At 37.9% G+C, this 72,089-nt stretch overlaps 2 protein-coding genes and 1 pseudogene across 2 annotated transcripts; all 3 read left to right on the top strand.

The window, feature by feature from the left end:
• The first annotated feature begins 17,339 nt into the window (after positions 1 to 17,339).
• LOC104085639 (uncharacterized) lies at positions 17,340 to 41,743 on the top strand. Its single transcript, XM_070191932.1, has 12 exons — positions 17,340 to 17,809; positions 17,914 to 18,071; positions 36,591 to 36,810; positions 36,953 to 37,202; positions 37,282 to 37,485; positions 37,795 to 37,887; positions 37,974 to 38,075; positions 38,417 to 38,818; positions 38,909 to 38,990; positions 39,057 to 39,190; positions 39,949 to 40,193; positions 41,402 to 41,743. The coding sequence occupies exons 6-9, from the start codon at positions 37,837 to 37,839 to the stop codon at positions 38,945 to 38,947; spliced, it is 594 nt and encodes a 197-aa protein (XP_070048033.1). The 5' UTR covers positions 17,340 to 17,809; positions 17,914 to 18,071; positions 36,591 to 36,810; positions 36,953 to 37,202; positions 37,282 to 37,485; positions 37,795 to 37,836; the 3' UTR covers positions 38,948 to 38,990; positions 39,057 to 39,190; positions 39,949 to 40,193; positions 41,402 to 41,743.
• On the top strand, positions 36,633 to 37,715 carry LOC138902218 (uncharacterized). Its single transcript, XM_070190061.1, has 4 exons — positions 36,633 to 36,810; positions 36,953 to 37,149; positions 37,282 to 37,485; positions 37,608 to 37,715. The coding sequence occupies exons 1-4, from the start codon at positions 36,633 to 36,635 to the stop codon at positions 37,713 to 37,715; spliced, it is 687 nt and encodes a 228-aa protein (XP_070046162.1).
• LOC138902217 (F-box protein At2g40925-like) lies at positions 39,793 to 43,364 on the top strand (annotated as a pseudogene).
• The last annotated feature ends 28,725 nt before the right edge of the window (positions 43,365 to 72,089 follow it).

Raw genomic sequence — 72,089 nt, 5'->3', positions numbered from 1 at the left:
ATTTGATCAATGTTTGGCAATGGGAACGATCTTTAGGGCACACCTTATTTAAGTCCTTATAATCTACGCACATTCTAAACTTGTTATTCTTCTTTGGAACTGTAGACATGTAATTTTTTACCCTCCCCGAGATTTTTACATCTCTTACTGCTTAGTTGTTTCTTTTAGTTATAATATTTTTACTTTGCCTATTTTTGACCTTTTTGCTTTATTTTCTCTTAAAATGAAAACTACAAAAAAAACTTCTTTTATTTTAGCTAATAGGTATTTTATATAGTTACTTTTAATTTATCTTACTTTCCATGAAATTGAAAAATACTAATATAACTTTGACATTTTGTTTTACAAAAGATAGTAAAAAAAGTTTCACAAAAATAGTTTTATTTAGTTTAATTAGTGTGATTTTCAAGTTGTAGGTCTTTAGGGAATACTAATTAGAATTTAGATTTTTCTAATATGATTTTTGATATTACCTATTTTCCTAAATTATTAGTAATTTGTGTAACTATGTTTTAAGTTAGTCCTTAAAAGAAAAAGAAAGAATAAAAAAGACAAACAAAAACAAAAGTGTTATAAGAAATATCAAATTATGGTGGATGTCTACTCTTCCTCCATGATCTTCATCTCAAATGCTTAATGACATATTCAATGACATATTTTCTATGTTTAATGACATATTCAATGACATATTTTTTTCACTTTTCATGCCTATATAAATGCCTTGTAATAGATAGGAAAATACACACAGTTGAAGAAGAAATAAGAATCTCTTCTTTCCTTTCTCTCTATATCTCTTAGCTTATTTTTTCTTGTTCTATATTATTAATTTGAGTTATATTTTATAACACGTTATCTGCACGAAGTTCTAGCCAACTGAGTTGTTATGATGCTGCCAGTACCAGTAGCGTCATTTAATATTAATAATATGGTAAGAACGATGACAGTATAAGATGAACAGCGCCAACATATATTCGGCCATCACAGTTAGCCTTTTCTAATTAGTTTTCAAGTTTCTTTACAATTTACTATTTATGTTTCCATACATGAACAAACTTGCTTACGGAAAAGTTTTTCTTGAAAGTTATATTTTATAACACGTTATCAGCACGATAAATATGCAAATTAAATTCAATCATGATAAAAGTTTTTCTTGAAAGTTCATCAAATCATGTAAGGATTTTTGGTATAAAGAACGATAAATATTTTTCCTATAACAAGTATTATATTCCTATGTGTTAATATAAAGAAACACGAAGTGAAGACTTTTGAAAGAGCACATATTTTTCCGTTCTATTTTATCACATATCTCTTCCATCTTAAAGTGGGATAATTATCACAAAGGACACGTAGATTTTAATTGATTATGTATTTTTCTATATTTGCTTGATACTTTTTATTTGATTGAGTTCAGTTAATGAAAGTTCGCATATGCAAATTAAATTCAATCGCCACCAATAGTGAAAACCCGTCCCATAAGTCTAAAATAAGACATGATATTACCGTTGAGGTATGAATGGATATGGACGTGGTAATGGACGTTATAATCGTCATCATTATGGTAATGAAAACAATAATGACTCTCGAAATAATCCTTCACTTTGTGAAAGTGATGTTTACCATTGATATGGCATGAGATTTTATAAAGCACGCATGGTTTATTTTGTTCCATTCCTGAAGTGAATGTGAAAACAATGTGATAATCATTATGAATGCATATTTATTCTTGCAAGAATATGAACGTGCTAGTGGTAGTAAATATACCACATTCATCTCGAGAAGGGGGTTTGAGATGAAATAAGAAAATAATGTCATTATTATGGCATGAGTGGTCATTGGTCACGTACCTATTGTATGCGAAAATATTTTGGCAATGTGATTATTAAAGGACAACAATAATGCAAGAAACATATCTTGCATCTAATTTTGACCATGACCGTAATCGTATAACTTTCTCTTTAAAAGAGATATTCACCATATAGATGTTGATGAATATATGGTAGTACAAAATTAATTGAAGGCTCTGGAAGAGCTACTATAGCTCTGCCTAAGGGAACAATACTTATCATAGAGAATGTAATGTTCTGCTCCAAGTTCAAGAGGAACTTGTTGAGTTTTAAAGATATTCGTCGAAATGAATTTCATTTTGAGACAATAAATGAGAATAATCTCGAATATTTCATCGTTATCAAGAATGTCTCTGGCCAGAAAAGGGTTATTGAGAAGTTCCCATATTTATCTTGTGGCATGTATTGGACAAGAATTAATGCAATTGAGGCACATTCTATCGTAAACCAAAAGGTTACTAATTCCAATACTTTTTTACTTTGGCATGATCAATTGGGACATCCTGGATCAATTATGATGAGACGAATTATAGAGAACTCAAATGGACATCCATTAAGGAATTTAAAGATTATTTTAAATAATAAATTTTCTTATTTTATGGCAATGATTGCAATACCGATCTTGTCGGTTATGCCGATGATAGGTATTTATCTGACCCACACAAGGCTCAATCTCAAACAGGCTTTGTGTTTACATGTGGAGGCACTGTCATATCTTGGCGATCGACTAAGCAATCAATCGTGGCTACTTCTTCTAATCATGCTGAGATAATTTCTATTCATGTAGCAAGTCGAGAATCTGTTTGGTTGAGATCTATAATACATCTTATTCGAGATAAATGTGGTTTTAAGTGTGACAAATTACCCATAATTTTGTATGAAGACAATGCAACATGTATATCCCAATTGAAGAGAGGATTCATAAAAGGAGATTGGATAAAGCACATTTCACCAAAGTTATTTTTTACACATGATCTTCAAAAGAATGGTGATATCAATGTGCAACAGATTCGTTCAAGTGATAATATGGCTGATTTGTTCACCAAATCTCTACTGACGTCAACCTTCAAGAAACTAGTGTAAAAAATTGGGATGCAAAGGCTCAAGCATGTGAACTGATGCTCTCATCAGGGGGGAATTAATACTCGTTGTACTCTTTTTTCCTTATAAGGTTTTGTCCCACTGGGTTTTCCTTGCAAGGTTTTTAATGAGGCAACCAAAAAGTATATTTCTAAACATGTGTACTTTTTTTCCTTCACAAGAATTTTTTTTTCTCATAAGGTTTTAACGAGACACATTATCTATGGACATCCAAGGGGGAGTGTTATAAAAAATATCAAATTATGGTGGATGTCTACTTTTCCTCCATGATCTTCATCTCAAATGCTTAGTGACATATTCAATGACATATTTTCTATGTTTAATGACATATTCAATGGCATATTTTCTTCATTTTTCATGTTTATATAAAAGTCTTGTAATAGATAGGAAAATATACACAATTGAAAAAGAAATAAGAATCTCTTCTCCCTTTCTCTCTATATCTCTTAACTTGTTTTTTCTTGTTCTATATTATTAATTTGAGTTATATTTCATAACAAAAAGAAGAAAAAGGAAAAATGGAAAAGAAAGGAAGGGGAAAAGGCAAAACCAAAATCCACTCAATCACTCCACAGTCCTCACACATACCCATTTTTCATCATATACCATTTTAATTCACAAGTACATACAATGCACAATTCACCTGCACATGACGAGGGGTCACACGGTCTCTCAACATTATTTCTTTCTCCCCAAACATAATTCTAGATAGAGGATTCAATCTCATTAATTTAGGGAGGGAGGGGCAACGAACAAAGGGGGAGAGCAGAACAATTGAGGGGGAAGTCAGGAACAATTGAGCAGAACAATCTGCACCGGAATGGTTCCTACAAATCCCTTCATGAACTTCTCTCAACACGTAGTCCGGTTCTGAGTCTCCTAGACATCGGGCCAATGGGCCTTGGTACGATCTCCTATACAATTGCCCTCCCATAAGGCAGTAACAAGCCGATTTTGTGTGTAGTGCCCGGGACGCCCTTGGGTTTTCGGGCAACTTTCCATGCCGAAGGTATTCTACAAACTCATTCCTCCAGTCCCAGACTAGGTTGGTTGTATTCACTTCGCAAGAGCCATGCACATCTAGCTTCCCAATGTTGATTTCCCAAGTTCTCTGAGTCACTTTGCTCTAAACCAAATCCTCTACTTTGAAATAAAGAAGATTGGCCCACCAATTATAGTATATCTTCATCCTCCGCCTTTGAGCCACCATCCTCACGTGTGCCAAGTCCCTGCGTTCATCGAGCAGGTCCAACTTTACCAACAATGCCTCGTTATTTGTTTCTTCATTTGCTCGGGAAAACCATAGGGTTGGTTATCCTCCTTCCACAGGGATCAGAACTTCCGCACCGTATACGAGAGAGAAATGTGTCTCTCCCATGCTTGTCCTTTCCGTCACCCGGCACACCCACAGCACGCCTAGTAGTTCTTCGGACCACTTGCACTTAGCAGCTTCTAAACTCTTTTTGAGGTTTTGCATAATAACCTTATTGGTTGACTCCGCCTGTCCATTAACATTCAGATGGTATGTTGAGGAGGTAATTCTTTTGATTTTCAGATCTTCGAGAAATTTTGTGACTTTGGAGCCTATGAACTGTGGCCCGTTATCGCAGGCAATCCCATTTGGTATTCTGACTGGCATATTATGTATTCCCATAGGAAGTCGATCACTTCACGCTCATCGATCTTTTGGTAAGGACCTGCTTCAACCCAATTTAGTGAAGTAATCGGTTAAAATTAAAAGGAATCTCACATTTTCGGAACCCGGTGGCAGTGGACCAACTACATCCATCCCTTATTTCATGAATGCCAACTAGGACAGTACCGAATGTAAGAGTTCTGCCGGTTGGTGAGCCAACGGTACAAAGCGCTGACATTTGTCGCATTTCTAAACGAACGCTTTTGCATCTTGTTCTATCCGGGGACAGTAGTATCCTACCCTAACTAGCTTTAGTACCAATGAATGTGCACCGGGATGGTTCTTGCAAATCCCTTCATGGACTTCTCTCACCACGTAGTCCGCTTCTAAGGCTCCTAGACATCGGGTCATCGTGCCTTGGTATGATCTCCTATACAATTGCCCTCCCATAAGGCAGTAACGAGGCGATTTTATGCATAGTGCCCGGGACGCCTTTGGGTCTTCGGGCAACTTGCTATGCCGAAGGTATTCTACAAAACCATTCCTCCAGTCCCAGACTAGGTTGGTTGTATTCACTTCACAAGAGCCGTCCACATCTAGCTTCCCAACGTTGATTTCCCAAGTTCTCTGAGTCAGTTTACTCAAAACGAGATCCTCGACTTTGAAATAATGAAGATTAGCCCTCCGATTATAGTATCTCTTCATACTTCACTTTTGAGCCACCATCCTCACGTGTGCAAAGTCCCTGCATTCATCAAGCAGGTCCAACTTTACCAACAATGCCTCGTTATTCGTTTCTTCATTTGATCGGGAAAACCGTAAGGTTGGTTATCCTTCTTCCACCGGGATCAGAGCTTTCACACCGTATACGAGAGAGAAATGTGTCTATCCCGTTCTCAACTTTTCTGTCGCCCGGTACATCGATAACACGCCTAGTAGTTCTTCGGGCCACATGCATTTAGCAGCTTCTAACCTCTTTTTGAGGTTTTGCATAATCACCTTATTGGTTGACTCCGCCTGTCCATTAGCGCCCAGATGGTATGTTGAGGAGATAATTCTTTTGATTTTCATATCTTCGAGAAATTTTGTTACTTTGGAGCCTTTGAACTTTGGTCCGTTGTCGCAGGCAATCCCCTTTGGTAATCCGAACCGGCAAATTATGTGTTCCCATAGGAAGTCGATCACTTCGCGCTCATCGATCTTTTGATAAGGACATGCTTCAACCCAATTTAGTGAAGTAATCAGTTAGAATTAAAAGGAATCTTACCTTTCCGGAACCCGGTGGCAGTGGACCAACTATATCCATCCCTATTTCATGAATGGCCATAGGGACGATACCAAATGTAAGAGTTCTGCCGGTTGATGAACCAACAGTACAAAGCGCTGGCATTTTTCGCATTTCTAAACTAACGCTTTTGCATCTTGTTCCATCCGGGGCCAGTAGTGTCCTGCCCTAACTAGCTTTAGTACCAATGAATCTGCACCGGAATGGTTCCTGCAAATCCCTTCATGGACTTCTCTCAACACGTAGTCCGCTTCTGAGGCTTCTAGACATCGGTCCAACGGGCCTTGGTACAATCTCCTATACAATTTCCCTCCCATAAGGCAGTAACGAGCCGATTTTGTGCATAATTCCCGGGACGCCTTTAGGTCTTCGGGCAACTTGCCATGCCGAAGAGATTCTACAAACCCATTCCTCCAGTCCCAGACTAGGTTGGTTGTATTCACTTCAAAAGAGCCATCCACATCTAGCTTCCCAACATTGATTTCCAAGGACAACTGGAGTCAGATCCTTTCATCTCCACGGAGGACCCCAAATCCGCCAATGTATCTGCCTCTACGTTCTCTTCTCTCAGAATGTGTCTGATCGATCACTACCTGAATCATCCAAGCAATGCCTGAACTTTAATCATATACTATTGCATGCGTTCCTTCTTTGCATCAAAAATCACGTACACTTGGTTTACTACCAATAGGGAATCACATTTGATCTCTATGACCTCGGAGCCAAGTCCTCGGGCCAGTTCAGGTTCTGTAACCAAAGTCTCATACTCGGTTTCATTGTTAGTCAATAGAACAGTCTTAATGTCCTACCTCAAGGTTTCCCCTGAGGGCGTGATTAGAATCACCTCAAGCCCGGACTCTTTTATGTTGGAAGCTCCATCCGTAAACAAGGTCCGAACTCCTGAAGTTATTTCTAAAACCAGCACCGTTTCTTTAGCTGCCATGGGCATTAACCCGGGACTTAAATCGGCCACGAAGTCGGCCAGAACCTGTGACTTGATTGCAGTCCTGGGTTTATACTCAATATCAAATTCACTAATCTCGACTGCCCATTTCGCCTACCGGCCTGACAACTCAGGTTTGTGAAGAACATTCCGCAAAGGGAAAGTTGTCACCACAACTATCAGGTGGCACTGGAAAAAAAAAGGCTAAGCTTTCGATAGGCGACTACGAGAGCTAAGGATAACTTTTCGAGGTACGGATAGCGAGTCTCCGCTCCTAACAAAATTTTACTAACAAAATAGACAGGAAATTGCGTAGCTTCGTCCTCCTGGACTAAAACGGCCCTTACCGCTACTTCCGAGACCGCTAGATATATTAGCAATTGTTCACCTTCCTCTGGTTTTGATAATAGCGGGGAGGCTTGAATGGTAGCGTTTTAGGTCTTTCAAGGCCTGCTGACATTCTGGAGTCCACTCGATATTGTTCTTCTTCTTCTTCAGAAGTGAGAAAAAGTGATGACATTTTCTGAGGATCGGTATATGAACCTGCTTAAAGCGGTCAATCTTCTAGCGAGTCTCTGTACTTCTTTTACACTCGTTAGTTGGTCTAGGATGTCTTCGATGGCTTTTATTTTATCGGGATTCACCTCTGTCCCTTGTTGTGAGACCAAGAATCCCTAGAACCTATTGGAGCCAACCTCGAATGCGCATTTTTTCGAGTTGAGCTTCATGTTATGCTTCCTCAAGATATCAAATGTTTCTTGGAGGTGTTTCAAATGATCACATGCATTCAAAGACTTGACTAACATGTCATTGATATATACTTTCATTGTGTTGCCTATTTGCTTCTCGAACATCTTATTCACAAGCCTCTGGTAAGTGGATCCGACTTTTTTAAGCCCGAATGGTATCACATTATAACAATATGTGCCAAAATTCATTATGAACGAAGTTATTTTCTTGATCCTCCGGGTTCATCTTGATTTGATTGTACCCGGGGTATGCATAGAGGAAACTCATTAAGTCGTGTCCGGCCGTTGCATCAATCATTGATCAATGTTTGGCAATGGGAACAAGTCTTTAGGGCACACCTTATTTAAGTCCTTATAATCTACGCACGTTCTAAACTTGTTATTCTTCTTTGGAAATGTAGACGTGTAATTTTTTACCCTCCCCGAGATTTTTACATCTTTTAGTGCTTACATGTTTCTTTTAGTTATCATATTTTTACTTTGCCTATTTTTGACCTTTTTGCTTTATTTTCTCTTAAAATGAAAACTACAAAAATATTTTATTTTATTTAGCTAATAGGTATTTTATATAGTTACTTTTAATTTATTTTACTTTCCATAAAATTGAAAAATACTAATATAGTTTTGATATTTTGTTTTACAAAAGATAGTAAGAAAAGTTTCACAAAAATAGTTTTACTTAGTTTAATTAGTGTGATTTTCAAGTTGTAGGTCTTTAGCGAATACTAAGTAGAATTTAGATTTTTCTAATATAATTTTTGAAATTACCTAGTTTCCTAGATAATTAGTAATTTGTGTAACTATGTTTTAAGTTAGTCCTTAAAAGACAAAGAAAGAAAAAAAAGACAAACAAAAACAAAAGAAGAAAAAGAAAAAACGGAAAAGAAAGGAAGGGGAAAAGGCAAAAACAAAATCCACTCAATCACTCCACAGTCCACACACATACCCATTTTTCATCATATACCATTTTAATTCACAAATACATACAATGCACAATTCACCTGCACATGACGAGGGGTCACGCGGTCTCTCAACATTGTTTCTTTCTCCCTAAGACATAATTTTAGATAGAGGATTCAATCTCATTAATTTAGGGAGGGAGGGGCAACGAACAAAGGGAGAGAGCAGAACAACTGAGGGGGAAGTCAGGGACGTGAGACGGGAGCAAATAGAGGGTGGGTGTTATGGTCCATTGCAAGGTATGAAACTTGTGTACCAAGTCGATATTGCAATGTGCTGATGTGAGTGGGGAACAGCCAGAATTTCAGTCAAAAAACGGAGAGGAAAAAAAATAGAGTGGGTAGGCATCAGAGAGAGGAACGGACAGAGGGTCCAAAAAACAGAGAAAGGCAGCTGCCTTCTTCTTCTTCCTCGCCACATTCATCTTCTTCCTCTAAAAACTCCATTAAACTCACACCAAAAACCAGCTTAAACCCGCTACCGAAATTTAGCAGGAGTAGGCGAGTTGGAGTTCTTTCTTTGAATTTAGGTATCGAGGTCTCCTAACTCATGGGTTCGTCGAGGTTGCTTGTGAGGTCTCCATCTCGTATCGATTTTTGGGTGCAATTCATTCTTGGTTGACTCTCTTTAATTGAAAACTTTGCTCACAAAGGTCCAATCCTTGCCCCATCTCTTTTTCCTTGTCTTTTAATTGGATGATTTTTGTGCTCTTGATTATTATTTTTATTTTTATGTTGTTTAGTTCTATTTTTGTTGGATACATTTAATAGCTAAAGTGAGATTTCAGTTCTGTTGCAATGTCCTCGTTAAGAGACAAAGGTTAATAGATTTATTGGTGGCTTGAGTAGTAAAACAAGTACCGGTGGGATTGGGGCTTTGTTAATTTTAAAAGAATTTGAATCTGACATAAACATGGATCGATAAAGTTCATATACGACTCAGCTTTGGGTTTAAGGTATTACTTATATCTTATTTTTACTGATGCTTTATTGCTTTTTATTTGTTACTTCATTTTATTTTGTATTGTTTAAAGCCGCTAGGAGTATGTTTAGGCCCACTATACTTGGGTAGGCAGACTTTAGGACGTTTGTGTTTTAGTTTCTTTTGAGGTGAGAGGTCGTTCCTTTTGTTTATACTCAGTGAAATGCCCCGTGGATTTTGTATATATTTTTATCTGGGGTATGCCCCGTAGTGAATGTAATTGGAGGTCGTGACGAACATTGTGGAGTGAGCATAGTATAGACTTTTAGTATTTTACTCTTTTTTTTATTTAGGTGGGGACGATCTCAAGCCTCTTGTGTGTTTATTTTTCTTTCGTGTGTTGTTGTCTCAGTTTGAGTATTCTTTAAAGCCAACTGGATCAAGTACGCAACCATGACTTTCACGGGACTTGGGGAATGCCTAACACCTTCTCTCTGAGTCAAATGAACCCCCTTACTTAGAATCTCTAGTGCAAACTAGTTTTAGAGTCTAAATGTGTTTTAAAAGAAAAAAAATTATTTTTAAATGGTGACTTGGCACACCAAAACCATATGTCAAGTGGCGACTCTGAAAATCCTCTGAAACACATTTTGTCACTTTCATGATTGAAAACCCCTTTGAGCTTTACAACACTTTATATATTTTAAGGGGGGTAAGTGAGGTGAAAAATGGGGTGTGACAGGAACCACAACTACATTAGCTAACCATTCGGGATACTTTACCTCTCGGATCGAACCGGTGTCGAGTAGTAGAGTTATCTCTTCGTTAACAGATTTGTTTCTAACCTCAGCTATCAAGCGTTTCTTTTGCCTCACCGGTGAGAAATTTGGGTCCAAGCTTAGTTTGTGCACGACCACCTCTAATGGGATTCCTCTCATTTCTGAGTGCAACCAAGCAAAAAATCAACTTTAGCTTTAAGTAACTTAATAAATCCTAACCTGAGCTCGGGATTGAGTCCTGTTCCCAAGTGAAACTTCCTTTAAAAGAATTATTCGAACAAAGCCACTTGTTCGAGTTCTTCTGCAGTGGACTTGGTTGCATATGTCTCCTTCGGTACTTGAAAGTATCTCGGCACCTGGTGGGATTCAGATGACTCCTCGCCTTCATCTTCATTGGTCAAGGGAGAAGACGCGTTGGTTCCGGTAATTGCTATTTGCCAGGTTCTTTCCCTTTGCTGCAGGAAATCGACATTGCATTCAATTCACTTGCCGCCAGTTGATCTCCCTTATCTGCTTGATTCCTTCTAGGGTCGGGAATTTCAACAGTTGATGATATGTTGAGGGAACAACCTTCATCTCATGCAAACATGGCCTCCAAGGATTGTATTATTGTCCATATCGCCATCTACCACTTCGAATAAGGTGGTCTTTGTTACCTCTTTGGTGTTCGTGGGCAGCAGGATCTCCCCTCGAATTGTCACACTTGCTAAGTGGAACCCGATGAGGAGCTTTGTTGTCGGAATGATGCTTCCAGTTAACTTCGCTTGCTCCAATACTCTCCATTAAATGATGTTGGCTAAGCTTCCTGGGTCAGCCAAAACAAGCTTAATCTTAAAATCTAAGACATTGCGAAAAATTACCAGAGCGTCATTATGTGGCAGAAGAATTCCGTCAGTGTCTTCCTCCGTGAAGGTGATATAATCTTCGATGACTTCCCGGAATGTCTTGCTTTGAGTCACTGAAACCTTTGTCGTTTTGGTCGTCGAGAAGGTTACATCGTTGATTTTATTCCCTCCGAAAATCATGTTGATAGTCCACCGAGGAGGATCTTCTTATATCTTCGAGGGCTCCGCATTATCCCGGCTATGGCTGTAATTGTTCTTGGCCCGGGCGCTCAACAATTATCTAAGATGGTTATTCTTCAACAACGTCGCCACCTCCCCATGCAGATGCCAACATTCCCCAGTTTCGTGGTCGTGGGTCCCATGATATTCACACCATAAGTTAGGATCCCTCTGGCTGGGATCAAATCTGATTGGCTTCGAGAATCGTGCCTCTTTGATATTCCTCATCGCCGATACCAACTCCATTACACTGATGTTGAAATTTTAATCTGACAACCTGGGATATGTAGAATCCCGGGCCCCTGGTACCTCTTTTTCTTGCAATGATATATTGTTCCAGCCTCGATCAGTTCCTTTATCGGGCGAACCAATCCGAGGACCGGAACCCTTTGTTGTCGCATCCTTCGGTTCTCTCGTATGGCAAGAAGCGGCCTTTAGAAGATCGTCGATCTGCATCAAAAATACCTTTGAACATATCCTGATTCTTGTCTCGGTCTCGTCCTTTGGTTGATGTCGGGAACCCAAGTTAATCATCTTCTATCCTTCTTTCGACTCATAGCAGTTATGAACATTCGCCCAAGTAGTCGCTTGGAATTCGAGCAGGCTTTCCTTCAGCTTTCGGGAAGCGTCAGAATTCATCGGGTTCAAACCCTTTGTGAACGCCTTTGCTGCCTACTAATCTGGTACGGCCGGTAGCAACATCCACTTTATCAGCGATGCCTCATTATTTGTTTCTTTGTTTGCTCGGGAAAACCGTAGGGTTATTCATACTCCTTCCACCTGGATCAGAGCTTCCGCACCGTATACGAGAGAGAAATGCGTCTCTCCCGTGCTCGACTTTTCCGTCTCCCGGTACACCCATATCACGCCTAGTAGTTCTTCGGACCCCTTGCATTTAGCAGCTTCTAACCTCTTTTTGAGGTTTTGCATAATCACCTTATTGGTTGACTCCGCATGTCTATTAGCGCTCAGATGGTATGTTGAGGAGGTAATTTTTTTGATTTTCAGATCTTTGAGAAATTTTGTCACTTTGGAGCCTATGAACTGTGGTCCGTTATCGCCGGCAATCCCCTTTGGTATTCCGAACCGGCAAATTATGTGTTCCCATAATTCGATCACTTCGCGCTCATCGATTTTTTGGTAAGGACATGCTTCAACCTAATTTAGTGAAGTAATCGGTTAAAATTAAATGGAATCTTACCTTTCCGGAACCCGGTGGCAGTGGACCAACTATATCCATCCCCCATTTCAAGAATGACCACGGGGACAGTACCGAATGTAAGAGTTATGCCAGTTGTGAACCAACCATACAAAGCGATGACATTTGTCGCATTCTGAACGAACTCTTTTGCATCTTTTTCCATCCGTGGCCAGTAGTATCCTGCCCTAACTAGCTTTAGTACCAATGAATCTGCACCGGAATAGTTCCATCAAATCCCTTCATGAACTTCTCTCAACACATAGTCTGCTTCTGAGTCTCCTAGACATCGGGCCAACGGGCCTTGGTACGATCTCCTATACAATTGCCCTCCCATAAGGCAGTAACAAGCCGATTTTGTGTGTAGTGCCCGGGACGCCTTTGGGTTTTCGAGCAACTTGCCATGCCAAAGGTATTCTACAAACTCATTCCTCCAGTCCCAGACTAGGTTGGTTGTAATCACTTCGCAAGAGCCATGCACATCTAGCTTCCCAACGTTGATTTCCCAAGTTTTCCGAGTTACTTTGCTCTAAACCAGATCCTTGACTTTGAAATAAAGAATATTGGCCCTCCAATTATAGTATATCTTCATCCTCCGCCTTTGAGCCACCATCCTCACGTGTGCCAAGTCCCTGCGTTCATCGAGCAGGTCCAACTTTACCAACAATGCCTCGTTATTTGTTTCTTCGTTTGCTCGGGAAAACCGTAGGGTTGGTTATCCTCTTTCCACAGGGATCAGAACTTCTGCACCGTATACGAGAGAGAAATGTGTCTCTCCCGTGCTTGACCTTTCCGTCACCCGATACACCCACATCACGCCTAGTAGTTCTTGGGACCACTTGCACTTAGCAGCTTCTAACCTCTTTTTGAGGTTTTGCATAATAACCTTATTGGTTGACTCCGCCTGTCCATTAACGTTCAGATGGTATGTTGAGGAGGTAATTCTTTTGATTTTCAGATCTTCGAGAAATTTTGTGGCTTTGGAGCCTATGAACTGTGGCCCGTTATCGCAGGCAATCCCCTTTGGTATTCTGAACCGGCAAATTATATGTTCCCATAGGAAGTCGATCACTTCACGCTCATCGATCTTTTGGTAAGGACCTGCTTCAACCCAATTTAGTGAAGTAATCGGTTAAAATTAAAAGGAATCTTACCTTTCCGGAACCCGATGGCAGTGGACCAACTATATCCATCCCTCATTTCATGAATGCCCACTGGGACAGTACCGAATGTAAGAGTTCTGCTGGTTGGTGAACCAACGGTACAAAGCGCTGACATTTGTCGCATTTCTAAACGAACGCTTTTGCATCTTGTTCCATTCGGGGACAGTAGTATCCTGCCCTAACTAGCTTTAGTACCAATGAATGTGCACCGGGATGGTTCTTGCAAATCCCTTCATGGACTTCTCTCACCACGTAGTCCGCTTCTAAGGCTCCTAGACATCGGGTCATCGTGACTTGGTACGATCTCCTATACAATTGCCCTCCCATAAGGCAGTAACGAGGCGATTTTATGCATAGTGCCCGGGACGCCTTTGGGTCTTCGGGCAACTTGCTATGCCGAAGGTATTCTACAAAACCATTCCTCCAGTCCCAGACTAGGTTGGTTGTATTCACTTCACAAGAGCCGTCCACATCTAGCTTCCCAATGTTGATTTCCCAAGTTCTCCGAGTCAGTTTACTCAAAACGAGATCCTCTAAATTGAAATAATGAAGATTGGCCCTCCGATTATAGTATCTCTTCATCCTTCACTTTTGAGCCACCATCCTTACATGTGCAAAGTCCCTGTATTCATCGAGCAGGTCCAACTTTACCAACAATTCCTCGTTATTCATTTCTTCATTTGATTGGGAAAACCGTAGGGTTGGTTATCCTCCTTCCACCGGGATCAGAGCTTTCGCACCGTATATGAGAGAGAAATGTGTCTATCCCGTGCTCGACTTTTCTATCGCCCCGTACATCGATAACACGCCTAGTAGTTCTTCAGGCCACTTGCATTTAGCAGCTTCTAACCTCTTTTTGAGGTTTTGCATAATCACCTTATTGGTTGACTTCGCCTGTCCATTAGCGCTCAGATGGTATGTTGAGGAGGTAATTCTTTTGATTTTCATATCTTCGAGAAATTTTGTGACTTTGGAGCCTATGAACTTTGGTCCGTTATCGCAGGCAATCCCTTTTGGTAATCCGAACCGGCAAATTATGTGTTCCCATAGGAAGTCGATCACTTCGCGCTCATCGATCTTTTGGTAAGGATGTGCTTCAACCCAATTTAGTAAAGTAATCAGTTAGAATTAAAAGGAATCTTACCTTTCCGGAACTCGGTGGCAGTGGACCAGCTATATCCATCCCCTATTTCATGAATGGCCATGGAGACAGTACCAAATGTATGAGTTCTGCCGGTTGGTGAACCAACAGTACAAAGCGCTGGCATTTTCGCATTTCTGAACTAACGCTTTTGCATCTTGTTCCATCCGGGGCCAGTAGTGTCCTTCCCTAACTAGCTTTAGTACCAATGAATCTGCACCGGAATGGTTCCTGCAAATCCCTTCATGGACTTCTCTCAACACGTAGTCCGCTTCTTAGGCTTCTAGATATCGGGCCAACGGGCCTTGGTACAGTCTCCTATACAATTTCCCTCCCATAAGGCAGTAATGAGCCAATTTTGTGCGTAATTCCCGGGACGCCTTTAGGTCTTCGGGCAACTTGCCATGCCGAAGGGATTCTACAAACCCATTCCTCCAGTCCCAGACTAGGTTGGTTGTATTCACTTCATAAGAGCCATCCACATCTAGCTTCCCAACTTTGATTTCCAAGGACGACCGGAGTCAGATCCTTTCATCTACACGGACGACCCCAAATTGGCCAATGCATCTGCCTCTACGTTCTCTTTTCTCAGAATGTGTCTGATCGACCACTCTCTTTTCTCAGTATGCGTTCCTTCTTTGCATCAAAAATCACATACACTTGGTTTACTACCAATAGGGAATCACATTTGATCTCTATGACCTCAGAGCCAAGTCCTCGGGCCAGTTCAGGTTCTGCAACCAAAGTCTCATACTCGGTTTTATTGTTAATCAACAGAACAGTCTTAATGTCCTACCTCAAGGTTTCCCCTGAGGGCATGATTACAATCACCTCAAGCCCGAACTCTTTTATGTCGGAAGCTCCATCCATAAACAAGGTCCAAACTCCTGAAGTTATTTTTGAAACCAGCACCGTTTCTTTAGTTGCCAGGGGCATTAACCCGAGACTTAAATCGGCCAAGAAGTCGGCCAGAACCTGTGACTTGATTGCAGTCCTAGGTTTATACTCAATGTCAAATTCACTAATCTCGACTGCCCATTTCGCCTACCGGCCTGACAACTCAGGATTGTGAAGTACATTCCGCAAAGGGAAAGTTGTCACCACGACTATCAGGTGGCACTGAAAAAAAAGGCTAAGCTTTCGATAGGCGACTACGAGAGCTAAGGATAACTTTTCGAGGTACGGATAGCGAGTCTCCGCTCCTAACAAAATTTTACTAACAAAATAGATAGGAAATTGCGTAGCTTCGTCCTCCTAGACTAAAACGGCCCTTACCGCTACTTCCGAGACCGCTAGATATATTAGTAATTGTTCACCTTCCTCTGGTTTTGATAATAGCGGGGAGGCTTGAATGGTAGCGTTTTAGGTCTTTCAAGGCCTGCTGACATTCTGGAGTCCACTCGATATTGTTCCTCTTCTTCTTCAGAAGTGAGAAGAAGTGATGACATTTTCCGAGGATCGGTATATGAACCTGCTTAAAGCGGTCAATCTTCTAGCGAGTCTCTGTACTTCTTTTACACTCGTTAGTTGGTCTAGGATGTCTTCGATAGCTTTCATTTTATCGGGATTCACCTCTATCCCTCGTTGTGAGACCAAGAATCCCTAGAACCTATTGGAGCCAACCCCGAATGCGCATTTTTTCGAGTTGAGCTTCATGTTATGTTTCCTTAAGATATCAAATATTTCTTGGAGGTGTTTCAAATGATCACATGCATTCAAAGACTTGACTAACATGTCATTGATATATACTTTCATTGTGTTGCCTATTTGCTTCTCGAACATCTTATTCACAAGCCTCTGGTAAGTGGATCCGGCTTTTTTAAGCCCGAATGGCATCACATTATAACAATATGTGCCAAAATTCATTATGAATGAAGTTGTTTTCCTGATCCTCCGGGTTCATCTTGATTTGATTGTACCCGGGGTATGCATAGAGGAAACTCATTAAGTCGTGCCCGGCCGTTGCATCAATCATTGATCAATGTTTGGCAATGGGAACAAGTCTTTAGGGCACACCTTATTTAAGTCCTTATAATCTACGCACATTCTAAACTTGTTATTCTTCTTTGGAAATGTAGATGTGTAATTTTTTACCCTCCCCGAGATTTTTACATCTTTTAGTGCTTACATGTTTCTTTTAGTTATCATATTTTTACTTTGCCTATTTTTGACCTTTTTGCTTTATTTTCTCTTAAAATGAAAACTACAAAAATATTTTATTTTATTTTAGCTAATAGGTATTTTATATAGTTACTTTTAATTTATTTTACTTTCCATGAAATTGAAAAATACTAATATAGTTTTGACATTTTGTTTTACAAAAGATAGTAAGAAAAGTTTCACAAAAATAGTTTTACTTAGTTTAATTAGTGTGATTTTCAAGTTGTAGGTCTTTAGGGAATACTAAGTAGAATTTAGATTTTTCTAATATAATTTTTGAAATTACCTATTTTCCTAGATAATTAGTAATTTGTATAACTATGTTTTAAGTTAGTCCTTAAAAGACAAAGAAAGAAAGAAAAGACAAACAAAAACAAAAGAAGAAAAAGGAAAAACGGAAAAGAAAGGAAGGGGAAATGGCAAAAACAAAATCCACTCAATCACTCCACAGTCCACACACATACCCATTTTTCATCATATACTATTTTAATTCACAAATACATACAGTGCACAATTCACCTGCACATGACGAGGGGTCACGCGGTCTCTCAACATTGTTTCTTTCTCCCTAAGACATAATTTTAGATAGAGGATTCAATCTCATTAATTTAGGGAGGGAGGGGCAACGAACAAAGGGGGAGAGCAGAACAACTGAGGGGGAAGTCAGGGACGTGAGACGGGAGCAAATAGAGGGTGGGTGTTATGGTCCATTACAAGGTATGGGACTTGTGTCCTAAGTTGATATTGCAATGTGCTGATGTGGGTGGGGAACGACTAGAATTTCAGTCAAAAAACCGAGAGGAAAAAAACAGAGTGGGGAGGCATCAGAGAGAGGAACAGACAGAGGGTCCAAAAACAGAGAAAGGTAGCTGCCTTCTTCTTCTTCCTCACCACATTCATCTTCTTCCTCTAAAGCTCCATTAAACTCACACCAAAAACCAGCTTAAACCCGCTGCCAAAATTTAGCAGGAGTAGGCGAGATGGAGTTCTTTCTTTGAATTTAGGTATCGAGGTCTCCTAACTCGTGGGTTCGTCGAGGTTGCTGGAGAGGTCTCCGTCGTGTGTCGATTTTTGGGTGCAATTCATTCTTGGCTGACTCTCTTTAATTGAAAGCTTTGCTCACAAAGGTCCAATTCTTGCCCCATCTCTTTTCCCTTGTCTTTTAATTGGATGATTTTTGTGCTCTTGATTATTATTTCTATTTTTATGTTGTTTAGTTCTATTTTTGTTGGATACATTTAATAGCTAAAGTGAGATTTCAGTTCTGTTGCAATGTCCTCGTTAAGAGACAAAGGTTAATAGATTTATTGGTGGCTTGAGTAGTAAAACAAGTATCGGTGGGATTGGGGCTTTGTTAAATTTAAAAGAATTTGAATCAGATATAAACATGGATCGATAAAGTTCATATATGACTCGGCTTTGGGTTTAAGGTATTATATCTTATTTTTACTCATGCTTTATTGCTTTTTGTTTGTTACTTCATTTTGTTTTGTATTGTTTAAAGCCGGTAAGAGTATGTTTAGGCCGACCACATTTGGGTAGGCAAACTTTTAAGGTGTCACACTTGGGTAGACAAACTTTAGGACGTTTGTGTTTTAGTTTCTTTTGATGTGAGAGGTCGTCCCTTTAGTTTATACTCAGTGAAATGCCCCGTGGATTTTGTTTATATTTTTATCCGGGGTATGTCTCGTAGTGAATGTAATTAGAGGCCGTGACGGACATCGTGGAGTGAGCATAGTATAGACTTTTAATATTTTCCTCTTATTTTATTTTCTATTATTTAGGTGGGGACGACCTTAAGCTTCTTGTGTGTTTATTTTTCTTTCGTGTGTTTTTGCCTCAGTTTGAGTATTCTTTAAAGCCAACTGGATCAAGTACGCAACCGTGACTTTCACGGGACTTGAGGAATGCCTAACACCTTCTATCCGAGTCAAATAAACCCCCTTACCTAGAATCGCTGGTGCAAACTAGTTTTGGAGTCTAAATGTATTTTAAGGGGAAAAAATTATTTTTTAAATGGTGACTTGGCACACCGAAACCAAATATCAAGTGACGACTCGGAAAATCCTTTGAAAAATATTTTGTCACTTTCATGATTAAAAACCCCTTTGAGCTTTACAACACTTAATATCTTTTAAAGAGGGTTAAGTGAGGTAAAAATGGGGTGTGACAGGAACCACAACTACATTAGCTAACCATTCGGGATGCTTTACCTCCCGGATCGAACCGATGTCGAGTAGTAGAGTTACCTCTTCTTTAAAAAACTTGTTTCTGACCTCGGCTATTGGTCGTTTCTTTTGCCTCACCGGTGGAAAATTTGGGTCCAAGCTTAGTTTGTGCACGAACACCTCTAATGGGATACCTCTCATTTTCGAGTGCGACCATGCAAAACAATCAACTTTAGCTTTAAGAAAATTAATAAATCCTAACCTGAGCTCGGGATTGAGTCCTGTTCCCAAGTGAAACTTCCTTTCCAAGAATTCTTCGAACAAAGCCACTTGTTCGAGTTCTTCTGCAGTGGACTTGGTTGCGTATGTCTCCTCCGGTACTTGAAAGTATCTCGGCACCTGGAGGGATTCCGACAACTCCTTGCCTTCATCTTCATTGCGCGTCGGTTTCATTAATTGCTATTTGCTGGGTTCTTTCCCTTTGCTACTGGAAATCGACACTGCATTTAATTCTCTTACCGCCGGTTGATCTCCTCTTATCTGCTTGATTCCTTCCAGGTTCGGGAATTTTAACAGTTGATGATATGTTTAGGGCACAACCTTCATCTCATGCAAACATGGCCTTCCAAGGATTGTATTGTAGCCCATATCGCCGTCTACCACTTCGAATAAGATGGTCTTGGTAACCCCTTCAGTGTTCGTGGGCAGCATGATCTCTCCTCGAATTGTCACACTTGCTAAGTTGAACCCGGCAAGGAGCTTGTTGCCGGAATGATGCTTCCAGTTAACTTCGCTTGCTCCAGTACTCTCCATTAAATGATGTTGGCTAAGCTTCTTGGGTCAACCAAAGCACGCTTAATCTTAAAATCTAAGACATTGCGAAAAATTACTAGAGCGTCATTATGTGGCAGAAGAAGTCCGTCAGCGTCTTCCTCCGTGAAGGTGATATCATCTTTGATGGCTTCCTGGAGTCTCTTGTTGTGAGTCACTGAAACATTTGTCTTTTTGGCCACCTAGAAGGTTACACCGTTGATTTCATTCCCTCCAAAAATCATGTTGATAGTCAATCGAGGATGATTTTCTTATATCTTCGAGGGCTCCGCATTATCCCGGCTATGGCCATAATTGTTCTTGGCCCGACCGCTCAAAAATTCTCTGAGATGATTGTTCTTCAACAACGTCGCCACCTCCCCGCGCAGATGCCAACAGTCCCCAGTTATGTGGTCGTGAGTCCCATGATATTCGCACCATAAGTTAGGATCCCTCTAACTGGGATCAGATATGATTGTCTTCGAGAATCGTGCCTCTTTGATATTCCTCATCGCCGATACCAACTCCACTATGCTGATGTTGAAATTATAATCTGACAACCTGGGATATGTGAAATCCCGAGCCCCCGGTACCTCATTTTCTTGCAATGATATGTTGTTCCGGCCTCGAACAATTCATTTATCGAGAGCAATCCTATCCAAGGACCGCAACCCTTTTGCTTTCGCGTCCTTCGGTTCTCTCGTATGGCAAGAAGTGGCCTTTAGAAGATCGTCGATCCGCATCGAAATTACCTTTGAACTTATCCTGATTCTTGTCTCGGTCCCGTCCTTTGGTTGATGTCGGGAACCCAAGTTAATCATCTTCTATCCTTCTTTCGACTCATAGCGGTTATGAACATTCGCCCACGTAGTCGCTTGGAATTCGCGCAGGCTTTCTTTCAGCTTTCGGGAAGCGTCAGAATTCATCGGGTTCAAACCCTTTGTGAACGCCTTTGCTGCCTACTCGTCTGGTACGGCCGGTAGCAACATCCTCGCCTTCTGGAACCTGATCACAAATTCCTGCAACAGTTTATACTCACCTTGCGCGATCCTAAATATCTCGGCCTTCCTAGTTTAGACCTTTCTGGCCCCAGCATGGGTCTTCATGAACGAATCTACAAGCATTTCAAAAGAGTTAATTGAGTGCTCGAGTAAGAGTGAATACCATGTCAGGCCCCCCTTAGTGAGGGCCTCTCCAAGCTTTTTCAGAAAGACTGATTCGATCTCGTGTTGAGCCAAATTGTTCCCCTTCACAGTCGTGGTATAGGTTGAGATGTGCTCCTGCGGGTCCGAAGTCCCATCTTACTTCGGTATGTTCGGAATCTTGAACCTCTTCAGAATTAACTTTGGTGACGCGCTTGGCTTTAACGACAATTGGTGTACTTCTTCGAATCTGGGCCCTTCAAAACTGTTGGTGCGCCTGGAATGTGATCCATCCGGGCGTACAAAACTCCTTCGCGTTATGATCGATCCGTTCGTTTATTTCCCTCGTAAATCTCATGAGCTCAGTTTTGAATGGGTCATTACTGTTATCGTTATCAGATCCGCTACCGATCCCCCTGGCACTATCAAAACTGACCTCACCCCTCGGGGTGATGTTATCAACTCTTTGAGCTGTTTGATTTACAGGAGCGCCGGGAGGAACCTGGCATCTTCTATTTGGGTTTTTAGAAGTGCCGGACAATGCTTGCTTCAATTCTGTCGTCACCTGATCCTATCTTGAAATGTGACCCGTGATGGCTTTCTGTTGCTCTCTTAGGATTCTTACTGTTTCTGCAACGTGTTCCTCTTCTGCATCATCGAGAGTTGGCTCCCGTACATGTAGGGGGTACTGTCCTCTATGGACCGGAGTTGCCTCGTCCCCCTCGTTGCAGGTGTCACTGATTGAATCCTCATGTTGAGGCAGATTTTCATGTCCCTTAACGTTGTGCATGATGTTGACATCGTTAGCTGCCATTTTTGATTTCTTGCTAAGGAATAAAGAATCAAACAAGTTAGTAATAAACGCAAGGGTCAACTCAATTACGTAACTGTCTAAGCCCCACGATAGGCGCCAAATTGTTTACCCGTAAAACGATACAGTTGAATTTATTATGTAGTTTATAGATAAACGATCTGATTTGATCCAGAAATGATAAATAAACAAGATTAGAACTAAGATTTAGCGAATAAAATCTAAAGAAAGGACAAGCCTGGCTCCGGGAGCAAGCCTCCGAGGACAGAAATAAGGACAATATAAATCAGCAAATAAAGTTATTTGATTGAGCTTGGGAATAGAATGTAGCATAAATTTTGCCAAGAATTTCCTGTGTTACAATAGTTGCTGAGCCTACTATTTATAACTATACTTAGGGAAACAAGATCCTAGGATCAAACACCTCTTAAATGACAATAAAGGGGTCATTGATGAATATGTAACGGCATGTCATGAATGCAAATATTCTCTGCAACGGCTGCCCATTTAATGCCAGGGAATATTCTTTATTGAATGGTATCCGATGGCAAGCATTCGATCTACTTACACTGATCATGCTTCCTTCGGGGTCTATCCGATGTCAATTGCAGTTGTTGTTCCCGGTACTGGTTGTTACTCGATTTACTTTCTACCTGTCTTCGGTTCCATGTGTCACGCTACCATTCGATCATTTAATATAAACCAATTTACCCTATACATATATGTTGACGATAATACAAATTAATATGTGTAGGATCCCTTTGTGTGTAATGGGATGATTATAAATAGATTTTTAACTTATGAGAAAATCTTAAATGACTTTATCAGTCGGTAAAGCTTTAAAAGGAAAGAATTAAGACTTAATACTAATTTCTCCTAATAGAGAACGTATATTTTAAAATGAACTCCTAAAGTCATTAAAAAAAACAAATCAACTGAAATCTAACTAATAAATTCTCCTAAAGGAAAGGATTTTAGACCTAAAAAAAGGGCTTTCAACTTTTATTTTCACCTAGTTTTATAAAGAAACCAAAAGCAAATAAAAGTTTTGGAACAAAAGGAGAAAAAAAGTTTAACCTTTGAAACTAGGGTTTTCCAAACATTACTAATCACTTCAGCCGCAATGGAGAAAGCAAATGAATTGTGCATGAAGAAAACCGTCATTTCCCCAAGAAATAATCTTTGAAATATTTTCATGGCTTCCTGCAAAGTCTTTAATGCGTTTCAAGTGTGTTACTAAAAATAACTTGGTTTTAATTTTAGCCATAGATGAAACATGGGGAGAGATTCAAAACGTTTCTCCTCATATTATAAATTGCATACCTAGTGTTTGCAGCAATGGAGTTATCTATCACCTTGTTAACAGTTACGAAGCTATAGTTGTATTTGATGTCAAATCTGAACAATTCAAAATTATTACATTGTGGAATGCATCTCATCATCGCAAGTGGAATTACAAGCTGATAGAGGTAAAGGGTAAATTAGCAGTCATAGATTGTGAAAAGTGGTTAAGTGGATACGCCTTTAGAAAATGCTAGGAGAGAAATCATATCATTAGCTTTCCTTCAGTAAGGAAGGGCATAAAGTCTAGAATACAATCATATCATATCATATACTCCCTTTGTTCCACTCTATGTAAACCTATTTCATTTATGGTCTGTTCCAAAAAGAATGACCTCTTTCTAAATTTGGTAACAATTTAGTTTAAACTTACAATTCTACCCTTAATGAGAAACTTTTATAACCATACAAATACTCTGGACCCCTTTTTGACTTGTTTAGGACCAGAAATTCAAAAAGTCTTTATTTTTTCTTAAACTCCGTACCCAGTCAAATATGTTCACATAAATTAGAACGAAGGGAGTACCTTTTGTTTTTAAAAAAAGACCTAAGCTTGAAGTCAAGGCTTCTATGCTGCTCGATCATTCTAGACGAAGAGAATGGCATACTTAGGTCTCATGATGAGATTCTGAAAGAATGGCATAACCACAATATCAGAAGAAATTCTTCCTTGATTCCTCTTATACTACCATCGATCGACAGAGCGGAATGACCAGAAAAAGAAGTTAAGTTAGAAAGTTCCACGTTCATAGGAGTGCGTTTATGTTTCTACTTTACGAATATGATTTTTTTGGGGCATTTCTAATAATATTGTCACGACCCGAAATTTCCCACCGACGGGACCGTGATGGCGCCTAACATTTCACTTACTAGGCAAGCCAACGTTAGAGAATCATTTACTAATTCCTTATTTCCGTTCAGTAATTAAAAATAATTAACTATGATGAAATATAACAAGTGCGGAATATCATAAATCTATATTAACTACTACCACCCGGATCTGGAGTCACAATTCACGAGCATTATAGAACTTACTACAAGTAATAGTCTGAAAGAAATACAATTGTCTGAATGAAAGAAAACAGTAGGACATAAAAAAAAGATAGACGGGGACTTCAAGGTCTGTGAACACCGACAGATCTACCTTGAGTCTCCGAACAACGGACCAATAGCAAATCTCGATTAACCTGAGCCGGTATCAAAATCTGCACAAAACGTGCAGAGTGCAGCATTAGTACAACCGACCCCATGTACTGATAAGTGTCGAGCCTAATCTCGACGAAGTAGTGACGAGGCTAAGGCAAGGCACCTACAATCAACCTGTACAATTTAACAGTGTATACGCAAATAACAGGAATGAAGAACTAAACAGGAAATATCGGGAGGGGAGACATACTGAGGGAAATACAAGATAAAGAACTACAACAGAATGATTACCGAAGCAGTCAATATACCATGAATAAACAGAAATAGTGAATACAGTAAAGAAGAATGCACGGCATCACCCTTCGTGTTTTTACTCTCAATCTCACCATAAAATTAATAGAAATGGCACGACATTATCCTTCGTGCTTTTACTCTCATATCATGGCACGGCATCACCCTTCGTGCATTAACACTCACCATATGGCATGGCATCACCTTTCGTGTATTAACACTCACAATATGGCACGACATCACCCTTCGTGCATTAACACTCACAATATGGCATGGCATCACCCTTCGTGCATTAACACTCACAATACGGCACGACATCACCTTTCGTGCATTAATACTCTCCCTTACCATAATGCAATGCATAAATAACAACTGGCAGGTAGAATAACAAGTACAAACCTTACTTCAACATTTGGTTCCATAATATCAATCTTAACTTTGAAATAAAAACTCAATTATCACCAGAAAATTCCGTAAACATGATAAGAACGATAATTTAAACAACACTAGTATAAAACATAGCAATTTGGCATAGGAATGAGACAATATTAGAAAAAAATAGAGAAACATGAAAAAATAGGTAAATTGGCGGTGCATAAGTACTCGTCACCTCACATATACGCCGCTCAAATGAATTTCACTTAGCAAATAATCTAAGGCTCCTAATTCCCTCAATTCAGGGTTAGACACAACACTCACCTCGCTCTGAAGGCCACTTAATTCTCAATTACAGCTTTTCCTTTGGAATTCACTTCCAAACCACTCATATCTATTAAAAAATGACTCAATAATATCAAATATTGCTAAAAGAATCAATTATATTGCATAAATTAAACTTCCCAAATTTTTCTCCAAAAAGTCGAAAAAATTGACCCCGGGCCCGCTTGGTCAAAACCCGAGGTTCGGACCAAAATCCTTTTATCCATTCACCCCCGAGCCCGAATATGTAATTAGTTTTAAAATCCGACCTCAAATTGAGGTCTAAATCCCCAAATTCCCGAAATCCCTATTTTCTACTCTAACCCCTAATTCTACCATGAAAACTCTAGATTTTAGGTTGAAAATTCAAGAAATGTAATGGGTAATTGAAAGAAAATGGTTTAGAATCACTTACAAACAATTTTGGGAAGGAATGACTTTTGAAAAATCGCCCCTCACCGTTTGGTTTTTGAGAAAAATGAGTTTTTTGGCAAAAATCCCGTTTTGGATTATGTTAAGCGCTGGGCGACAGTGTTCATCGCGTTCGCGAGAGCACTGTCGCGTTCGCGAGGCCCAGCTCGCGTTCGCGATGATCACTCCCCTCTGGCCTTCGCGTTCGCGAGGAATGTCTCGCGTTCGCGCTGAAGGAACGACCAACCCCCCTCCCCCCAGGCCCCCACATGCTTCGCGTTTGCGTTGAGCCGGTCGCGAAGGGTAAATCCCCCATCACTTCGCGTTCGCGAAGAAGAAGTCTTAGCCTCATCATATTACTCTTCGCGTTCGCGAGAAGACCTTCGCGAACGCGAAGAAGGATATGACAGACACCAGAATCTGCAGAAACTAGATTTTTCCCAAGTCCAAAACATCCCGTGGCCTATCCGAAACTCACCCGAGCCCTCGGGGCTCCAAACCAAACACACACACAAGTCCAAAAATATCATACGAACTTGATCGCGCTATCAAATCGCCAAAATAACACCTAGAATTCTAAATTTAGCACCAAATTAAATGAAATTCTCAAGAACACTTTAAAACTTCTAATTTCTCAACTAGATGTTCGAATCATGTCAAATCAACTCCATTCCTCACCAAATTTCACAGACATGTCTTAAATATCATAATGAACCTGTATCGGGCTCTGGAACTAAAATATGGACCCGGTACTAACAATGCCAAACATCAATCAATCTTAAAAATAATTAATTTTCAGACTTTTAATTTTTATCAAAAATTCATAACTTGAGCTAAGGACCTCCGAATTCGATTCCGGGTATACGCCAAGGTCCCATAATTCGATATGGACCTACCGGGACCGTCAAAGCACGGATCCGGGCCCGTTTACCAAAATATTGACCGAAGTCAACTAAAATAAACTTGTAAGGCAAAATATTTTATTTTCATCAGTTTTCAACATAAAAGCTTTCCAGAAACCTGCCCGGACTATGCACGCAAATCGAGGAGGGTAAAAATGAGATTTTAAAGGCTTAAGATTGCATATTCGAGTTCTAAAACATAAGATGACCTTTTGGGTCATCACATTCTCCACTTCTAAAATAACCGTTCGTCCTCGAACAGACATAGAAAAATACCTGGGCAGGTGAAAAGGTGGGGATATCTACTCCGCATATCGGACTTGGACTCCCAAGTAGCTACCTCAATAGGCTGACCTCTCCACTGCACTCGAACTGAAGGTTAACTCTTTGACCTCAACTGACGAACCTGCCGGTCTAGAATGGCTAATGGCTCCTCCTCGTAAGTCAAATCCTTGTCCAACTGGACAGAGCTGAAATCTAACACATGGGACGGGTCACCATGATATTTTCGGAGCATAGACACATGGAGCACCGGATGAACTGAGGATAACCCTGGAGGCAACGCAAGTCTATAAGCTACCTCCTCCACTCTCTCGAGGATCTCAAATGGCCTGATATACCTAGGGCTCAACTTGCCCTTCTTCCCAAATCTCATAACACCCTTCATGGGCGATACCCGAAGCAATATTCTTTCTCCAACCATGAATGCAATATCACGAACTTTACGGTCCGCATAACTCTTTTGCCTGGACTGAGCTGCACGAAGTCAATCCTGTATAATCTTGACCTTGTCCAAGGCCTCCTGAACTAAATCTGTACCCAATAATCGAGCCTCCCCTGGCTCGAACCACCCAACTGGCGACCTGGACCGTCTACCATATAATGCCTCATAGGGAGCCATCTGAATGCTCGACTGGTAGCTGTTATTGTAGGCAAACTCCGCTAACGGCAAAAACTGATCCCAAGAACCTCCAAAGTCAATAACACAGGCACAAAACATATCCTCCAAGATCTGAATAGTACGCTCGGACTACCCGTCCGTCTGAGGATGAAATGTTATGCTCAACTCAACCTGCGTACCCAACTCACGCTGAACTGCCCTCCAAAAGTGCGAGGTAAACTGCGTACCTCGATTAGAAATGATAGACACGGGCACACCATGAAGACGGACGATCTCACGAATATAAATCTCTGCCAACCGCTCCGAGGAATAAGTAACTGCCACAGGAATGAAATGCGTTGACTTAGTCAGCATGTCCACAATGAACCAAACTTCATCGAACTTCCTCTGAGTCCATGGGAGTCTAACAACAAAGCCCATAGTGATACGCTCCCACTTTCACTAAGGAATATCTAACCTTTGAAGTAAACCACCAGGTCTCTGATACTCACACTTTATCTGCTGGCAATTTAGGCACTGAGCTACATAGACAACTATGTCCTTCTTCATTCGCCTCCACCAATAATGCTGCCTCAAATCCTGATACATCTTGGTGGCGCCCGGATAAATAGAATACCGGGAACTGTAGGACTCCTCAAGGATCAACTCACGAAGTCCATCCACATTAGGCACACAAATACGACCTTGCATCCTCAAAACTCCATCATCTCCAACAGTAATCTGCTTGGCACCACCGTGCCGCACTGTGTCTCTAAGGACAAGTAAATGAGGATCGTCATCCTGCCAATCTCTGATGCGCTCAAATAAAGAAGACTGAGCAACTGTACAAGCTAGAACACGGCTGGGCTCAAAAACATCTAATCTCACGAATTGGTTGGCCAAGGCCTGAACATCCAATGCAAGCGGTCTCTCACCAACTGGAATATATGCAAGGCTACCCATACTGACTGACTTTCTACTCAAAGCATCGGCTACCACATTGGCCTTCCCGGGATGATACAATATGGTGATATCATAGTCTTTCAATAACTCCAGCCACCTCCTCTGCCTCAAATTGAGTTCCTTCTGCTTGAACAAATACTACAAGCTCCGATGATCAGTGAATACCTCACATGGCACGCCGTAAAGATAGTGCCTCCAAATCTTCAGTGCGTGAACGATGGCTGCCAGCTCTAGATCATGATCAAGGTAATTCTTCTCGTGAACCTTCAGCTGCCGTGAAGCATATGCAATAACCTTGCCACCCTGTATCAATACCGTGCCCAGACCAATACGAGATGCATCACAATATACTGTATAAGATCCTAAACCTGTGGGTAACACCAATACCGGTGCCGTAGTCAAAGCTGTCTTGAGCTTTTGAAAGCTCGCTTCACACTTGTGTGACCACCTGAACGGGGCACCCTTCTGGGTCAATCTGGTCAACGGGGATGCTATGGATGAAAACCCCTCCACAAATCGACGGTAATAGCCCGCCAAACCCAGGAAACTACGGATCTCTATAGCTGATGTGGGTCTAGGCCAATTCTGGATTGCCTCAATCTTCTTAGGATCCACCTGAATACCCTCTGATGATACAACTTGACCCAAGAAAGCAACTGAACTCAACCAAAACTGGCATTTTGAGAACTTAGCATATAATTGGCTGTCTTTCAGAGTCTGAAGAACGATCCGAAGGTGCTGCTCATGCTCCTCTCGACTGTGGGAGTAGATCAAAATATCATCAATAAACACAACCACAAAGGAATCCAGGTAGGGTTTGAACACCCGGTTCATCAAATCCATGAATGCTGCTGGGGCATTTGTCAGCCCAAATGACATCACTAGAAACTCATAATGCCCAAACCGAGTCCGAAAAGCTGTCTTAGGAACATCGGATGCCCTAATCCTCAACTGATGGTAGCTAGATCTCAAATCAATCTTTGAAAACACCTTGGCATCCTAAAGCTGATCAAATAAATCATCAATCCTTGGCAATGGATACTTGTTCTTGACGGTGACTTTGTTCAACTGCCGATAGTCTATACACATCCTCATCGATCCATCTTTCTTTTTCACAAACAACATAGGTGCACCCCAGGGCGAGACACTAGGTCTAATGAAACCCTTATCAAGCAAATCTTACAACTGCTCCTTCAATTCTTTCAACTCTGGCAGGGCCATGCGGTATGGCAGAATGGAAATCGACTGAGTGCCCGGAGCCAAATCAATGCAGAAATCAATATCCCTGTCGTGTGGTATCCCCGGCAGGTCTGCAGGAAACACCTCTGGAAACTCACGAACAACCGACACTGAATCCATGGAAGGAACCTCCGCACTAAAATCGCGGACATAAGCCAAATAAGCTAGACACCCCTTCTCGACCATATGCCGAGCCTTCACATAAGAGATAACCCTGCTGGCAGAATGGCCAAGATTCCCTCTACACTCTAATCGAGGCAACCCTGTAAGGCTAAGGTCACCGTCTTGGCGTGACAATCTAATATAGCATGATAAGATGACAGCCAATCCATACCCAGTATGACATCAAAATCAACCATGTCGAGAAGTAGAAGAACTACACGAGTCTCAAGACTCCTAATGGTGACCACACACGAACGATAAACACGATCTATAATAATAGCATCTCCCACTGGTGTGGACACATACACAGGAGCACTCAAAGAATCACGGGGCACAACCAAATAGGAAGCAAAATAGGATGACACATAGGAGTAAGTAGATCCCGGATTAAATAGAACTGAAGCATCTCTACTGCAAACTGAAACAGTACCTGTGATAACAGCGTCAGATGACTCAGCCTCAGGCCTGGCTAGAAAAGCATAACACCGGGGCTGGGCCCCACCACCTTGAACTACGTCCCTGGGACGGTCTCTAGCTTGCTGGTCTCTACCTCTAATGGCCTGACCTCCACCTCTAACTATCTGGACCCTACCTCTGGCTGCCTGACCCCTGCCTCTGGTTGGCTGAGCAGGTGGTGCAGCAACTGGTGCCGGAACCATGGCACGAGAACTCTGATGTTGTGAACTGTCCGTTGCCCGAGGGCAAAATCTAGCAACGTGCCTCGGATCACCACAAGTATAACATAACCTCGGCTGTTGTGACTACTGACCCTGAAACTGACCTTGTCGACCTGAATAACCACCCTGATAACTCTGGAGTGGAGGTGCACTAATAGGAGGTGATAATACACTCTAGGCTAACTGGTCGGAATAATGCATCTGAGGGCCACGACCACCTGAGGCACCGTGGGATGCCTGGAGTACTGAATGAAACGGCCTGGGAGGATGGCCTCTACCAAAAGTACTCCTGCCTCTAGATGAGGCATCGCTGAACTCACCGGAATGACGAGGCCTCTTGTCAGACCTCTGACCTCCCTGAGTAAGAACCATCTCGATTCGTCTGGTGACATTAGCAGCCGCCTGAAAAGAAATCTCACTCCCAGTCTCCTTAGCCATCTGCAATCTGATAGGCTGAGCAAGTCCATCAATAAACCTCCTCACCCCCTCTCTCTCGGTGGGAAGCAGAAGAATGGCATGACGGGCCAAATCCACAAAACGGGTCTTATACTGAGTAACAGTCATACCGCCCTGTTGGAGATGCTCAAACTGACGGCGATGCTCCTCTCTCAATGTGATAGGCAGAAACTTCTCTATGAAGAGCTGAGAGAACTGGTCCCAAGTAAGATCAGGCGACCCAGCTGGTCTGGTCAACAAGTAATCTCTCCATCATTTGTTGGCGGAACCAGTCTTCTGAAATGCAGCAAAATTGACCCCATTGGTCTCCACTATACCCATGTTCCGTAGAACCTCGTGACAGCTGTCAAGATACTCCTGGGGGTCCTCTGAAGGAGCACCACTGAAGTGAACAGGAAAGAGCTTGGTAAACCTGTCCAATCTCCATAAAGCCTCAGAAGACATAACTGGCCCATCTCCGACCTGCGCCGCAATAACTGGCTAAACTAATCCGATTGGCTGAGCTGCTGGAGCCTGATACTGGGGAGCTATCTGCTCCGGAGCGGGAGTGGTAGGAGTATGGGCTCCTCCTCTAGCCTGAGAGACTGCTGGTGCCATGGGAAATGCGCCAGTCTGGGCCACACTCTCCATAAGGCCCACCAAACGGACCAAAGCGTCCTGAAGTATTGGGGTAGCAATGAACCCCTCCGGAACCTGAGCTGGACTGACAGGAACAGTCTGGGCTGGAACCTCCACGTCAATCTCTATCTGAGGCTCCACTGCTGGGGCTGCTGCTCGGGCCCTAAGCTGAGCCCTGCCCCTGCCTCGGCCTCGACCTCTGCCCCTCGTAGGAGCTATCACTGGAGGCTTTGGCTGTTGCTCAACTGAGAAAGCGGTACGTGTTCTCGCCATCTACGAGAGAATAAGAGTAGAAGAGTTCAATCAGAATTGAGAAAGAAAAATCGCACGACAAAGAAGAATATAAGTGAAACTTGTTCCTAAACTTCATAGCCTCTGGAAGATAAGCACAGGCGTCTCCGTATCGATCCTCCAGACTCTACTAAGCTTGCTCGTGAATCGTGAGACCTAGGCAACATAGTGCTCTGATACCAACTATCACGACCCGAAATTTTTTACCGACGGGACCGTGATGGCGCCTAACATTTCACTTACTAGGCAGGCCAACGTTAGAGAATCATTTACCAATTCCTTATTTTCGTTCAGTAATTAGCAATAATTAACTACGATAAAATATAACAAGTGCGGAATATTATAAATCTGTATTAATTACTTCCACCCGGATCTGGAGTCACAATTCACGAGCATTCTAGAATTTACTACAAATAATAGTCTGAAAGAAATATAACTGTCTGAATGAAAGAAAACAGTAGGACAAAAAAAGATAGACGGGGACTTCAAGGTCTGTGAACGCCGACAGATCTACCTTGAGTCTTCGGACAGCGGATCAATAACAAATCTCTATCAACCTGAGCCGGTATCAAAATCTGCACAGAAAGTGCAGAGTGCAGCATCAGTACAACCGACCCCATATACTGGTAAGTGTCGAGCCTAACCTCGACGAAGTAGTGACGAGGCTAAGGCAAGACACTTACAATCAACATGTACAATTTAACAGTGTATACGCAAATAACAGGAATGAAGAACTAAACAGGAAATGTCAGGAGGGGAGACATACTGAGGGAGATACAAGATAAAGAACTACAACAGAATGATCACCGTAGCAGTTAATATACCATGAATCAACATGAATAGTGAATACAGTAAAAAAGAATGCACGACATCACCCTTCGTGCTTTTACTCTCAATCTCATCATAAAATTAATAGAAACGGCACGGCATCACCCTTCTTACTTTTACTCTCATATGATGGCACGGCATCACCCTTCGTATATTAACACTCACCATATGGCACGGGCCGCACGGCATCACCCTTCGTGCATTAACACTCACAATATGGCACGGCATCACCCTTCGTGCATTAACACTCACAATATGGCACGGCATCACCCTTCGTGCATTAATACTCACAATACGGCACGGTATCACCCTTCGTGTATTAATACCCTCCCTTACCATGATGCAATGCATAAATAATAACAGGGAGATAGAATAACAAGTAAAAACCTTACTTTAACATTTGGTTCCATAATATCAATCTTAACTTTGAAATAAAAACTCAATTATCACCAGAAAAATCCGTAAACATGATAAGAACGATAATTTAAACAACACTAGTATAACACGTAGCAATTTGGCATAGGAATGAGACAATATCAGAAAAAAACAGAGAAACATGGAAAAACAGGTAAATTGGCGGCGCATAAGTACTCGTCACCTCACATATACGCCGCTCACATGAATTTCACTTAGCAAATAATCTAAGGTTCCTAATTCCCTCAAGTTAGGGTTAGACACAACACTCACCTCGCTCCGAAGGCCACTTAATTCTCAATCACAACTTTTCCTTTGGAATTCACCTCCAAACCACTCGTATCTATTAAAAATGACTCAATAATATCAAATATTGCTAAAGGAATCAATTATATTGCATAAATTAAACTTCCCAAATTTTCCTCCAAAAAGTCGAAAAAATCGACCCCGGGCCCGCTTGGTCAAAATTCGAGGTTCGGACCAAAATCCTTTTACCCATTCACTCCCGAGCCCGAATATATAATTAGTTTTGGAATCCGACCTCAAATTGAGGTCGAAATCCCCAAATTCCCGAAATTCATATTTTCTACCCTAACCCCTAATTCTACCATGAAAATTCTAGATTTTAGGTTGAAAATTCAAGAAATGTAATGGGTAATTGAAAGAAAATGGTTTAGAATTACTTACCAACAATTTGGGGAAGTTATGACTCTTGAAAAATCGCCCCTCACCGTTTGGTTTTTGAGAAAAATGAGTTTTTTAGCAAAAATCCCGTTTTGGATTCTGTTAAGTGCTGGGCGACAGTGTTCATCGCGTTCGCGAGAGCACTGTCGCGTTCGCGAAGGGTACTAACTGCCAAGCCTTCGCGAGGCCCAGCTCGCGTTCGCGGTGATCACTCCTCTCTGGCCTTCGCGTTTGCGAGGAATGTCTCGCGTTCGCGCTGAAGGAACGACCAACCCCCCCTCCCCCCCCCAGGTCCCCACATGCTTCGCGTTGAGCCGGTCGCGTTCGCGAAGGGTAAATCCCCCATCACTTCGCATTCGCGACCAGGCCTTTGCGTTCGCGAAGAAGAAGTCTCAGCCTCATCAGATTACTCTTCGCGTTCGCGAGAGGACCTTCGCGAATACGAAGAAGGATATGACAGACACCAGAATCTGCAGAATCTAGATTTTTCCAAGTCCAAAACAACCCGTGGCCTATCCGATACTCACCCGAGCCCTCGGGGCTCCAAACCAAACATGCACACAAGTCCAAAAATATCATACGAACTTGCTCGCGCGATCAAATCGCCAAAATAACACCTAGAACTCTAAATTTAGTACCAAATCAAATGAAATTCTCAAGAACACTTTAAAACTTATAATTTCTCAACTGGACGTCCGAATCACGTCAAATCAACTCCATTTCTCACCAAATTTCACAGATATGTCTTAAATATCATAACGAATCTGTACCGGGCTCCGGAATCAAAATACGGACCCGGTACTAACAACGCCAAATATCAATCAATTCTTAAAAATAATTAATTTTCAGACTTTTAATTTTCATCAAAAATTCATAACTTGAGTTAGGGACCTCCGAATTCGATTCCGGGCATACCCCCAGGTCCCATAATTCGATACGGACCTACCGGAATCGTCAAAGCACGGATCCGGATCCGTTTATCAAAAATATTGACCGAAATCAACTAAAATAAACTTTTAAGGCAAAAATTCTTATTTTCATCAGTTTTCAACATAAAAGTTTTCGGCAAACCTGCCCGAACTGCGCATGCAAATCGAGGAGGGTAAAAATGAGATTTTTAAGGTTTAAGAGCACAGATTCGAGTTCTAAAATATAAGATGACCTTTGGGTCATCACAAATATCCATCTTTGTTCCTATTTTGGCATTTTTAATTTTCGGAGTGTTAGCCCCGATTAGCAAAGGGCCGGAGAAACTTTCTATTTATGAGTCGTGTATAGAACCAATGGGCGATGCTTGGTTACAATTTAGAATCCGTTATTATATGTTTGCTCTAATTTTTGTTGTTGGAAATGGTTTTTCTTTATCCACCGGTAATGAGTTTCGACGTATTGGGTGTATCTGTATTTATAGAAGCTTTCACCGGTTCTAATTCCATATGCAGACACTACCACAAAATAGACCTTTAGCGACAATTTTGTAGGGGCAATAAACTAATTGCCGCTAAAGTATTCACGGAACACAATCTTTAGCAGCATATGACCATTTGTTGGGAAAGGCAGAAATAAATAAGTCAAACCTGGTCTCAAGAGTTTTACGGACAATTTAAAGTTATTAATCACTATTAAAAGTTAGTAATTTTCAATCTGTTCTCCCTCCAGTAACGCCGCAGGTACATGCATTATATATTTCGCTCTTCTCCTCACTCAATTTGGTATGTCAATGTTTATCCTAGCATGTGTAATGATACTTTGCGTCATTGAGATAATGATAGCACTTAATTGTCAGCCTTCTTATTTTTGATTTTTAATCGTCAGTATCTTGCAGTAATGTGTCGTTAATTGCTGAGGTTTCTCTAGATCTAATGTTTGTTTCATTGTTTTCTCTGCCAAATTGATGAAAATTTCTCATTTCCTCCAATTTGTGGATTCATCCATGCATATCTGATCAAATTTTAGAATTATATGTAAACAGTACATAAGCTCCGTGGCTTATCAAAAATTTAAATTAAAAATGAAAAGTACCACCATAGGTGATATTTTGTAGTGCATTGGTAATGTAGGTTATTGATCTAGCTTATCAAATTTGGTGATTATTTTCACTTTTATGCTAAAGTATTTTTAATTTATTATTATAATTGTAGAGAAGTAACGGTGATGGAGAAAATGATATTGAATGTGAAAGTGATAAGGATATGTAATAGAAGTAAGATTTTCTGTAGTTCATAGATTTGTTCTTATTATGTTATAGCTTGTTAAGTAAATCGTGGAACTAGAATGTGTCGTAAACTCGACAATCAAAACTTGATAAGGAATAGTCTGATGTGCTTATGCCCTGTTGCTGTTGGAATTAAAATGAATTTGTGTTGAGTGAGCTGCTTTACTGAAGTTTTTTTATTAGGATGAGTATTTGTTTACTCTTTATTTGTCCAGTGAACTAATGGTTAATCTTAGTCTTGGATCTACTTAGGGATTGAGTTTCAAAATGTACATTATCTTTTTTCTGCAGATCCTTCAGTGAAATATTATTGTGTGGCGTATGTTCTGTTGAATAAACTATAAATGTGCAGCATTGAACGATCTTAAGTTCATGTAATTAGGACCATAATTATATATAAAGTGCATAGGTTCTGACTGTAGTTAAACTTTCTTTAATTTGACACTACATATCTGAATATCTGTTGATAAACTATAATTATCTTAATGACTTCTGCAGGTTCTTGAAAATAGATAAGTACATAATTTTGGAGAACAAAATATGCAAACCAGAGTTGGTAGTAGATTGGTCACTGAACAGTATCACGATGAAGAAGTACGGCCATATATTCAACAATTAATGAATGCTCAGAATTGCTCTCCAGCCCAAACTTATGATAATCAATCTAATATTTTGAACAATTCTGTTGGTACTGGAGCTGAGCAGAACAATGAATCAGGTTCTATTTTGAAGTTTTAGTTTTGAGTCCACTATTTTCTTAGTATTGCTTTGCACTAGCTGTAGGTTCTGCTAAAACAAGGAGTTAATTCTCTAGCTCAAGACTATTTTCTCTAGATCATGGACCTTTGAATCTGTTTCAGGTCCTTCAGAGGTAAGAAAAGTTTGTGGGCCTACACTACTAAAAGATGTTTGGAATCTACCATCAGGGAAGACAATTGCTGTGCAATTTAATAGTCGTAATCAAGCTATTGGAAAAAAGGGTCGAAAGCTTGCTAGCTTTCTAGGTATCATTGCTAGAACCCCAGAACTGACACCGTTAAATATAAATGATTGGCGAGTATTTGACAAAGAAGAAAAGAAGAAAAGAAGAAATTGGTGGAGTTTGTGAGGGTATGCAATTTTTATTCTTAATAAGTATCATTCTTTTTATACATGATATTTTCTTGTAAACTCGTGCTTTATTTTTTAGAAAAAGTTCTCGATTCCAGTACGTGGAGAAGATTTTGTAAAAAAGTCAATAGGGAAAAAATGGAAGGACTATAAATGTGATTTGAAGACTATGTATGTGACCAAGTATAAGAGCAAAGATGCCTTGATGAAAAATAGACCAAGTCACATACCAAGGGATCAATGGACTGGTCTCGTCTTGTATTGGCTTTCTGATAAAGCAAAGGTGAGTAAGTTTTTGTGTTGAATCTACATTTTATAACTCTGTCCTGTTTTTCTTCTTTGAACCTTTTTGTGTTTATTCAAAGAACATATATTTAATAAGAATGTTTACTTGGTCTTTACCAGTTACATTTCACCCACATTATACCAACCAAAATATTTTTAGAAAGTGCTGCAAACGTTGTGGCAGGTGGTTCAGAATATGAATTTTGCCTTTTAAATATAGCCCCTTGAGCACAATAGATGATTTGATTATTATTTTATCTTATATGATTAAGTATTGTTAGTGAGTATTTTTGTGTTGCAATAACAGAAGCGCAGTCAAGCAAATAGAATCAGTAGGGCTAAACAATAGATGCCTCACACCGGAGGATCCAAAAGCATAGCAACCTTGATGAATGAAAAGGTATTAATGTATAAATTACATACCATAAGATTCTATAATTCTTTTCTATGATATCTAATTGTTTGGCATCAATTTAACTTTATTAGGCTATAGATGGAATAGAGCCTACACGTGCTCAAGTTTACATATTAACGCATACAAAGCGTAAGGATGGTAGACCATTGGATGAGGAATCTTCAAATACAGTTGTAAGATTTCTTATAAGTTGTATTTTTTAAGATTAAACATATGTACTAGCTCATGTCTAATGCATCATAATTTGTAGAGGCTTTAAATGATTGACTGATCCTTAAACTTTTATGTCTCTTCTTCCGGCTATTTCTTTTCCATTTCCATGTCTAATATATTTTCTTGCATTAATTGCTGATGTTAATACATGTTATGTAAGAAACTGCCTTAACTTTGTTAACTAACATTGACTTTTTCATATGTGCAAATGCTGGCTAGTTTGGTTTCACAATATTTCATCTTATTGTTAGTTCGTCCTCCACTGTATTGTGTCATAAATTGTTATCTCAATTACTGTCAGGACATGATGAAAGAGAAGTTGAGTAATAGCGAGACATCTCATGAACAACCTCATGGCAGTGTTGCTTGGGAAGGAGATGTGTATTCTCAAGTGTTGGGAAATGAAAAAAGTGGTTATGTCCGTGGTTTAGGACTTGGTCCAACCCCTTCTCTATTATGGGGCGGTAAATCTTCCTTACAAAATATTACTGATGATGGTTTATCTAATGAGGCTGCACATAAGTTAGAACAAGAGATAAAGGAGTTAAAGGACTTGAACAAAAAACAGGATGAAGAAATAGCTTTGATGAAAAAAAATCAAGATATGCTAGTTTCAGAATTAACATGGATGAGGCAAGTCATGTGGAAATATGTTCCCACCAAATTATGTGGCCCTCAAAACTATGGAAGCACTACTAGACAGGTTATTCAATTTCAAAGTTTTAAACTTTTCTTCTTAAAATTAAGCTTTATAAGAAAATTATGTGATCTAATATGTCTTGATATATACTAGGTTCCTGATGCCAATAGTGGCAATGAGCAAGCAACCTAAGCACCACGGATGCTGCAAGTGATAGCAAGTTCTTGTTTCTCGAGTATGTCTATTTTATCATTCATGAATGTATTTATGAAAGTGACAACATGTTCTTTCCTTTTTACAGATTGTTTTTTTTGATAACTTGGTGAATCATCTTCAAGTTGCCACATTCTGATGTTATGTCATAAATTTGCTCCTATATCTCTGGAGATGTCAGTACAAGTCACACTGTATCGTTGTAAAATCCAATACCTTAAGGTCAGTCTCGTGGACAATACTTTCCAGCTGAGTGATGGCATTTGCTAGTATAAGATTATATTACCAGTCATTAACTCTTTCACATTTTTATTCTCAACAAGTAGAGCAGCTCGACACTCATTTGATATGCATTTTACCTGCAAGAAATTCTTACTGTTTGATAGTAAAATGCAGGAACTTACACAAGAATATTTGCCTCAAGGTCACGCAAAGATAGCTATCAAGAATATCACATTCTTACTTGTCTTGCACATTAGGATACTTCATCTTTTACAAGTTGCTATATGAGTTGGTGTATTGAATTTGATAGTTCTTGTTTTAAATGAATGACATGTTTGAGTTTGATAATTCTTGTAGTAAGACATTGTTCTTGTAATTTTTGTTTTTGATATTATAAAATAGTACTTGGTAAAATATATGGATTAAGTTAAATTTATGGTCAATTTTAGTTGTCATAATAATTACCACTAAACATATCCTTTACTGGCAATTATTATACTTTTACTGGCAATAACAAAAGACGCAAAATATAAGTTGGATAGCACATTTTTAAGGCATCTTTAGTGGCTATTATTATTGCCTCTAAATAAATGCCACTAAATATGGGTCTTTACCGGCATTTGACACAAATGCCACTAGAGGCTTTAGCGACTTTGGATGCAATGGCATTTAATCAATTGCTGGTTAATGTTTTTGTGGCAATAAATATTGCCGCTACAAGTAAAATATATTGCCACTAAAAGTCTCTTTTGGTGTAGTGAGAATAGAATGGAAATCAAGACCCCGAAGCTTCTTTCGTTCCAGATGATGCGATCATTCAGTAAATCCAGCAATGGGGAGATTGTATTCATTGTGAACTTAACTTCAGGTGTGGTGCTACGATTTCACGAGAAAGTCTCCCAATTAGAGTATATACAAATAGTTACAGAGGATGATTTTGAGTACTTGTTTATGGGACTTGTTAATTTTCAAAAGAATCAGCAGCAGGAAATCTAGCTCACAGGCTCCTTCTAATTTCCTACTTATAATTGATGGGAATTTGTGATGCTTTATCTTTATAATTGTTACATGTTATTTTATAATGTATCGTATTGTATTATATTATATTATATCGTACTATTTTAATCAATATAACGTTTGTATAAATTATATAATTTGTCATTCATGACGTCACACACCAGCAATATGAAGAATAAACTTAATATATTACAAAGAAAATGTAAGGTACGGGGTAAAATTATTTTATAAAATGATAGGGTAAAAGATAAAATAGGATTATTTAATAATAAAAAAATGCACGATGAGAGAAAAAAAAGTAACAACGCGATCATATCAAATCGGTAGTTACATAAAGTAACACTTTTCGTCGTTAAACTAGCCAAGAAAGGTTTAACTTTTGGAGGAAAGATGAAAATTGCTAAAATAATACTTTTACCAGTGGTACCTAGTTATATCTTTTATAGGGGTTTTAAGAGTTCTATCTTCAAATATGCATGGTGTATTTTTGTGGTTAAATATAGAATTTCTAGTACTAAAATATTTTAAATAAATTGATTTAAAGTAATAAAAAGAAAAGTTGAAATTAAAGATGAGAAATTCTTATATGTGTGTTTGTGTGTCATTTAAAGTTCTAAAAAAGAAATGTAAAATAGCATAAATTGTGAGGAATTATTATGTAATGTTTATCTTTTGTGGCGATAAAGGTAGTAACAAATGTATACTTTCTGTGGCGACCCCCTATTGATTTGTCGTCACTAGTAACATTCAGTAATGAAAGTAGTTGCACCAATTGAATAGTCGCTACTTAAACATTTAGTGGCGTCCTGTAGTATTATTGTAGTGAAATATACATATTCTAGAAAAGTTTGCTCTTTTTAAATAGCAAATTAATATTTTTGTTAAATTGCTCACAAAAATGTGAATTCTCATCTTTCAATTTTCTTTTAAGATTTACCAACAGAAACTTTTAATTTTTCAATTTAATATCCCTTGATTATTTCACTTCAATTAATTTTATGCACTATGTTATGGATACAACACTTTATCTTAAGACTAGACATACAGCTTGTACATTTGTAAAACTGCAAGTTAATACGTGTTGGATCCCCTTTTACATAAAGGATTAAACTTTTGATTTGAAATAGATGTTTGTAATTGCGTAATAATTTACTTGCACCCGATGTTTTACTCCCGTGATAAATCTTGTTACAGGGAAACTCCACCATGGGCAGACGTCTAACCCAATATCTCGAAAATCGAGGAATTACTTCCCCATAATCTCCAATGTCTGGATGATACTCTTAATCTGTCAAGAACGACTTGACGACTACAAGAAGCGTCTGACTGCAGTTCCTCAGCCCGCAAGCCGAAAGTTTGACTTGGAACCGAAGATATTTATCAAAGTAGATCAACCAGTTATATTCCTTTTGCGAGGAAAAAAATATACTTACAACAGTTACGACATAAAATTACATGAGAATATGTATTAATTAACAATAATTTAGTGATAAAAATGTTAACGAAGGTTAAGATATGTGACGTATATTTATTGAATTGGTGTAAGTGTAGGTGCTCCTAAGCTTTTACCCTGTTATTGGGTCATATTATAAAGGTAATACACTACTAAATACAATATAAAAATTTTAACTTGTGAGAAAAATTTAAATGCATCTCCATAACGCTTTAAAAGGAAAAGAAAAGACTTAACACTATTTCCCCTCTTTATCTTTTCCTATAATAGAAAATATATATTCTCTCCGTTCACTTTTACTTGACATGTATACTAAAAATAAATTTTTATTTTTACTTGTCACTTTACGCATATCAAGATAAGACAATTTTTTTTCCCTGTTACACCCACAGTATTTATTACTCATTTCAAATCATTTTCTCAAATCCAATAAAATATGCATCAATTAATATGGGTATCATGATAAATTATGCACTTCATTAAGATAGTGATTTGATGAACTCTACCACCATGCCCTTACACATCCTCGTCTGGATTGCGTAAATGGCTTATTTTGCTTTTGGGAAAGATCATGTGTGTGGCGGATCCAGAATTTTCATCGAGGGGTGTCAAAATATAAATAATTAGATACATCAAAAAGTCAAGTGGAATCAATGTATAGTAAATAAACATAAAATAAAAAAAAAATTATCTAGCAAAATAGTATAATTTGCCGGCAAAAGGGTGTTGACACCCCTTGATTCAATGTGGCTCCGGTGTGCGACGTTCTGCAATTTTCAATCCCAGTACAAAAGAACTAAGATTTCTTCCTGACCTAAATAAAGATTTTTCTCGGCCTAACTATTCATTAAGTTTTGAACCTAAAGAAAAAAAAGTACAAAGTTCTTTTGTCAGCAGAGCATGTTCAAGAATTGTATAGAAAACACTGGGTTTTAACTTTAGTCGTAGATAAAACATGGATAGAGATTCAAAGCGTTTCTCCTCATATGATGAACTGCATGCCTAGTGTTTATATTAGTGGAGTTATATATATCGGTTTGTTTACAAACTTGCTATAGCTGCATTTGATGTCAAATCTGAACAATTCAAAATTATTACATTGTAGAATATATGCATCTCGTCATTGTAAGTGGGATTACAAGCTGATTGAGGTAAAGGGTAAATTAGCGGTCATAGATTGTGAAAAGTAGTTAAGTGGATACTCCGACTTGTGGATTTTAGAAAATGCTCAGAGAGAAGATCAATGGAACAATCATATCATTAGTTTTTCTTCAATATGGAATGACATACAGTCTAGAATACAATCATATCCTCATAAAATATCATTTTGCAAATCTAACGATGGGGAGATTGTATTCATTGTGAAATTAACTTGAGGTATTTTGTGTTTGTGTTATGATTTCACGAGAAAGAGTTGGAGAAAAGCAGAAATCAAGGGACTTCCTGAGAAGAGTTATATCATAGACAGTTATAGTTACGTACAAAGTCTCATTCCCATTGGGTAATTTTGCAGTACTCATTTCCAGGTTTAAACTGGAAGGAATTTTAAGTACTTATGTCTTCTTTTTCGTTTTAACTTGGCTGGTTCTTGATTCCCATTTTAAGTTATATGATCATTTTGTTAAGAATATAGTAGATATGCCCTAGATCCATTCTCATATTTGATGATTTGAACATATTTTTGTAAACGTTATTTGATCTAAAAATATATGGCATTTGATATTCTTTTATCATAGTTATTATTAATTGCTTGATTAATCGAATAAGGTCTTGAGACTTGTTATCGTGATAGAGATCATGATAATGAGAGTGGAGTTTCTTATAATTAAATCTTAATTTTTTCTTGATCGTAGGATTATTAATTTGGACATTAGTAATCCGGTTAGATCAATATTTACGTGATCGTCTTTATTGGAAAAAGATTACTTGATCTCATTAGCTAAATCACATAGATAGATGATGCATATAGAGATATGATCATTGAACTGACTCATTGGATAATTCCTAATGGTTAGAATTACCATAAACTGTCAATAGGGTATTCTCTTGAAGAATGTGATGTGAGAGATTCCTTTGACCTCAGATCGTCATAGTATTAACAAGTTATTTATTGTGCTTTGATACTAGTGTCACGATCCAAAATCTCACCTGTCGTAATGGCGCCGATCTCAATACTAGGCAAGCCGACAATCTCAATAAACCACCATATCTTTTAAATTTGAAAACATAATTATTAAATTCAGCGGAAGAAATTCCTCACAAACAAAAATATAAACACTCCCAAAACCCGGTGTCACTGAGTACATGAGCATCTAAATAATAACAAAGTCTGACGGATAAGAACACTGTTTGAAAATACAGAACAATACAATAACTGAAAGGAAAGAGAGTCAAGGTCTGCGGATGCCAAGCAGCTACCTTGATAGTCTCCAACAGATAAATCCTCAAATCTGGCAACCGCCGTATCCAGAAGTACATGCATCTGCACACGAGGTGCATAGTGTAGTATGAGTACAACTAACTGAATAAGTAACAAGACTAACCTCTGGGCTGAAAGTAATGACGAGCTCTGCAGGTACAGTCCAGCAAACTCAAACTTCTCCGAAATGATCTGAAATCACCCTGAAACTCATTTGGAACCTCCCGGATACAAACCATATATGAATTTCAATCATAAAACATGCTACGGACCTGCTTGCGCACTCACAACACTGAAAAGAGGTCATCTTGACCCGATATTGACCATGGTCAAACTCCCAAATTTCTTAATTTTACTAGTCTCTCAACCAATGATCCAAAAATACACCCAAGACCCTCGGGACCCGTCAAATCATACCAACAAGTCCTAAAATATCATACGAACTTAGTCAAAACTTCAAATTATATCAAAAAATACTAGAACCACGAATCATACCCCAATTCAAGCTTAATGAAACTAAGAAATTCCAACTTCTACATTAAATGTCAAAACCCATCAAATCACGTCCGATTGACCTCAAATTTTGCACACAAGTCATAAATGACATAACAGATCTATACAAATTTTTAGAATCAGATTCCGACCACGATATCAAAAAGTCAACCCCCGGTCAAACTTTTCAAAATTCAACTTTCGCCATTTCAAGCCTAATTTCACTACGGACCTTCAAATCATAATTCTGACACGCTCCTAAGTTCAAAATCACCCAACGGAGCTAAAAGAACCATCAAAATTTAAATACGGGGTCGTTTACACATAAGTCAACATCCGGTCAACTTTTCCAATTTAAGTTTTTAATTATGAGACTAAGTGTCTCAATTCATATCAAAACCTCACCGGACCCGAACCAATTACCCAGCAAGTCAGATATCAACTATAAAGCATAAATTGAGCAGTACATGGGGAAACGGGGCTGTAATACTCAAAATGATCGGTCGGGTCGTTACATTCTCCCCCACTCAAACATACGTTCGTCCTCGAACGTGCCAAGAGTTGTTCCTGGCCTTCAAATCTCTATTCCACCTTACCATGCACATACTCGGTGGTGATCCCATGCCACCCTATTCCATATAGGCCTGACAATACCACGTAATTGAAGATCATTACTTCAACCTTAGCCTATAAATCTTGGAATTTAATTTCCAACATTCAGAATTTCTTTTCAAGATTCGAATATCACATCTACACATTGTATGAGTATGAACAAGCTGCATCAAGCCATAACCATAACCCCATATATAATCACGTAACATACTACACAACTCGCATGCTCGCAGCACCATTTTCGATCACAGTAACTACTCCAAACTAACTCGGTAATAGTATTAAACCCCATAACAAGCCAAACCTCATTCCAAAACCTTCATACACTGCTAATAGTGAAAGAAACACGTGGAATCTCATAACCCCTTATCAAATGAACAAGTCATGGAGTTGTCTTGCCCCAACCAGAATCATAATCACCTTCTAAGTCGACTTTTAATATTATCCTCCCAATATACTGTAATAAATCTGATAGTACTCATTCTAGGTCCAATGGCCATATATTATTAAACACAACTATCTCACTGATATGCCACACCAATACAACTCAAGCCACAACTGCGCAACCTTGTACCCAAAATGGGAGATGTCTCAAAGTAGAGAACCGTATTGCAAGTTCAACAAGCACCACCACAACTGCAATACTATAAGCTCATTATATATAGTAGAACCAAGACACGCGAATTTAACAACAGTAACCAGCTCTTCTAGAGCTCACATTAACATCACTCGCATGGGAAACTCACGTGCTATAGTATCAATATATGAATTTGCACGGACAACTTACATGCCAATAATATAAGTATATGGATCCGCACGGACAACTCGCGTGCCAATAATATAATCCGCCTGGCATGGTCACATGCCTCCAGTCCAAGCAAATCATACCTGAGCAATCAAATAAGTACACTTGTATATGATAAATAAATTATGATTCTCATGCTCCTGAACTGGTATAAATAACACGTCATAGAGTAGGCAGGTGCAAAGTGTGCTATCACCATTCAAATCGGCAAGTTAATGCAGAAATAGTAATTACCCAATTTATTCAGGGAATTAGCCTCTTTGTAACCTCAAGTGTAGTCCAGATAGTTCTCAACAAAGGTAGAAATACGAGAAAGGTTATCACTTTACACTTAACAGTCAACTCTAGGCATATCTTTGCCTAAGCATTCTTCTGAGTATGAATACTTAGCCCGATACCCGCACATGGGCTCAAACCTCACATATATGTGCACTCATAGCGCGTAGCTATCATAAATAATTAACGCAACTAGTGCCTCCATTGAGTTTTAAATAAAATAGTCACCTCAATCAGGTCGTAACCCCGAAACAATATGCTTCTGAGAACTCCCAGTCTCCAATTTCATAGAACACATGAATCATCGTAACTGGTCCCAACTCCAACACTCAAATGACTAACACATATTTCATGCACAATCTTCCCACTAGGAATACTTTCAAATTAAATTCTTCTGTGCCACATAGCAATAGCTGGAATATCAGCAGTCTATCAACCAGGTGAGTACCACAATACCAATGAACATCCGTAAATAAAAACACAATGACCTTTTGAAATGTGCACCCTTCTTAAGGATTACCGAGCAATTATAACATTCATCTAAATATATAACACTGACCATTCTGTCCAGAATTCGTGACCTTCTCTTCAAGAATGAACTGACACCTTGTACATATAAATCTTAATCCCGCACACCACACCACATCTATCATGCCATCATGTGACAAGCACAAGAATCTCATTATCAACTTTGAGTCACCAGCAAATTACATACCCTATTAGTTAGAAAACTTTCTCTTGTTCTTTCCAGAAGGAAATCACAATACACAACACGTTCCCCACACCAATAGAAAATATCCGATTCAACCATGGTAGAAACCATCAAGAACACTTTGAAATCCATCTGCACATAACCAAGCTATCATAACTAAATTCCTCTAACTCGACCAAGCCACACAGGCCACCAACCCAAGAATATTTCCACTAAAACATATGTAGAGCCTCACTACTTCATAGGTACACAAAGAACCGATTATACCATACTAGTCCAACCTACTACCCAATCGTCCTATTTTTCTCCGAGTTTCTTCTAAATTACCCTCAAGTTGACACTTCTCCCTGTCAGAACTTCACGATCCTTACTCAAAGTTTACTACAAGACATCCTAACATAAAACCACACCGCCCTAAGGCCCATAAGTCATTGTATTCTTCTTAAGCACCCCCATAAGCACCACAACTGAAATGCCCACTCTGAAAATACCTTATGTGAATTTAAAATTGTTCTTTTACCTTTCTTATATTGGAATATAGAATCCATAGTCATACAGAATTACTGCAAGTCCCGGCGTCATCAAATGAAAATCCCATATTCTATCCATACACGAATCCGAAAAAAAAATACTCGATTGCTATATATAAATCTTGAACCCATTAGAACCTTCTAGCTTCTAGAAAGTCATCCACTCTGCTCAAATCTAAATCGCACCGCCCAAACGGGCCGAAAGACACGTGCTCCCTTAGCTTAACAACATTAACACATTATTAACACCACCAATCAATTCATACTTCGTGCATACTACATTCAACAATAACAACTCGATCATCCCATGATTTTCATATACTCATAAAGTGCAATATAACCCGTATTCAAGAATTTCTTTGCTCGAGTCATCCTCGATCTCAATCTTTGCAAGTCATAACCGATTCACATGTATGCCTAAAACCAAAACCAATACAACACATAATAATGAAATCAAGTCATCAATAGCAGGCTCCCTTACTTGGATCAAAGCCATAGAACAAAATATTTCATAACTCACAATATCCATACTCTATTACTTCCATAATACTGCAGTCAGTTCAACGAAAATTCTTCATAAGCTCAGGTAACACAAACCACAAAATACCTCAATTCATCCGCTAAGCTCGCTTTCATTCTCGTGACAGTCAAGTCAACTTTCTCAACCAGATTCAAATTCAAATCTCAACACATACACTCCGCTGGTAAAAAAGAAACTCTTCACTCAACATTATAAGGAACACACCTATGTAGATTACTCTGCAGAAGATAACCCACCTGCTTAGCCTCAAATTGACATCTTGTTATACCCTTCGCAACCACAATTACTACACAATCACTTACTCTTTCTAAGTCCAGACTTATTAACAAGACATGAGAATTTAATTTGTCCCACAATTTAACAACGTCAAAGCTCCTTCAATACACTCACAATTCAAGACTATACGTCAAATCAAGATAGAAATCAAGTACCCAATAGCAAACTCTTAAGTCACAAGTAACTTTATTCGTCACATTCAACCAATTTGAACACATCCCGCAATCACATCATACTTATCATATAGCTATTCAAACGCTCATCGAGCCATAATTTCCACTCATAGGGATACTACCGGACATATGAGTCCAAATGTACAAGTTTACACAACTGAAACTACCGATCTTAAGTTGCGGTCTAACCCTAGCCTCAAGTCCTCCAGATTGGCCCATCACCAAAACACAGAATACATATCACGAATCTCGTTCATGGAATCACAAGCCGGTGATGCACAACCGATACCGAGCACTCACATGCGTACACGAATGCGTGGAAGGAATTCAAAGAGTTATGTTTCAAGCTGAATCAATTCTGCATGATAGAAAATAAGAAAGTGAAATTTTCCTAAGGGTTCGGCAGTGTCACGACCCAAACTTCCTCCATATAATGTCGTGATGGCACCAAGTCTCTACCACTAGGTTAGCCTAACAAATTATGGAAAAATAACAATAATGGAAGCAAAACTAAACAGCTAACTATATTAGATACTGAATAACCAATAATAATGCCGCTCAGCATATACAATAACCAAAACACTAAACATACACAGTTTTTCAAAACTCGAAACATCGTGAATCACAAACTACAGAAGGAAACCTAGTATCTCTAGACATCAGAGTCTAACAAAAGAAATACAGAAGATAGTGGATATGGGGAAGAGTAGAAAGGGACTTCGAGGTCTGCGGATGCAGCAGATGTACCTTGAAGTCCCCAAACTGTCTCGACTCACTGATAATGTGGTTGGTAAGAAGTACCTGGATATGCACACGAAAACATGTGCAGAAGAGTAGTATGAGCACACCACAATTGGTACCCAGTAAGTGCCAAGCATAACCTCTATCGAGTAGTGACGAGGTCAGGTCAGGCCCACTGGTATCTAATAAATAAGTAGAAGAATATAACAATATAATAAGATACTAGAATTTGAAAAAAGAGAACATAGCAAAGTAGCAACGCAGAAATATAGGGATAAACAGCAGGGGATCTCCCGAGATACCATCTCGTAGTCCCAAAATAAATATGCAACTCAAACAAATGAATATAACAGTTATAACAAGAAAACCTACAATTTAGGCTAAGTACAAGTCAAGAAAGAAGCAGGACTTACTAAACATGCTGCAAAGAGTTCAACTAGGCAATTAGGAAATGTAGACATGCTATTCTAGGCTAACAGGATAACTACACATGCTAGTATACTCAGATAAGATGAAAACAGGCTATTACTCAATAAAAATCAGGTTTCCCACAAATAGCCCGTGTACGCACTCGTCACCTCGCGTACACGGTGCTCACATATCATAACAACACCAAATCCTACGGGGATTTCCTCCACACAAGGTTAGGCAAGCCACTTACCTCGAATCAAGCTCAAATCAATCCGTAACAATGCTTTTTCCATGAATATCCGACTCTGAGTGGGCCACATCTAGCCAAAATCAATTACATATCATAAATATAACTATAAGAAACTAATCTATTTAATAAAATCAAAGCTAAAGCGAGAAATTAGAAAATCGCCCCAAAACGTCTCACGAGTCCAAGCATACCAAAATTATCCAAATCCGATATCAAAATCTCAATCAAAACCCAAAAATCTTAGTTGAAGAACTTCTTCCCATTTTCCCCAAACTTTCAACCCAAATCCGAAATTAAATGATGAAATCAACCATAGATTAGTGGAATATAACCATAAAGGAGTTAAGAATCGTTACACAAAAGCTTTCTGTGAAAATCCCTCAAATAATCGCCCAATCCGAGCTCTCAAAGTCCCAAAATTGGAAATGAGAAATCAACCCTCTAAATCCTATTTTCTGCCCATCAAACTCGCTTCTGCGATCCTTTAACCGCACCTGCGAAAAACTCATCGCAGGTGCGAAAATGGCTTAAATGGCTGGGACCGCATCTGCGAGCTTTGGGCTGCACCTGCGAGCCCGCTCCTGCGGCTTGACTTCCACACCTGCGCTCACAGACCTTCTTGACCAACAGTGCACCTGTGCCCTTCACTCCACACGTGCGATCCCGCACCTGCGGTTTCCCTACCGCAGGTGCGAAAATACCAGAAACCAGAAGCTTCAGCCATTTACCTAAATCCAAATTCAATCCGTTAAGCATCCGAAACACACCCGAGGCCCCCAGGACCTCAACCAAATATACCAACAAGTCCTAAAATACCATACGAACTTAGTTGAGCCCTCAAATCACATCAAACAATGCTAAAAACACGAATCACCCTCCAATTCAAACTTAATGAACTTGAACCTTTAATTTTCTACAACCGATGCCAAAACCTATCAAATCACGTCCGATTGACCCCCAATTTTGCACACAAGTCATATTCTATATTACGGACCTACTCAAACTTCCGGAATCAGATTCTGACCCCGATTTAAAAAAGTCCACTGCTGGTCAAAATCTCCAAAAGTTTGACTTTCGCCATTTCAAGCCTAAATGAGCTACAGACCTCCAAAACACAATCCGGACACGCCCCTAAGTCCAAAATCACCCAACGGAGCTAACAGAACCGATGAAACTCTATTCTGGAGTCGTCTTCACATAGTTCCATCTACGAATAAAATTCTAAGACTTAAACTTCCGTTTAGGGATTAAGTATCCCAAAGCACGCCCAGGCAAGTCACATAAGCTGAAACATATATGGGGAAAGCAGTGAATATGGGATTGGGGATATAAGTCTTAAAACGACCGGCCGAGTCGTTACAAGCAGCCTCTCGAAGATAAGTACAGACGTCTCTGTACCGATCCGCAAGACTCTACTAAACCTGCTCATGACTCATGAGACCTATGTAACCTAGGTTTTGATACTAGTGTCACGATCCAAAATCTTACCCGTCATGATGGAACCTATCTCAATACTTGGCAAGCCGACAATCAAAATAAATCACCATATCTTTTAAATTTGAAAACATAATTATTAAATTCAGCGGAAGAAAACCTCACAAACAAAAATATAAACACTCCCAAAATCCAGTGTCAATGAGTACATGAGCATCTAAATAATTACAAAGTCTGACGGATATAGAATAGTACAATAACTGAAAAAAAAGAGAGTCAAGGTCTACGGACGCCAAGCATCTACCTTGATATTCTCCAACAGATAAATCCTCAAATCTGGCAACCGCCGTATCCGGAAGTACCTGGATCTGCACACGAGGTGCAGAGTGTAGTATGAGTACAACAAACTCAATAAGTAACAAGACTAACCTCTAGGCTGAAAGTAGTGACGAGCTCCGCAGGTACAATCCAGTATATAAATAATGGTATAGAAATGTAGGCATGCTTTCAAGTTTAACAGTTAAACTCAATACAAGCAAAATAGATCAATATTGCATGATATGAGGAATGTGACATCTTAGTGGAAAGACTTCCTATATTACTGGTCACTAATCATTCGATCACTTGGTATTGTTTATGGCCAATCCAGCCCAGGGATATTCCATCTCGTATATGTATACACATCGACTGACAGTCAGTCACTCAGTACTGTATAAGGGTAATCCAGTCCTGGGTTAATGTATCCTTAAATGTAAATGATACGGACAAGATCCATGTCCAGGAAAATTTCATCACAATATATATAAATAAGTAAGGCAAGTCCATTCCCTGGGAAGTCCATCCCGAGTATATAATCATCAACACTCACTGGGGGTGTGTGCAGATTCCGGAGGGCTCATTCAGCCCAAGCGCTATAATAAGCCGATATGGCCTACTGTGGCGTGCAGTCCGATGCCATAATAATAATAAAGCCTATAAGGACTTCTACTGGCGGGCAGCCCCGATCCATATAATAATAAAGCCTATAAAGCATATTGCATGCAGGCAGCCCCGATCTAGAACAAATAATAATATATATATAAAGCCAACATGACCTGCTGTGGCGCGCAACTCGATCCCATAAATATCCTCACAATGGATGAATATGACTGAGTGTGAAATGTATATTTTTAAAATAATTAAAAATAGCAACACGACCCCATGGGTCCCAAAATATCAGCACATAGCCTAAACATGATCTTTAATAAGCGCCTCATCTCAATTTCTCTAACAAGTGGGGAAATATTCAGATAATAACATGATTCTTTAATTTTACAACTCTACGAAATTTATTCAAGTCACAATTTCAATGGTGTACGTCCACACACTCGTCAACTATCGTGTGCGTTACTTCCAAATAATTTATATAACACCAATTCGGGGATTCATACACTCAGAACTAAGTTTAGAAGTATTACTTACCTCAAACCGTGTAATTTCTTACTCCGCTATGCCCTTGCCTCGAGAATTGGTCTCCGAAAGCCTCGTATCTAGCCACAATTAATTCATTTCAGTCCATAAGAATTATAGGAATTATTCCATATGAAAATATAATTTTTCCATAAAAATACGAAATTATCGGCAGTGGGGGGCACGTATCGGAACCCAACAAAAGTTACAAAATATGAACGCTCGTCCAACCACGAGTCCAACCATACAAATTTTACCAAATTCCGACATAAACTCGACCTCCAAATCCTCAGTTAAAATCTATGAAAATTTCTACCATTTTCAACCCAATTTACTGATTTAGGGATAAAAACAGCAATGGATTCGGGTATTTTAACCAAAATTGAGTTAAGAACACTTACCTCATTATTTTTCTTGAAAATCTCCCAAACCTCGCCTCTTCCCGAGTTCCAATTCGTCAAAAATACCATTTTCAGATATTAAACATTCTGTCCAGGTTCGCATTTGCGGACAAAAACTTTGCATTTGTGAATGAAAAGTACCTCCCATGAACAATGTTCGTAATTGCGACAAATTATTCGCAATTGCGAGTGAACAGTGTTTTTGCAATTGCGATAAATGGTTCGCAATTGCAAATGAACAATGTTTTCACAATTGCGATAAATGGTTCGCAATTGCAAATAAACAGTGTTTTCACAATTATGATAAATGGTTCACAATTGCGAATGAACAGTACCTCACAAGAAACCAACAAACTCAAACTTCTCCGAAATGATCAGAAACCGCCCTGAAACTCATCCGGGACCTCCCGGACACAAACCATATATGAATTTCAATCATAAAACATGCTACGGACCTGCTTGCACATGCAAAACACTGAAAAGAGGTCGTCTTGACTCGATATTGACCATAGTCAAACTCCCAAATTTATTAACTTTACTAGTCTCTCAACCAATGATCCAAAAATACACCCAAGCCCCTCGGGACCCGTTAAATCATACCAATAAGTCCTAAAACATCATACGAACTTAGTCAAAATTTCAAATTACATCAAAAAATGCTAGAACCACGAATCATACCCCAATTCAAACTTAGTGAAACCAAGAAATTCCAACTTCTACATTAAATGTCGAAACCTATCAAATCACGTCCGATTGACCTTAAATTTTGCACACAAGTCATAAATAACATAACAAATCTATACGAATTTCCAGAATCAGATTCCGACCCCGATATCAAAAAGTCAACCCCCCGGTCAAACTTTCCAAAATTCAACTTTTGCAATTTCTAGCCTAATTCTACTACGGACCTCCAAATTACAATCCGGACATGCTCCTAAGTCCAAAATCACCCAATGGAGCAAACAGAACCATCAAAATTCAAATACGGTGTCGTTTATACATAAATCAATATCCGATCAACTTTTTCAACTTAAGTTTTCAATTATGAGACTAAGTATCTCAATTCATTTCAAAACCTCACCGGACCCGAAATAATTACCCCGGCAAGTCATATATCAACTGTAAAGCATAAATTGAGCATTAAAAGGGGGGGGGGGGGAGGGGGACGAGGCTGTAATACTCAAAACGACTGGTCGGGTCGTTACAACTAAATACCTATGGCCCTATGGCGATAATTGAAAGTATATTGGGCATGATTAAATACTTGTAGAATTAGTGATTGATCAAGATGGAATATTTTGACTCTTGGTAATGAGTTTAAGCTCCATGTTGTCATGAATTATAAACAACCAAACTAAGACCTTGGCTAGGGCAATTGAATGAAAGAAGAAAAGAGTTTCTTAGGTCATTCAATGGTCGATTATATTTGACATGAACACATAGTTGGTCGCCTATTAGGATTTGAAAGTTGAACCATATCCTAGGGTGACTCAGAGTTATAAGGGCAGAAGAAAATACTATTTTATTCTTCTACGGGTTCTTGAGAATAAATTGTATACTTCATGCTATCCGGTAATTAAGGATTTTTGCTAGACGCCACCCTCGATTAGTATATTGATGCGGTCAATTTACTATCGGTTTATTGTTGAACCTATGGGGTCGCACACTAACGAGTGTTCTGATCTTCACTAAAGAATTTATTAACTTATAATTTGACAATTGAGTTAAAGAATTTAGTTAGTCAAATAAATAAGTTATTAGTCCAAATAAAATATTATTATATTCTTTGCTAGCACATGGAATATAATTAATATTGTGAATAAATTAAAATTTCACTACTAAAAAAGAGTGTAATTCCGTTCGCTATTTCCGACCGAATTCCGACCGATTTTAATTGGTCGAGAAAACAATGGTCGCAAACGTGTACCGACCGAAATCGGTCGGAAACATCAAAGCGTTGACTGACTGTCAAACTTTAATTTCCGACCGAAATCGGTCGGAAATAATTAAATATTTTTTTTAATTTTCAAATTTCTGACTGAAATCGGTCGGAAACTATTATTATTATTATTATTTTTAATTTTCATTTTTCGACCGAATTCGGTCGGAAATTTAAAAGAATAATAATTTTATTTAATTAAATAATTAGTTGTAAATTGTAATAAATTGTTAATTTATTTATAAAAATAAATATAAATTCATAATTTTCGACCGAATTCGGTCGGAAATTTCAATAAACTGGAGAATTTATTTGTAATTTTCGACCGAATTCGGTCGGAAATCTAGGTAAAAACTGGGCAAAAAATGCCTATTTTTGAGCTACACCATCTGCCAATTACAACCAATATCCATCCTATAATGGCAGCATTACATTGCTGCCATTCAACCATAATTAATCAACAACAATGAATATACTAACAACAACAATAATAATTAACTAATAAAAACTATTAACTAACACTAACAACCATTATCTAACAACAATAACTAATAACAACCACAACAACTAATAACAACCACAACAAGAACTACTAAAATGTTCAATAACAAAATAACAATATAATCATCATTCAAAATTAGTCTCAACTAAATATTGACAAGTTCAATATTTTGTTTAGCAATACACACCATTCAATGAGTTTTTTATCTAGCATCATCTCCATCTTCACTCCTAGAACCTTCATCGTCGGCACATGGGGAAGGCTCACGAGACCGGGGAATGGAAAAAGCACCACTAGCAAGAAGATTGGCCAGCTGACCTTGAAGGAGATTAAATTGTTCGTCCCTCCTTTCTAGCTGAACTTGAAGGGTACCAAATTGTTCATCTCTCTTTTTTTCTCTAGCCTTTGTCTCTTCAAGCTCTACTGTCATCTTTACGATCTTCTGTTCCATAGACGATATAGTCAACCTATCAATCGCCTCAATCTTTTGTCTATATAATATTATAAATATTTATAGTAGTTATGAAACTTACATGTGTAGTCTCCGCCCGGTCCTCAACCCATCTATTTGGATTTGTCGGTTCCTTCTTCTTCCGGATGCGAGTCTCCATGAAGAACTCATCATGACTCATCTTCATCCCATATTTTTTTTTCCTACAAATATAATAAAACGTGTTAACAAAATTAACATATATAAATATAGTTCGATAAAAATAGACTGAAATATTTTAAGGAATTACCAGTTGTCTCCTCGTATCCCCCATGCTCCTTGAACCCAGACAATGCAAGGAGCCACCCTTCTCAGATGCTCGGGCCTTCTTTCCCAGTTCACTCTGCTTCTTGAATTTCTCGGTGGCCTAATAGCTCTGCAGATCCTCCCATAAATCCGGTAGAACCCATGAAGGCTTCTTGTTAATCTTTCGAGCAGAGCAGAAGGAATTAAAGAGTCTCTTACGACATTTGTACTCTCAATTTGCACAAATTTCACGGTTATACCGGTCCACCCAGGCACACTTAGTGTGCAAATAAAGTATGTAACGTTAGATGAAAATATTGTTAATATAATGCTTAAATAGATAAGAATTGTATTAAAACCTTAAATTGGTTGAACATTTGTTGCACGAGATCCTCTGGAAAGTCACTCCAAGTCGGATGGGGTGCATTATACAACCCGCCAAGAATATCAGTGATTATATTTATAACATGATGATTAGGAATGAACCTGCAATATAGCAATTACATTAAATAAATAAGAGTAGCTATTCCCTTCCCTTAGTGGATGACTAACGGCCTCTAACTATTCATAAAAATATTTTACCTCTTCGTTAGGAGGTTGTTCAACACTTTCATGGGTTTCAAAATCGAAGTGCATCCCAAAACATCCGCAACCATTTCATGGTATCTAGGATGTTGAACGTTATTCCCCACCGACCTACTACTTTCACCAACAACTACATTATGAAATACACCATCACTACCATCAATCTCTCCATGACTAGTCCACACAACATAATTATCCATAAATCCTTTTTTATAAAGATGAGCCTTAACATCCTCCGATCCAAAAAATTACAAACACTTGTACTTCACACAAGGATACCTAATCAACCCTCCAATCCGAAACGGTTCAAGTGACATTGCATGCGTAATAAATTCCTTAACCCCTTCTATAAATTACTTCCTCAAAAATCGATGATTAGGATAATTCCTATTATACATCCAACTACGATATTCCATCTACATAAAGAACGAATAAATTATATTAATCATAGTTCAAATTAATTTATAGAATTAAGTTACATAATAAACTTTAGTTACAATATAATTAATTTAAATATTTTGAGTGCTTATTAATTTGAAAGTTCATATATATCCCTAAATAAGTTTTTTTTTTAAATTCAATTAGACCATTAAAGGAAAATATAATTAAATGAAATAAAATTAGCTAACCCTAGCATTAATCATAATTAAAATTAGTTAAATTAAAAGAATTAAACCCTAGCATTAATCATAAATCATAATTAAACTAATAGAACAAATAATTAAAAAAATTAAACCCTAGCATCATCATAATCAATATAATTGAAAGCTATAAAAATATCTAACCCTAGCATAATAATAATCTTCTAACATAGATAATGCTATCATAAACATAATCAATAGGAGTAAACCCTAAATCTAATTAATCATTAACTAAACCCTAGTTTATACAATAAAAGAATTAAAATTACTTAAATTAAAAAATGTAGATAACTAACCTTGAAAGAGAAGAGAGGGGGTTTAATTTTGGGTGCTAAAAGCAGTGGGTGGTGGTGGCGGAGGAAGCAGTGGTGGCATCCGGCGGCCGAACAATGGCGGGGGAGGGGAGGGAGACGATGTGGGGCTTTGATTTTGTGTGAGGAGGGAGACAAGAGTTAATTTTGGGTGTGGTTTTGGGTGAAAATGCAACTGGAGAGGAGATGATGAAAAATGGAAGAGAGATAGAGAAAATGAGAAAATGGGGAAGAAGCCCGTCCCTGGCATCTCTAAATTGCAAATTTTCGACCAAAATCGGTCGAAAAATTCGGTTGGAAATATTAAGTGACATTTGACCGTTTGACCATGCCATTTCCGACCGAAATCGATCGGAAATGTTTAGTTAATATTTAATAATTAGTTAACTATTTATTATTTATTATAAGTTTTATATATATATTAACTACTTATTATTTATTATAAGTTATATATATCAAATAAGTATTAAATATTATTTATTTAAAAGCTCTTTATTATTTACACACACAAATATATAGTATAGTATAATATATATACTAAGTGTATAGTATATAAGCTATATTCGATATAACATTAGCTATATTAAGATGTGTATATATATATATAGTATAATATACAGAATTAAATATATCGTACATTGGTTAAGTAATTGATATATAAGCTTTAAGCTATTTTCAATATATATAAAAGATGTATATATAGTATAATATAATATATATACTAAGTGTATAGTATATAAGTTATATTCGATATAACATTAGCTATATTAAGATGTGTATAGTATATAAGCTATATTCGATATAACATTAGCTATATTAAGATGTGTATATATATATATATATAAGCTCTTTATTATTTACACACACAAATATATAGTAATATTATATCGAATATATATATATAGGTACATTAAGATGTCTCTCTCTCTCTATATATATAGTATAGTATAAGATGTATATATAGTATAGTATATATAGTATAGTATTAGAGTTGTAGGTTAGGAGGTAGTTGAGTCTTGTCTTATTTTGTACTGTTGTGAGACTAGTCTGGTAAGGTTTTTGTCTAAGCTAGCTAGAGGTAATGTCGTGTCTTACTATTTTGCGTTTCAGTATCAGACCTATTTACTAGCTATCGTTTTTGTTTTTGCTTTTTTTCGTTTTTGCTTTGCATCTTTTTTCTAGATTTCATGTTGTTCCTATTTTTTCTATGATTTCTGTGGTGATATTGATATTGTCTTATTTTGTCTTTTTGTTCTCTTGAGCCGAGGGTCTTTCGGAAACAACCTCTTTACCTCTTCGGGGTAGAGAAAGGTCTGCGTACAAACTACCCTCCTAGACCCCACTAGTGGAATTTCACTGGGTGGTTGTTGTTGTTGTATATATAGTATAGTATAATATATATACTAAGTGTATAGTATATAAGCTATATTCGATATTACATTAGCTATATTAAGATATCTCTCTCTCTCTCTCTCTATATATATATATATATATATATATATATATATATATATATATATATCAAATAAGTATTAAATATTATTTATTTAAAAGCTCTTTATTATTTACACACACAAATATTATTAAATTTATATTTTAATTTGTATAAAAGCATTTTTCCGACCGAATTCGGTCGGAAAATTCGGTCAGAAATATTGAATTATAATTATTTCGGTTGGTTAATTAAATATATATAATTTTTGTCTTGGGCGGGAAACAAAAAATTCAAACTTTTCGACTGAAATCGGTCGGAAATTCTGACCAAATATTTGACCAATTTCTGACCAAATACAAGTATGACCAAATAATATGACCAAATATAAGTATGACCAAATATTTGACCAATTTCCAACCGAAATTGGTCGGAATTTTTATTTTTTTGCTGTCAGAAAATTTTCGTTGACTTTTGCGACCAAATACTCTTATTTCCGATCGATTTCGGTCGGGTTTTTTTCCGATCGATTTCGGTCGGAAAGCCTTGGACGAAAATCACCTGATTTCTAGTAGTGTTTTCTATTTGGAATAGAATAAATTATATCTCTTGATTGAAATATATATGTGATATATATTTGATACTCATAACTAATATTTATATATATAAGATATGTATATAATATTAATGGAAGAGTCATAAATCAAATCCAAAGTTGGATTTACGCAAGTGCAGAAGGACTCGTCGGCCACTAAGTCCCATTGTGAATGGGATTTGGATTTTTCAATAGTAAATTATGGAAAATTTCAGTTTAGAACTTGACTGCTAATCCACCGCCTTTAGTTTTCCTTAATTGACTTGGGAAAGATTTTGTGATTGGCTATATATATATATATATCACCAATATATCGTGGCCAAGGTTTTTTTTTTGGATTCACAAGTGCCGCACAGTCGAGAGAAATAATTCTGACGAGGAAAATTGTTTTCTTGTCTTATTACTATTGCGAGAAAAATTTCAGCACAAATTTTTTGTTCAATTTGTTCGCGGGTTTAATTGATCAAAGAGTTGATAGCAAGGATCGGTCTCGGTGTGGATATGTATAGAGTTTTCGCACTATCGAAGAAAATTTGAAACGAGACTCTCTTCACAAGGTACGTTTTAGATCTGATCTTTGAAATGTATATAAATTTTAAACACGAAAAGATCTTCTTAGAATTGTTATTGTCTTCCGCTGCGTGTTACGAACATCTATATGCAATCCATCACCTTTCACATACCACATTGCCCATGATATTTCACTTCTTGGATTCCCCTCACGTACCACATTACCCATGATATTTCACTTCTTGGATTCCCCTCATTAATAATACTACATTTCTAAATTTGAAAATAATTTTGGTTAAACTTACAATTCTACCCTTAATGAAAAGCTTTTATAACCACACAAATACTTTGGGCCCCCTTTTGACTTGTTTAGGACCATAAATTTCAAAAGTCTTCATTCTTTCTTAAACTCCGTGCCCTGTCAAACAGATTGATATAAATTGGAACGGAGAGAATAATTCAAGAATCCATCATTGTTTTCATAGCAAGATTATGTCATATGTATAAAATTGACATACAACTATGTTTGTTAGGCTTCCCTAAAATCCTTTCTTTTGTTATTACATTGGTATCCGAGACAACTAGCATGCACCTGATCTGGTTTTGATCCCAGAATGCATGGTAAGATTGTGTACAATATATCTTTGTGGTCCGCAGGTCCTTCCCCGAACCTTTGTAATGGACAGAGGCGAAGCCAGAATTTGAAGTTTATGGGTTCTGAATTTGCCATAGAATCCATAGTTCGTCTTAGTTGCTAGGTTCGCAATTAAATATTTATACATATTTAATAAATTTCCTAATATAAATACAACGTCTATGCAAAAGTGATTGGTTTCGACCAAACCCGCACACTATAGGCTAGCTCAGCCTCAGGTAATGGATACATCACTTTATTCTAAACCTAGCACATAGTTTGCTTATGTTTTCATAGTAATAGAAATTAATATTTGCATGCAGGATACCCTTTCTATATAAAGGATGAAATGTTCAATTAGAAATAAAGGCAATTGTAATTGAGTCATATTATAAAAGTGTTTGTTGCAATTTACTATTTTCTACGATGTGATTTTTAACTTATGAGAACATTTTAAATGACTTATAGGTCCCATAAAGCTTGAAAATAAAAATAAAAAAGGCTTATGACTAATTTTACTCTTGATCTTCTCCGAACAGAAAACGTATACTTTTTTTAATTGTAAAAGATCTCCTAAAGTCATTAAAAAAAAACAAGACAAATAACTGAAATCACATAAATAAATGCTCCATGAGGGAAGGGTTTTAGACCTAAAGAAAGGGCAATTTCAAATTTTATTTTTCACCTAGTTTTACGACGAGCTCTCATATATATATATATATATATATATATATATATATATATATATATATAACAAACAGAAAAAAATAATCTTTGAAATATATATATATATATATATATATATATATATAACAAACAGAAAAAAATAATCTTTGAAATATTCCGATGGCTTCCTGCAAAATCTTTAATGCGTTACCAAATTTTGTAATTCTCTAGTGAGGTAAATGTAAATCAAACAACATATAATATGTAATAGAGAGACAAAATTTTGGAATATATTGGCAATCAATAATTTCTAAAAGTTCTAAAAAAGAAAAGAAGAAACCGAGGTGACTGGCTATTTAAAGGAAATAGATAAGCAATTTGTACAAAAGTTTAAGTTATATACATCGAGATTTCAAAAATTTCTTACACTGATAATGTATATTATTTAAACTCTTTGAACAATCATAATTATCCGAAAGATATTAGATTAAGACGTGACTAAAATACGTTTAGTCAAGATAATTATAATCATGAATTGATGACTTTTAAGTTTTAATAAGGACAAAAACAATGTATTTAGACATCTTTTTGAACATTAATATTTCCGTATGATTAATAATTATAATCATGAGTTGATGACTTTTAAGTTTTAATAAGGACAAAAATAGTGTATTTAGACATCTTTTTAAACATTAATATTTCCGTATGATTTCTTATTCAAATTTTGTTAAAGGCATCCACAAAATATGTTAATGACTAAACGAGTTAATTTATTTTTATTTGAGTTTGACTTTGTTAATGCTCAAATCAAGTCTTTGGTTATAATCCTTTTTAAAACTAACTTTTCGGTAATTTGGATCAAGGCCTTGCATTAATTTTATCTGTTTTTAACCTTAAGAATAACAAATCGAAGTGAAAATGCAAATGCATATCACTCAAATGTAAGCCTTTGGTCATATATTTCATTATATGATTTCAACGTAGGCTACCATCGCATTTTCTGTTGAAAACTATCTTTGATTCTTAAGCAACAATGTAATTTAAGTTAATTTTTATTTATTACAAATAACCACGATTATTGTATTGTAAGACTTAATTTTTTTTATTTTTATTAATTGAATATTCATAGTTTACTAGTTACAAAGAGACAAACGGCCGAAAGGGGTTGTAGACTTAAATATTTAGGGAGTTCAAGAGTTCAAAGTTCAAACCAACAGGCAAAACAGCGACAAAGACAAGGATGCACAAAAGAAAAAGGCATACTAATGCATTTCAAACTTTGTAGTTCCCCATAAAATGGCCCTATTGTTCCACACTCTATTTGTACCTGAGTTTTTTTTTTAATCGGTGATGCAATATAAAATACTCATATAATTAAATATTTTAAGAAATTATCAGTAGTCTTATCGCAGTCCTCATGCTCCTTACATCCACATAGTGCAATGAGTCACCCTTCTCATATGTTCGAGCCTTCTTTCCCTGTTCACTCTTTTTCTCGAACTTCTCAGTGGTGCAGTGCCTCAACAGATCCTCCCATATATGCGGTAGAACCCATGAAGACTTCTTGCTCTTCTTCAGAGCAGAATAGAAGGAATCGGATCGTCTCTTATGACATTTGAACTCAAAATTTACAAGAATGGCACAGTTATGTCAGTCCTCCCAGGCACACTTAGTCTGCAAATGAAGTGTGTAACGTTAGATGAAAATATTGTTAATATAATGCTTAAATAGATAAAAATTGTATTGAAACCTTAAATTGGTTGAAAATTTGCTCCACGAGCTCCAGTGGAAAGTCACTCCAAGTCGCATAGGGTGCATCATACAACCGGCCAAGAGCTTCAGTGATTATCTTTATAGTCCGATGATTAGGTATGAACCTGCAACATAGAAATTATATTAAATAAACAAGACTAGCTATTATAATTCAACCAAAATAAAGAAGTAATAAGTAAATCTTACCTATTGCCCTCAGGCCTGATGATCATCCTATGATAACGATCATACCGCACTTCCTCTGGATCATCTTCCTCCGATGAATCTGAAGCGTGCATAGAAGGGGAGGCATCTGGCTCACCGCTAGTATCTCGAAGGTGAAGACTAGAAATGCTAGGAGACGAACTCCGTGGAGAGGGAGACGAGGTCGCTGATGAAGATGGTTGCGATCTAGACCCCTATTGCGATCCAGACCCCTGTTGTGATCCGGCTAGCTGAAATGTAGATGGATGTGATCCAGCTGGTGATGAAGCAAGTTGAGCAGATGACGTGCGTATCACCACATGGCCTTGTGACTGCTGATTCGATGGACCAATGTAACTATATGCAGGATCATGTGGAGGAAGCGGAGTATAGCCCTATGGTGGAGAATGATAAGAATACTGCTGGGAGGACGAATGGTTGGTAGTCTGATGAGTAGATAGATGTGGTGGAAAAGATGTGTGCCTAGAAGATTGCTGCTGGCCATCAGCAGCGGAGGGATGCAAGTGTGGAGTGGAAGGAAGCGAGGGTGTAGCACCATCATCATGATCAAAAGGCCTCTTATCCTTCCTAGACCTACCTCGACCCCTATCGGTCATCTGTATAAATTAGAAAAAATATTAGAATTGAGAATATAAATCTATATAAGTTGAGAGCGCATGACAAAACTAACATGCTAGTTGTCTTCAAAGTATCCTCCCTCGTCCGAAAATTCTTCCTCTTCGCTTATTTTATTTTCATTAGGTGATTCTTCGTCCTCATTTTCTATGATTGTTATTTCCTCCATATCAACTTCTTCTAATATGCGTTGAGGATGCTCCAAGTCATTTTCTAACGGATTATCCACCATTTGGTTAGCACTTGAGGTATCGTTTTGGTAAGTAACATCTAACATATTCTTAACTTCCACCCTGCCAACATGCTTAGTATTGATTACAACCAACCAATCAGCCTTATCCCTCCGCAATGGTTATGGAGCATAATGCACTTGCCTAACTTTTTCTGCAATTATAAAAGGATCATAGCGATCATACTCCCTCTTTTTATTAACCTCAATTATGTTGTACTGCGAGTGTACATTTGTACCTCTTCTAGGTGTTGGGTCAAAACACTTGCATCAGAAAAGTATGATCTTCTTATTTGGCCAACCTGAATATGATAATTCTAGAATCTCTTTGATCACACCATAATAATTATTTTCCACGTCCTGGTTGCCTTCACCACTTTTGACACACACCCTATTGCTATTGCTCTTTTTTAATACTTGGAGCATTCCTCGATGTGAAATTTATAACCATTCACAAAATACTTAGACATAGTTATAACTGTAGGTGCAGGTCCCCAAGATATATCTTTCAAAATTTGATTAACACCGTTGTTTGGATTATTGACCTACATGTAGTGTTAAATAAATTACAAGGGATCAAATATATTCACAAGGGACCAAGTATGTATATTCACATATGAGTATGTAAGATGTACTTACACACTCTTTAAACCACGCCTCAAATGTAGAATATACAGCATCATGGCCAAATTAACTCACGAAGTCATTGAGCAACACATTAAAAATTTTGTTAGTTGCATATTAGCAAATTAAATATTAGTCCATGTAAATTAATCTTACGTCAATACTTACTTAAGAAAGGGTTGGACTTCCGGACAATTTAGCAACACATGATTTGAAGCTGATTTGTACTCCATACTACTCCATACTACTTAGGCCTGGTTGATTGAATATGGACATTGGTGGATATAATGGATCAATCTCAATCACGATATTGTATCAATTGAGCCTATTTCTAGCACATGGCATATGACTGTCGAAGTAGTAAGAACAAAAATGGGCAATTTTCTTTGCAAGATAGGGTTCGCATATGGATCATTCAATCTTATTCCTCTATTTAACAAATCATTTACACTTACTGATAGTCCTGCACATTGTCATATTAGACAATAACATTTAAGAAAATTACAAGAATAAATCAAGGTGTGATCATTACCTCTTGAATGGATACATCCACCTACATTGAACCGGCCCTCCAAGTCGCGCCTCGTGTATAAGGTGAATTGGAATATGTTTCATCACATCAAAGAGACCACATGGAAAATCCTTTCTAGCTTATTACTGATTACATGAATGTTATGATTCATTTGAAATAGGTTTTCTTCCCTTTATGTGGTATAACATAAGTCGTTGAAGAACAAACTTATCTCTGTGATGGGTTTTCAGATATTTTCAGGCAAACCACAAAATGCAATAGGGATTAAGGTTTCCATGAAGATATGACAGTCATGACTTTTCATATGAGTCACCTTTCTTTCAACCATATCTGCACGTTTTCCCAGGTTCGAAGAATGGCCATCAGGCATATTTAGGTTTGCGACGCACTCACAAATTTGTCGTCTTTGTTGTAGCTGGCCTTAGGCTTGAACACCTTACCATTACTCGCAAACTGCAAATGTAATTCAGGTCGCCTGCAATATTATTGTAAGTCCAGTATAGCCTTTGGGTTATCTTTTGTCTTATTCTTATAATCCATCATTGTGTTGAACAAATTGTCAAAATAGTACTTCTCAATACGCCTGGCATCAAGATTATGCCAGAGAAGATTATCCTTCCAATATTACAACTCCCAAAATATGCTCTGTTTTGTCCAGTTATGAGTAACACCATATCCAGGAAATCTAGAAGGTGGGGCCTCGGTAACTTTAGTGAAGTTCTGAACCCTCTCCCAAATTTTCTCACCGGATAAAATTGGAGGTGGCAAATCACGTTCAACTGTATTCTTTTTTAATGTGTTCTTCATCCTTCTGAACTCATGATCAACTGGCAAGAACTGACGATGAAAATCAAACCATGACTCCTTTCGGCCATGCCTTAAAGTGAACGCTTTATCATTTTCCATGCAGTAAGGACATGCTAACTTTCTAGCATTCATCCACCCAAACAACATTCCATATGCAGGAAAATTATTAATGGTCCACATTAAGTTAGCACGCAAGTTGAAATTTTACTTAGTTGATATGTCATATGTTTCAACTCCATCAAACCACAAATATTTTAGCTCATCAATCAAATGTTGAAAATATACATCAATCAAACTCTTTGGATTACAGGGACCAATAATAACACAATTTAAAAAAAATATATTGACTAGTTATACACATTTTAGGAGGAAGATTATACGGCGTAATAAAGACTGGCCAATATGAATATGGTGTTGTATAAACAGAAAATTGTGTGAAACCATCATCACACAAAACCAACCGAACATTCCTTGGTTCACTAGCATAATCCGGATAAGTCCTATCAAAAAGCTTCTAAGCTTCCCTATCTGAAGGATGACACATAACACCAAGCGACCTTCTATTTTCATAGTGCCATCTCATATGAGGAGCGGAACTCATCGATGCGTACAACCTCTTTAATCTAGGAATAAGAGGTAAATAGTGCATCGACTTCACAGCAACCTTCTTCCCGTTAGAAACCCGCTTAAAACGGGGATTTTCACAAAATTTACAACTTTCTAAATATGTATCACCCTTATAATACAACAAGTAACCAGCTTCACAACAATCGATTCTTATAGACGAGAGTCCTAACTTAAAAACCAATCTTTTAGCCTTATAGAAATCTTCAGGTATGTTGAAAGTTGGGTCAACTAGTTCACTCATAAGGCCAATGAAATAATCCATTCTTGCATGAGAAATATTGGTATCGGATTTGATACTTAATAATCTAACTGCAACAGGCAACTGAGAGTGCATACTCCTTTGACTTAGTCGACGACTAGCGGCCTCTAACTGTTCAAAAAAATATTTTGCCTCTTTGTTAGGAGCTTGTTCAACACTTTCATGGGTTTCAAACTTGAAGTGCATCCCAAAAGAATCCACAACCATTTCATGGGGTCTAGGATGTTGAACGTTATTCCCCACCGACCTACTACTTTCACCAACAACTATGTTATGAAATACACCATTACTACCATCAACCTCTCCATGACTAGTCCACACAAAATAATTATCCATAAACCCTTTTTTATAAAGACGATTCTTAACATTCTCCGATCCAAAAAAATGCAAACACTTGCACTTCACACAAGGATACCTAATCATCCCTCCGATTTAAAATTTTTCAAGTGGCATTGCATGCCTAATAAATTCATTAACCCCTTCTATAAATTCCTCCCTAAAAAACCGACAATTAGAATAATTCCTATTATACATCCAACTACGATATTCCATCTACACATAGAATAAATAAATTGCATGTTATATTAATTTGAAAGTTCACATATATCCCTAAATAAGTTCTTTTAAAATTCAATTATAAGAAGTAATTTGAAAGTTCACATATATCCCTAAATAAGTTATTTTAAAATTTAATTAAAAGAAGTAATTTGAAAGTTCACATATATCCCTAAATAAGTTCTTTTAAAATTCAATTAAAATAAGTAATTTAAAAGTTCATATATATCCCTATATGAATTCAATTAGCTTAGATTGTATCGTTACACTTAGTATTAGATTGAGAACTAGCTTAATATATATGAGTTGCACTCCTTCTGCGGTTAATAGCAACTAATGATTGTTGGATAATTTTGTATTTTAGATAAAGAAAATTCAATGAAAAAGGGTCACACGCTAAAAAATTATAATAAGATTCTAAAGACCTCTAAAAATTCCATAATCATAAATTTGCTCTTCCAAAATTATACAAAATACCAATTCACAAAGAGGGTCTAGAGTACAAATATGAACTCTTTTAATATGAACAATCCTAAATAATAAATGATAACACATGAAATATTTCAAAGGTTTAATGATAAGGTAACTACATTGGGCAACTTTGGAAGTGCCATATAACAAGATTGATTTATCCTTGTAATTTATTTTAAGTTTTAATCATCAACTCACAATTATACAACTAAATATAATTAAATATTAACTAAACCATAATCTATACAATTAAAATAATTAAAATTACTTAAATTCAAAAATATAGATAACTAACCTTGAATTGCTAGGATATGGGGTTTGATTTTGGATGGAGGAGGCAGTGGGGCCGGCGATACAGTGGCGGGGGAGGAGAGGGAGACATCTAGGTACTTTGTTTTTGGGTGGGGCTTTGGGGCTCTAGGAGATATGAGTTGATTTTGGGTGGGGCTTTGGGGCAATCGCGACTGTAGGGAAGTGAAGAAGAGAGATGGAAGAGAGATAGAGAAAAGAGGCAAATTGAGAAAAAACTCGTCCGGTCCAGACCTAATTTAAAAAGTTTCGACCTCCATCAGTCGAAAAATTCGGTCGGTAAGTTTAATTGGCCTCTGACCCATTTGACCACGACCATTCCGACTGAAGTCGGTCGGTAGTTTAATATTAAATGAAAGAAAATTATTTAATTTAAATACCGACCGAAGTCGGTCAATAATTTAATTTTAGATTTAAAAACGAAAATATTTAATTATAGGTACTATATAATATATAATTAATTGTGTATGTACACACACACACACAACATATATATATATATATATATATATATATTCTACAATCGTGTGATTTGACAGAGTATGTAATGACCCAACCGGTCATTTTAACTTTTAGATTTCCGTTCCCTAAAATAAAACTTTTCGTATGTATTTTTAATGATTTATGACTTGCGGGGATGGTTGGTTCATGATTTGGAAGTATTTGGGTTGAAACCGGAACACTTGGTTCCTTAAGTTGGTCTTAAAGTGTTAAGTTTGACTTCGGTCAACATTTTGAGAAAACGACCTCAGAATAGAATTTTGACGATTCCAACAACTCCGTATAATGATTTTGGACTAAGGAGCGTGTTCGTAATTTTATCTGGAAGTCCGTAATTAAATTAGGCTTGAAATGGCTAAAATAGGAATTTAAGTTTGAAAGTTTGATCGGGGAGTTGACTTTTTGATATCGGAGACGGAATCCAGTTCTGGAAATTTTTATAGCTCTGTTATGTCATTTATGACTTGTGTGCAAAATTTGAGGTCAATTAGACTTGATTTGATAGGTTTCGGTACCAAATGAAGAAGTTGGAAATTTTAAGTTTCATTAAGCTTGAATTGGAAGATGATTCGTGGTTTTAGCGTTATTTGAGATAATTTGAGGTTTCGACTAAGTTCTTATGATGTTTTAGGACTTGTTGGTATAATTGGTTGATGTCCCGATGGGCTCGAGTGAGTTTCGGACGGCTAACAGATTATTTTTGGCTTTTGGAACATTGCTGATAGCTGCTAGAAATTTTCTTCTGATTTCCTTATACGTGATCGTGTGGATAGGGTTGCGATCGCGTAGGCTTAATTTGGAAGCTGAGAATTTGTTCTATGCGATCGCGTGGGCAAGTCCGCGTTCTCGTAGGTTGGATTCAATTGTTCTATGCGAACGTGTGGCTAAGACTGCGTTCGCGAAGGGGAAACGAACCAGAAGCTGACCACGCGCTTAATGCTTCGCGATCGCGTAAGGAGGCACGCGATCATGTAGGCTTGCGTAGACTGTATTTCGCGATCGCGTGGGTTAATGTTTGGGCAGTAAAATTTGTGCTACGCGATCGCGTGAGGAAGTTCGCGATCGCGTAGAAGAAATCACTGGGCAGAGAGTTTAAGTTCTGAAAATGGGACTTCGTCCCATTTTCCATTTTTAACGATTTGGAGCTCGGATTTAGGCGATTTTTAGAGAAAACAATGGGGTAAGTGTTCTTAACTCAATATTGGTTAAATTACCCGAATCCATCACTATTTTTATCATTTAATTGGTGAGTTGAATTGGAAAAGTTTGAAAACCCTCTTGGATAGATTTGAGGGCCGAATTGTTGTCAGAATTTATTGATTTTAGTATGGGTAGACTCGTGGTTGAGTGGGTGTTCATATTTCGTAACTTTTACCGGATTCCGATACATGGGTCCCACAGACGAATTTTTAATTAATTTCAGAATTTTTATTGAAAATGTAGTATTTTATTATAGAATTGATTCCTATAATTTTTAGTGATTGTATCGAATTATTTTTGGCTAGATTCGAGCCAGACATAGTTGGATAATCGTGGAAAAGGCCTTCTAGTGGATTAAATTGGAGCAGGACGAGGTAAGTCTCTTGTCTAATCTTGTGAGGGGGAAATTACCTCATAGGTGATTAAAATTAAATAATTATTGCTAATTGTGGGGGCTACGTACGCACGAGGTGACGAGAGTCCGTGCATAGGTACTATTAATGCTAAAGTCCGGGTAGTTTAGGACTCAAAGCATGAATTACTTGTGTAAATTATATTTTTTGTTTAATTAATATTATTTGATATATATATATATATATATATATATATATATATATATTGTGAATTGTTAGATAAAAATATTAAAGGATGAAAATCTCATATACTTGATTTTTCTGTTTAAATTAATTAATTGTTAAGAGAAGTGGTTCTTCCTCCTGAATTTATCTTATAACAATTATACTCTCATTCCGTAGGTACATAATAAAATGTCCTCCTTTCTTATGGAGCGGGCCGAACGCCTCGGCGGGATAGATGCATCTATGGATCATGTCGCATATCCATCGCCAGTGTACACGACACTCTGGATCGGGCCGTACGTCCTCGGCAGAAATCGGGCTTCATAATAATAATCACACGATACCTTAATAACTTATTTCAGCTTGCGAAGCTAATTGATAAATATGAGAATCCTTGGAATTTAATGAATTATTATGCTTGCTTGTTAAGGAATTAATTGTTATTCATGTAAATGAGATTTAATTGATAAATTAAAAATTATTTGAATTGAAGGAATTTAATTAATATATTGAGAATTGTTGCATTTGAAGGAATTTGATTATTTTCGCTGGTTAAATAAATTATTGTAAATTTTGTGAATCATGTTGATTTAAATATTCTAGTTGTATTTCAATTATTATTATTGACCCATAGTGAGTGTCAAAGTCGGTCATCTCCTCTCTACCACTTCGAGATTAGTCTTGATACTTACTGAGTACACGTTGTTTACGTACTCATACTACACTTGCTACACTTTTTGTGCAGGACCTGAGGCAAGTACTAGTGGGGGGCCTATCATCTTACACACACGCTATCCAGGGGCATAGTGGTGAGCTGCCTTTCTGAGCCGTTATGTAGCTACTAGTCTCTCTCCTTGTATTTTTCATTCTGTCTATTTTATTTCAGACAGTATTTGAGGTTTTGTATAATCTACTAGATGCTCATACACTTGTAACACCAGGCCTTGGCACACACGTTGGTAGAATTTGGCATCTTATTATTTTTTTTGGTTTTAAATTTTGTCAATAAATGCTTAATTTATTAAGTTGGCTTGCTTAGCTGTAGTGTTGGTTGATTTATTAAGTTGGCTTG

The sequence above is a fragment of the Nicotiana tomentosiformis genome, chromosome 12 (genome assembly GCF_000390325.3).
Source record: "Nicotiana tomentosiformis chromosome 12, ASM39032v3, whole genome shotgun sequence".
Classification (NCBI taxonomy): domain Eukaryota; kingdom Viridiplantae; phylum Streptophyta; class Magnoliopsida; order Solanales; family Solanaceae; genus Nicotiana; species Nicotiana tomentosiformis.
Note: the sequence above shows the minus strand (reverse complement) of the source record. Positions and strands in the feature narration are given on the sequence as shown.

Coding starts and splice junctions, on each gene's coding strand:
- LOC138902218 (XM_070190061.1), top strand. CDS start 36,633: ATGCAAACCAGAGTTGGTAGTAGATTGGTCACTGAACAGTATCACGAT. Junction 37,150..37,281: donor TAAATATAAATGATTGGCGA/GTATTTGACAAA, acceptor TTTATTTTTTAG/AAAAAGTTCTCGATTCCAGT. Junction 37,486..37,607: donor GGCTTTCTGATAAAGCAAAG/GTGAGTAAGTTT, acceptor GGTCTTTACCAG/TTACATTTCACCCACATTAT.
- LOC104085639 (XM_070191932.1), top strand. CDS start 37,837: ATGCCTCACACCGGAGGATCCAAAAGCATAGCAACCTTGATGAATGAA. Junction 37,888..37,973: donor CAACCTTGATGAATGAAAAG/GTATTAATGTAT, acceptor TAACTTTATTAG/GCTATAGATGGAATAGAGCC. Junction 38,819..38,908: donor ATGGAAGCACTACTAGACAG/GTTATTCAATTT, acceptor GATATATACTAG/GTTCCTGATGCCAATAGTGG.